The sequence below is a fragment of the Notolepis coatsorum genome, assembly GCF_963971535.1.
Source record: "Notolepis coatsorum genome assembly, chromosome: 6".
Classification (NCBI taxonomy): domain Eukaryota; kingdom Metazoa; phylum Chordata; class Actinopteri; order Aulopiformes; family Paralepididae; genus Notolepis; species Notolepis coatsorum.
Window position 1 is genome coordinate 115904346 of NC_140170.1, and position 72089 is coordinate 115976434.

At 46.6% G+C, this 72089-nt stretch overlaps 1 protein-coding gene across 2 annotated transcripts; it reads right to left on the minus strand.

Moving 5' to 3' along the window:
• Window positions 1-729: 729 nt before the first annotated feature.
• LOC311230144 (uncharacterized protein) lies at window positions 730-46968 on the minus strand. 2 transcript variants are annotated; one of them, XM_084316322.1, is made up of 6 exons: window positions 46840-46910; window positions 38332-38390; window positions 4848-5004; window positions 2549-2715; window positions 1695-1895; window positions 730-1325 (listed from the first exon to the last, which is right to left on the minus strand). In XM_084316322.1, the coding sequence occupies exons 3-6, from the start codon at window positions 4913-4915 to the stop codon at window positions 1096-1098; spliced, it is 666 nt and encodes a 221-aa protein (XP_084172448.1). In that variant the 5' UTR covers window positions 4916-5004; window positions 38332-38390; window positions 46840-46910; the 3' UTR covers window positions 730-1095. The 2 variants fall into 2 exon arrangements, with proteins under 2 accessions (XP_084172448.1, XP_084172447.1); XM_084316321.1 differs by lacking the exon at window positions 38332-38390 and having other exon boundaries at window positions 46840-46968.
• Window positions 46969-72089: the final 25121 nt, after the last annotated feature.

Genomic DNA, 72089 nt, shown 5'->3' on the forward strand with positions numbered 1-72089 from the left:
ATTCAACTGAGACGGCTACTGGGTCCACTCCCTGATTTTCCCTAACAGTCTATACCCACATATTATTAGGGTTAGGTTAGAATATTAGCCAGCAGAGCTACTGAGAAGCAACTTTTTTCAATTGTTCCGGTCATATCAATATACTGTATCTGTATTTCAAAAACACCATACATTTTCATGTGACTGACTGAAACAATTTAGTTAAAGGGGCTATGCACTGCTATTCCTAGCACTATTTGGGCAACTTTACACAATTCCTGTTAGTCTATTGAAGACATTTGTAAGGTTTTTTTTCAAAAAAATGCATTGTTTTATATTTCTAATCAAGTACTCAAAACCATCATTTTTCAGCCTCAAGAAATCAGGCTGTTATGGCCTGGCTCCGCCCATAAGCACTTTGAGTGACAGTGCCACACAGTCTGCACTGGTAGAGGGAGGGAGGGAGGGGGGGGAAGAGAGAGAGAGAGAGAGCACTTGGGGGGGGGGGGGGTAGGACCTGCAGAGCGCCACACACGCAAACGGGAGATTGAAAGAAAGATCTTTTTTTTCTCTCTCTCTCTCTCTCTCTCCCACCCCCTCCCTCTCTCGGAGAGAGAGAGAGAGAGAGAGAAAAAAAAGATCTTTCTTTCAATCTCCCGCTTGCGTGTGTGGCGCGCTGCAGGTCCCCCCCCCCCCCCCCCCCCCCCCCCCAGTGCTCTCTCTCTCTCTCTCTCTCTTCCTTTCTCTCCCTCTCGAGTATGAGGAAATGGTTTCGCTGTGTAGTCAGTCTAGGTAGAATGGGGGCGGGCATTAGCTCCAACCACAGAGCCAATCGCATCACTGTCGGCCGTATGACGTGTATTGGCCGTTCAAAAAAAATATGACCTGATTTACTTGGGAACGAAAGGGGATGGGCTGAATCTGAGCAATCCGCCAATATGGTATTTAGACCCTAAAACACATTTATACGAACTCCTATTACTATAATACAATGCTAGAGACTGAAAAATGACATTTATAATACATAGCCCCTTTAAAATAACATGTTTGCTATTCTGGACAATTTAGTGGGATATCCAGTCTTTGGGGCCCCCGTGCTATGGATCTTTCTGTATATCAATGCCTTGGACCCTCAGCATAAGAAGGGTTGTAGGCTTGCTGGGGAGGATAGGCCAGTTGTGGTGGTGAAGGTGCATTGGGCTGGGCAGGGGGTTGGAGAGGGTAGACCGGCTGTGGCAGTGACGGTGCATTGGGCTGGGCAGGGGGTTGGAGAGGGTAGCCTGGCTGCCCTGGAGTGAATGCAGCCTGGCTGTAAGGCATCGGAGCATGAGGATAGCCTGGACCAACTAAGAGAGACAACAGAAAAGAATGTGAAGAGTGTATTAACATGCTGCGTCATCCATTTCACTCAGTCAATCAGTTAGAAGAAACCATATGTCAGGTGTTCACATGCATTCCTGAAGAGTTTGACTTTCTAAACCAATTATCAATTGAATCAGTGTAGGTCTGTTTTACAACATACAAAAAAATATATATATATTTAGATCAATAATTTACCCGTTTAGTGTTAAGTCTTTGTTGCAAGTTTCAAGTCGTGCAACTTGTTCAATTTCTGACTAGGGAGGACAATTTTGCTCTCCCAATCTGAAATATTATAGCCATAGCTAGAAGTAAGTGAAATTTGAATTTCCATCTACAGTATAGGAGGAACTCACCGATTTCCCCATATGATGGGGGTGGTGTTGAAGGTATGGGTTGTCCTTCATAGTCCAGGGGCATGACTTGGGTTCCGTAGCCTGGCTGTGTCGGTACAGGCTGGTAGACTGGGTGCTGGTAGGCTGGGTACTGGGTCCCCTGGTGTGGGGATGCAGGGAAGGCAGATAGCTGCTGGGTGGTGACCACTCCTGCCACCACAGCTGGAGTGGAGAGCATAACAGTTTTTTTTGTCAGTTACATTTCATTTGCTACCAGTCAAACTAATTGCTCATTTGTACACATTTCACGAGAATGGCAAGCAGAGAGAAAAGGTCAATTGTTGTTCCTACACATATTCCTTATAATCTATAGTTAGCCAGGGTGAATGCATGCAAGAATTTGAGCTAGCAAGTGCAATGCCATCCTCTCTTATCCCAACTCATGAACAATTTACCCCTGGACCATTCAGATTAAACTACTGAAACTTCATAATCTGCATGATCCGACTACCACCTGGCCTTCTGACTGGCCGAGACACTAGGCTGGGACACTCTGTTTGCCACACAATAATTAAAAAGGTTTGTTAAGATGTGATTGATGCGACATTAGCAAACTTGAGCTACCTTTATTTTACTTTGTAACAACAATAGATAATTGTTTAAGACATAAGTGTATGGGACATAAACCGGTCTGTCACACTTTTCAACCAAGTGGATTTTATTGTACTGGATAAATGATCTGTTGTGGGGTTTTAAGAAACAAAGCTATATGCTATATGTTTGTTTAAAAAAGAATAAAAAAATAAAATACAAAAAAGAAACAAAGCTACAGTGAAGCAGACATAATGTCCATCAGCTCCATCAGGGATCCTTACGTTGTGACCTGCGTTCTCTGCACTTCCTGAGGGCGCAGGACCAGGCGATGACGAGTATCACGCCGATAACAATGGGCGTGATGGAGCTTATGATCGTGGACCAGGCAGTATTCGCCCGCGAGTCGCTCAAATCATTAACGTAGTTGTCATTGTCATCACTTGTTTTACTAGTAAAAAGGAGAAGGGAAAACAAAGCACTGTATAAGACCAATTACAATCAAAACAAAACACTGTATGTGACCAATTATAATCTAAACAAAGCACTGTATATGACCAATTACAATAAAAACAAAACACTGTATATGACCAATTACAATCAAAACACGGTATTTAACCAATTACAATCAAAACAAAACACTGTACATGACCAAATACAATCATAACACTGTATATGACCAATTACAATCAAAACAAAACACTGTATATGACTAAATACAATCAAAATATTACCAATTACAATCAAAACACTGTATATGACAAAATACAATCAAAACAAAACACTGTATATGACCAAATACAATCAAAACACTGTATATGACCAAATACAATCAAAACAAAACACTGTATATGACCAATTACATGACAAGACATGGAAGCATCATAACATTGACCCGCCCACAGAAGAATAAACATACTCTTAGAATGTAGAAATATCTCCACAAGGGTCACTTCACTTTTTTTCTACGTAAATTCAGTAGCCATCCATAAATTAGATTAGCATATATTTCTGTATCAAATTATATTTATTAATGAGTTTATCATTATAAAATAAAGTTGATTTAGAATGAGAGGAGTCATGGAGGTTGGAAGAACCTACACTGTTCCACGTCATAAAACGATTGGGCCAAATATCATTCTTCATGGGATAATATTAGGGATGCTCGATATTGGCTTTTTTACCGATACCGATATACCGATATTGTCCAACTCTTAATTTCCGATACCGATATCAACCGATACAGATATATGCAGCGTTTCCCCCCCAAAAAACGTACCGATATTGTTCAACTCTTAATTTCCGATACCGATATCAACCGATACAGATATATGCAGGGTTTCCCCCCCAAAAAACGTAATAATTTCAGGTAATTAATAGGGATGTCCCGATCACGTTTTTTGCTCCCGATCCGATCCCGATCATGTGATTTTGAGTATCTACCGATACCGATCTTTACCGATCCGATAAAAAATAAATAAAGAATTTATTCAACAAACATGACCATGTTCACGTCTTAAACTCATACTGAGGCCTTAGTTTTGGTTTTAAATTGCATATCATCATTCATTTATTTATTGTCACACAGAGCAGAAGAATTTTGCCAAAACAAACCAATAGTATCCAGCTGCAGAACGGCAGACCAGCCACACTCTCAGACCCAAACGCATTTCCTTTGATTTAATTATACATCAAATGATTTATGTCAAGGATTGCAATGCCTCGCTTGAATGAAGTTAACTTTTCACCTGGATAACGTCAACATTCAGGGTGAATGTAATGTGAGAAATTGGGATACATTTTTTATTTTTCTTTATTAAAAAAATATATAATTTGGGTCCGATAGGCTGGTCTGCCGTTCTGCAGCTGGATACTATTGGTTTGTTTTGGCAAAATTCTTCTGCTCTGTGTGACAATAAATAAATGAATGATGATATGCAATTTAAAACCAAAACTAAGGCCTCAGTATGAGTTTAAGACGTGAACATGGTCATGTTTGTTGAATAAAAAAAATAATAAAAAAATAGAATAAAAAAAAAGATTCCGAAGATCGGGATCGAAAGAAAAAAAATATCAGGAATTTATTTTTTTATTATTTTTTTTATTCAACAAACATGACCATGTTCACGTCTTAAACTCATACTGAGGCCTTAGTTTTGGTTTTAAATTGCATATAATCATTCATTTATTTATTGTCACACAGAGCAGAAGAATTTAGACAAAACAAACCAATAGTATCGGACATCGGGACATCCCTAGTAATTAACATTACATATATCTTGTTGTGGAATTAACACAACATTATGCATACTTTTGACAATAAATAAAATCAGAATTTGTTCTTACTTGCTTGCCTGGGTAAATAAAGGTTCTAGAAATGTAAAAAAAAAATAAATAAAGATTTTTTATTTTTTTTAAACCGATACCGATATTTTCCAATATCGCATTTGAATGCCGATATCAGCCGATAATATCGGTAGGCCGATAATATCGGACATCCCTAGATAATATGTATGTATATTATACATGTGACCTACACCAGAACAGTAAGACATAACACAGCATAATATTATACTAACGCACCTCCAAGAACAGCGCCCTTGTTCTTTTTCAGACATGCGGGCGGCATCGTTATAGCAGCAGTATCTCATCTCACAGCTTCCACAGCAGAACCGCCGGCCACATTCCGCGAGAGGATGGATATCACCGTCGTGATCTGTATATTCTGTACAGATGTATGCTGCAATGACAGACAAATTATGAGGACAGGGTGTCGGCAAAAAAGCGATATGACAAAATGCATGCTTCTTCACATAAGACACGTTCACGCAGACCCACATGGCTCACAGCCAGGAGATACAAACCGGATCTGGGCCAAATGTTTGCAAAGAATGCCCACGTATGAAGCGTGGGGTTCGACACTAAGGACGATGCAATGAGTGGCAGAGAGTTTGGATAATCACAGGAAGATTTTCCAACAGATTTGTGTGTATATGGTCCTTGTGCTCATTAGCACAAGGCAGAATATGCACCTGGCTCGCTGATAAAAGGATATCTTTTATTAATCCCTCACGGGGAAATTCCAGTGACACACACATACAGCTCATCGTCTCATTAACATCATATCACAATCATTAAATTTTTACAGTAACAACGGCACAACATAAATTCAAACAGGCATGTACATTTGTTGACGCATGTCGACTACAGAATGCCTGAGACACCATATGCAATAGTCGGCTGCAGCAACACCGGGGTGTCGTTGCGCCAGGCGGGAGGGAGGGGGGATAGATTGTCCAGAAACCACAGTTGCAGCAACGGGAGGGGCGGGGATTTATGACACTAACTACAATGCCGTCAGCTGGGGGATAGGACTTTGGTGATGAGACAGTCTTAGGCTCCCCCCTTCCAGCACGCGTACTAGTCGGCTGCCGTCACCATCACGTGGGAGTGGCGCCGGGCGTACATGCGGGAGGGAGGATTGGGTAGGGATTGGGGGTGGGGGAGGCCCTTTTGCCACTCTTATCTCCCAGGCCTTCGACTCCAGCAGCTCCCTGGTTCGACCTTGGTCCAGGAATTTGTTTTGGCTGACTTACTGGCACATTTATCCCAGCCACGTCACTTTAAATTTGATTTGAATAGAGTGAAATATAACTATTGATTTGAGTGGAGTGAGTTTTAACAACTCCGTCCAAATGACTGAATGCATTATTAGTCCAAGTGTCCAAGTGTCTTAACTCTTTCAGTGCCACTCACGAGATTTCTCGGGTTTTTTTATAGGTGGTTGCATGCCACTCACGAGATTTCTCTGATTTTTTTTTTTTTTTTTGCGATCTGAAAAATTATTGCATCACCCGAGCCTGCGCCGGTGATCACTGTGGAAAAAAGCGCCCCCTGTCGTCTCCCAGATGACATAAGTGATTTTGGAATGGACTCAATGAAAATGAATGGGGAAAAAAATCCGGTACTCCACATTTTCCAGTTCACTGATCCAGCCGGGGTTACCACAGTTAATTCTGGAGCCTCAGATCCCCGCGGATCATGGAGATCTATTGTGTCGCGTTGGATCCATACACGTATCGATTTTTTCGAATGGTGATCAGGAATTGGAATATACCAGTTGGATACCATCTGATGTCAGGTAAGGACTCTATGTTATCAGTGATAATCGGAGTAAGTTTGATGAAGTTATAAGCTGTTTTGTGAAATGTCTTCTTTCGGTTTCACTGTAAAAGTCTGTGAGGAAATCAACGGAGCGATTATCAGTGCACGGCCGTAATGTGCTTGCGTGCACGTATAATATTGATCATCTAGCGTTTATTTGAAAACGATTCATAAAAAGGCTGACGAATATCAACGTTGAGGAATATTCCACTAAAAGACGATTTTCATAGAATGCTCCAGAATGAGCTGTTTTTTATATCAAAACGGGGGCTTTTCTAACTGCTCTGAAACGGAAACGACGCGATAAAAAAACAATCTGTCTTCACAGCACTGACTGGAAAATAGTCTTTGATAATGCGATGGGCAGATTAGACACATAGCCATAATTTAAAACATAGATTAGGCGATATTAACGTTAACATTGGCGCCGATGGTGGCATTCAAGCGGTAAAACGGAAAACCAGGCGTGGCACTGAAAGAGTTAATCAGTTCATTTTGGTAGGTCCTGTGCGCGGTAAACAGATCCAAAATCTTCTTATTGCAGTCCAAAAGCTTCGATAATCCAAAAATGACCACGTCTTCAAGTTGGTAGCCCGATTTATGATGTCCCAAAAGGCAGAGAGGGTTAGCCTTATTCTGCTTTTTTTTTTTTTTTTTTTTTTTTTATCTTTTTCCCCCTCCATTTTCCTCCGATTTTCTCCCATCCCAATGTTAGTCGTATGCCAATTCCCAATCCCCTTCCCGGTCGCTGCGCACTTACCCCCCACAGTCAGATCATCTGGGAGAGTGGAGGATATCACGTGCTTCCTCCGACACACGTCCAGCCAATCAACCGCTTCTTTTCACCTGGCAGCGCGGATCCTCCCTGAGAGGGCGTAGCGTGTGGAAGGATCACACTATCCCACTCAGGTCCTATCTGCGCTTAGCAGGCGCCCCGACCGAACTGTAGGAGTCGCTGTTTACAACGACCCAGACCCACCCCGCCAGCTTCTCCCACCCTCTAATACAGCCAATTGTATTAGTGTGAACGGCCAGCCAAGCTGGTGACAACCCCGAAGAGGAACGGCCTTGAGGAGCCTGGGGAGAGGAGAGAAATGCGACTGTCTCTGGGAAGGGCTGGGAAGTAGGGATGTCCCGATCACGTTTTTTTGCTCCCGATCCGATCCCGATCATGTGATTTTGAGTATCTACCGATAAAAAAAGATTTATATATTTTTTTTATTATAATTTTTTTTTATTTTTTTTTTCACATTACATTCACCCTGAATGTTGACGTTATCCAGGTGAAAAGTTAACTTCATTCAAGCGAGGCATTGCAATCCTTGACATAAATCATTTGATGTATAATTAAATCAAAGGAAATGCGTTTGGGTCCGAGTGTGGCTGGTCTGCCGTTCTGCAGCTGGATACTATTGGTTTGTGTTGAATGCCCACGCTGGCTCTTAGGTCAGATCGATAACTTCATAACTCATTGGTCTGCTTATCTTGACATCAAACAGCGTCCTGTGAAGTGGTTGACACGCAGAACCAAACGAGTCTACAAAATGTTGTTGTTACCACTGACCGACAAGAGACAGCGAATGCATCGTTCCGACCCCCGTCAGTCATCGACCTTAGGTCGAGTGATTGAAGTTGCGGAATCTTTTATTTTATTTGCACTGGGACGGACTCTCTTTAATTAGATGAGGTCCATTTCCCTTATCCGTTACACGTATTATCACTGTATGGCTTTACTTGATAATCCCATTATACAGAATCCACCTTTAGTCCTTAATGCATAATCATATGTCTCCTTTTACTCCGTAGGGATAAAGCCACACTTCTAAAGTTTTTATGGTAAAACCTGGCTTACAGAACCCACCTTTAGTCCTTAATGCATAATCCTATTATAGCTAGGGATAAGGCCACTTATTCTATTTTGCCTTAATGCATAATCATATGTCTCCTTCTACCGTAGGGATAAAGCCACACTTCTAAAGTTTTTATGGTAAAACCAGGCTTACAGAACCCACCTTTAGTCCTTAATGCATAATCCTATTATACAGTACACGTATTATCACTGTATGGCTTTACTTGATAATCCCATTATACAGAATCCACCTTTAGTCCTTAATGCATAATCATATGTCTCCTTTTACTCCGTAGGGATAAAGCCACACTTCTAAAGTTGTTATGGTAAAACCAGGCTTACAGAACCCACCTTTAGTCCTTAATGCATAATCCTATTATACAGTACACGTATTATCACTGTATGGCTTTACTTGATAATCCCATTATACAGAATCCACCTTTAGTCCTTAATGCATAATCATATGTCTCCTTTTACTCCGTAGGGATAAAGCCACACTTCTAAAGTTTTTACATCATTAATCAAAAATGCATGGGGTGAAGTTACAAGGCAAAACACATTTCATGCTTACCCGGTCGTCCGGTCAGAAGAAAGGATACAAAGGTGGCTTATAAAGAGGTATTTTTAATTAGAAAAAGCTAGTTACAAGAAGAGACTGAAGTGGAAAATTTCCCATTCAGTTTAAAATAACAGAACATCTCATCATGCACGGCTTGTGCCCAGTGTCAAGCACCATTCTTCTCATCTCTCCAAAAAGTCTGCCTCTTGAATCGGCAACCGTCTCTTTTATTTGATATTGTACCGTATTTCTGATTGGTCTAAACACAGTGATGTCAAATGGTCGTCATTTCTGTTTAGCAAACCAACATACAATACATAATTCGTTATGGACTCCTCCTTCTTTGTACTATCGTTACTGCTAGTTACCTAGTGATTTTTAAGTAACAGAAAGTCCCTTTTTCCTTCAAAACAGACAACGGCTTTGTCTGTGGTGACCACGTAACATCGTACCATGCACGAGGCCTCTCCATAGTATCTCTTAAAGAATCCCTCCAGACAAACAGTTTTTACACATTATTCTTTTAGTATTATTCTCTACTGACATTCAATTATAAGCATGCCATTTTGAAAACTTTTACTGTACACATCAAACATTTAATTGTTATATAGTTTCTTTTTTAAGATCTCCCTCTATAGATTCAGGACTCCCTGTTTTTCAACCCGCAACCCTTCCCGTCTGAAAGGGTTAACATTACAGCTTTCTCTCCTCTGCTGTTGCATCCTCAGGGCCACATTCCTCAGGTTAACTCCCCTTTCACAGACACCGGCCCCTTCTATGGAGACATTTAAAGGCTCAGTTCCATTTTTTATAAGTAGAGCCATCATAGAGCTATCTTTCCAGAGTTTAGTTTAAAGATTTATACTGGTCATATAGGAACGACCCAGGATGTCATTGTCCAAAAGTGTCACTTGTTCTGTGGCACTTCACACCCACTCTGTCATTCTGGGAGATCATTGTCCATCATCAATTGAATAATGAAGCATATAATTACATGTGAAAAATAGATATATAGGGCTGTATTGGAACGAATCAGGATGTCTATTTCAAAAGGTGTCACTTGTTTTGTGACACTTTACACCCACTCTGCCATCCTGTGAGGTCTTTGTCCATTGTCTTAATAGCGTCTGTACTGGGGGACGAGATGGCGATTGTGGGGTCACGTGGCTGTGACTCTCCACACCCCCTCTGCCATCTCGGTACCTTGTTACCCTGGTAGCCGGCGGGAAGACTTGCATCTGTTGTTCCCGGCCGATGCACCCAGGCTGTTGTCGTCTTGGTCATCTTGGTCATCTTGGGGTCGCCCCCTCTGACCTCTTGGATCTCTCCCATAGTTTGAGGTAGGTTGATTTGTCACTCCTCGGGCGACCCCCACGGGTCCCCGAGAATTGTAGCAGCAGTCCTCTATTGAAGTGTGGTTGGCCTGGTCTCGTGACCCTGTCCGTAGGCCTCGCAGGACATCACAGATACAGTCCACAGAGGACTCATTTCTTTTCTCTCTTTCAGGTCCATTCAGGGCTCTCGTCGCCCTGTAACCTGGGTCCAGGCCGATGTCTCTCTGTCCGGTCTGGGAGGTCTAGGAGGTCTGGGAGGTCTGGGAGGTCTAGATGAGGACCTTGAGGATGCTCTGGAGCTTGACCTATCGTGTGACCCTGTCCGTAGGCCTCGCAGGACATCACAGATACAGTCCACAGAGGACTCATTTCTTTTCTCTCTTTCAGGTCCATTCAGGGCTCTCGTCGCCCTGTAACCTGGGTCCAGGCCGATGTCTCTCTGTCCGGTCTGGGAGGTCTAGGAGGTCTGGGAGGTCTGGGAGGTCTAGATGAGGACCTTGAGGATGCTCTGGAGCTTGACCTATCGTGTGACCCTGTCCGTAGGCCTCGCAGGACATCACAGATACAGTCCACAGAGGACTCATTTCTTTTCTTTCATTCAGGTCCATTCAGGGCTCTCGTCGCCCTGTAACCTGGGTCCAGGCCGATGTCTCTCTGTCCGGTCTGGGAGGTCTAGGAGGTCTGGGAGGTCTGGGAGGTCTAGATGAGGACCCTGAGGATGCTCTGGAGCTTGACCTATCCCGGTTTTCCTCCAGTTCCGATTTCTGACCTGAGTCAGTATATTCCTTCTTGCCATTCGCTGCGTCGTCCGCTGACTCCGGGGGACAGCCCCCCCCCCCCCCCCGTCTAAGAGTGTGGCACTGATTCAGGTTGTCCCTTTACCAGCGCACATTGTTCACAGGCCTTTCGGACTGTTGTTTCCGTCCACTTCCTTCTTGCACAGGGGGTCTACCCTGTGTTGTGCTTGTCTCGGTCCAGACTGGGTAGTTAGTTACTGTTTATGTCTGGTATTAGCTCCGGCTAGTTAGCCAGCTTGTAGATTCAGGCTATGTAGCCTCTTATAGACTCAGCTCCTGCTGATAACACCAGCCTGTATTATTACGCCGGTTCCACTTCCGTCACAGTAGCAGGACTTATGCAGGACTTATTCTGATTTTAAGTAAACATTAGGTTATTTCTAGTTCAGGTGACCTGGTACCTATTTTTCTACTTAGGTTTCGACTGTAAGTAAACATTACTGCTCGCAATGGCTATTTCAGCCTGCTATTCGTAATGGCTATTTCAGCCTGCTATTCGCAATGGCTATTTCAGCCTGCTATTCACAAAGTAGAGTTTTTTTTTTTTCTACTTAAGTTCTGACTTTAAGTAAGCATTTAGTTACTTCAAGTCATGAGTAAACCTTTTTACCGCAATCACAAAAATATACTTTAAGTGTGATTCTTTCTTTGAGTAGAACCTTCTACGTTTTTGACTGTAAGAAAACATTACGTAACTTTTTAGTCATGAGTAACCGCTACTTCAAGTCGTTACTTATCAACCCTCTCTTGTTCCTGATAGATTTTTTACCAATATACTTTTGGCTGTCTGCTGCGCTCTGCAGACCATCTACGTCACCAGTGTTCCAGATCTCGAACATTAGGAAGAGTCTTGGTTGGAGAGGTTCTGCCGATAAGACCAATCTTGAGTAAGGTTGACTCAAATCTGTAACTAATTCTACTCCAGAGACACCTGACAGCAGTTATTTCAGTTAATATTCTTTCGGCTGTTGATACCTATTTAATTAGTATACAGCCCAACTCACTTGAACTCATGTTCTAAGCCCCGGAACCTCCAATCCGTTTTGACAGACCTATAAACCAGTGACTTGGCCGCCTAAGCACCACAGCGTCCTGTATGCTGAGGCTTCCAAGTCTCCACAAATCTCCCGTCGGATACAGAGACCCTGATGCTCGCTCTGTCCCCCCGCGTCAAGGTGCTAAGCTCGATGAGAGTCTCAATTTGTTACCCATAGGCGCTGGTGAGTGTACATCTCATGCAGCTGATATGGTTGGTAGGGTGCTAACCTACCAAATGGTTGCTGTCAGGAAATCCCTTCTGAATGAAATAGATTACAAATTCACTTTACTTTACTCTGGGTTTAGAGCAAGGACGGACATCTTTACATATTATACTTAAAATATATACAAAATGCATGTAGTATTCTATGTCATGTTCCTTCCTAAATGACAATAACACTACATATTCTTCCTCTTGACAGATGAGCGGTATGTCAAGTGCAGTTTGCACTTGCTTGAGTGTCACGTGTCAGGGCCCCCGAAGGTAATTTCTCCCTTTGTTGCCCTCATCTCTGCTTGCTGCTCTGGGGTTAGTTTCTCCCCCATGTTTCTCCCGTCAAGTGCAGGTTGCACTAGCTTGAGTGTCATGTGTCAGGGCCCCAGAAGGTAATTTCTCCCTTTGTTGCCCCTATCTCTGCTTGCTGCTCGGGGGTTAGTGCGGTCCACTCGTCTGGAGGTAGGTATAGGTAATTCTTCTTCCGGGATTTGAATTCCTCCCTTGTTGCCTTCCTTTCTGCTTGCTGTTCTGGGGTTAATGCGGCCCACTCGTCTGGAGGTAGGTATATGTAATTCTTCTTCCTTGTTCTCTCCTTGGTTGTTTTCGGGGGAGGCTCCTGGGAGGCCCCCCTTTTGTCAGATAGCATTATGACTTGGTCATACAGCCTACACTCGATACGTAGCTGGTCTTGTGACCATGCTGCGCATCGGGCTGCCAGTAGGTTACCCCCTGGGACTCCTCCGAATAGCTTTTCAAGCAGAAAGCATGATCCCTGCATGGGTGTTCCATTCATGACTGATTCGGCTGCAACACTGAGAGACATGCTCCCGTCTCGCACCTGTGGGATCAGTCTTTCCACTATGTTATCCCCTGGATCTTGACCGGGGGTCCTTACTCCTCTTTCCATCCGTTGCGCCATTGAGGCCCTTTCGGGGATCTCCAGTCTTTTGAGATGTCTCAAGATGCGAACTAGCTTCTCTTGTGCTAGCTTTGGTTGTGCCAGCTCCTCCTGAGCTAGCATTGGTCGCTAGCTCCGGCTACTTCGCCTGCTGTTAGCTCCTGGCTTTGTTAGCCTGTGGTGAGCTAGTTGGCTCTCGTCTGGCTAGGGCCAGCTCATGGGTGTTAGTACTGGTTTGTTAGCCGATGGTGAGCTAGTTAGCTTCCGTCTGGCTACGGCCAGCTCATGGGTGTTAGCACTGGCTTGTTAGCCGATGTCGTGCTAGTTAGCTTCCGTCTGGCCAGCTCATGGGTCTTCCGTCTGGCCAGCTCATTTACATTTACATTTACATTTAGTCATTTAGCTGACGCTTTTATCCAAAGCGACTTACAAGTTCTGTACGACAAGCCATCAGGAAGAGCACAACTCTATCAGCTGAGTAACAATGTTCATCAAAGTGTTGAGTGCTACAGTGTAGGTTAGTTTATTAGGACAAGTGCATGACAGTATGGTTAGTTAGGGTTAGATTTTTTTTTTTCTTTTTTTTTTAATTCAGATAATGGTTGAAGAAGTGCGTCTTTAGTCGACGGCGAAAGATTGGACGTGTTTCGGCTGTCCTAACTGGGGTGGGTAGTTCATTCCACCATTGTGGGGCAAGGACTGAGAATAGGCGACTTCTCTTTGATGACCCTCCCGGAGCTTGGATAGGAGTAGGTCTGAGGCGGCCAGAAGATGCAGAGCGTAGGGGTCTTGAGGGTGTGTAGTTAGAGACCATTGACCGGAGGTAGGCGGGAGCAGTTCCCTTTGCCGCACGGTATGCTAGGTCGAGGGCCTTGAAGCGGATTCGTGCAGCAATGGGGAGCCAGTGCAGGTCCCTAAGAAGTGGGGTGACATGGGCCGACTTCGGTAGGTTTGAGATCAGGCGGGCCGCTGCGTTCTGAATGAGTTGAAGAGGCTTAGTGGCAGTGGCCGGGAGGCCAGCGAGCAGTGCGTTGCAGTAGTCGAGGCGGGAGATGACTGTTGATTGGACGAGGAGTTGGGTGGCTTCTTTTGTCAGGAAGGGGCGTATCCTTCTGACGTTGCTCAGGAGGAATCGGCAGGTTCTGGTTGTCGCTGCGATGTGAGCAGAGAAGTTCAACTGGTCGTCGAGGACAACACCAAGGTTCTTGGCGGTCGGGGACGCGGTCACAGCTGCATTCTCGACTGTGATGGAAAGGTCGGTCAGGGGGGAGGATTTGGCCGGCAGGTGGAGCAATTCTGTTTTGCTTAGGTTCAGTTTGAGGTGGTTGGTCGTCATCCAGGCGGAGATGTCGGACAGACAGGCCGAGATCCGCTCAGAGACGTGGATATCTGAGGGAGGGAAGGAGAGGAAGAGTTGAGTATCATCGGCATAACAGTGGTAGGAGAAGCCATGAGACGTGATAATGTTACCCAGTGATTTAGTGTAGAGGGAGAAGAGAAGGGGTCCTAAAACCGAGCCCTGGGGGACACCCGTCCGCAGGGGGCGGGTGGCCGACAGGGTCCCTCTCCATGACACTTGGTAGGAGCGGTCATTGAGGTATGATGACAACCATGTCAGCGCAGAGCCAGCCACTCCCATTCCTGCGAGGGCCGCGAGGAGGATCTGGTGGTTGACTGTGTCGAAGGCTGCAGATAGATCTAGGAGAATCAGGACAGAGGAGAGGCCTTTCGCTTTTGCTAAGTGAAGTGCCTCTGTGACCGCAATGAGGGCTGTCTCTGTGGAGTGACCAGTCCTGAAGCCTGACTGATTAGGGTCTAGGAGGTCATTCTGTAAGAGATAAGCAGTAAGTTGGTTGGATACAGCACGTTCAAGTGTTTTAGAAAGGAAGGAGAGAAGAGAGACAGGACGGTAGTTGCCTATGACGGTAGGGTTCAGGGATGGTTTTTTTATGAGGGGCGTGACTCTGGCTTGTTTTAGGGAGGTGGGGACCACCCCCGAGTTGAGTGAGGAGTTGATGGTTGCAGTTAGGAATGGGAGGATGTCTGGTGCTATGGTCTGGAGGAGTGGGGAAGGTAGCCGGTCCAGCTGGCATGTAGTCGGACGGTTCGACGTTACCAGTGTCAGGGTCTCGGCTTCTGTAATGGGAGAGAAAGATGACAGAGTGAAGGATGAGGTTCTCGATTCAGCATTTGGAATGGGTGGGGGTCGGGAGAAGGAGCTGCGGATGTTCTCCACTTTTTCCTCAAAGAAGATCGCAAAGTCTTCGGCAGAGAAAGATGAGGGAGGGGGGGGTGGGGGGGGAGTGAGGAGGGAGGACATGGTAGCATGCAGTTTGCGAAGATTCTTGGCAGAGGCCTCGATCCTATGGTGAAAGAAAGAAGCTTTGGCATTAGTAATGGTTTTGGAGAATGTTAACAAGAGGTTGTGATATGTGTCGATGTCAGCAGTGAGGCGTGACTTTCTATACTTCCTTTCAGCTGCTCTCAGGACCTGTCTTTGTTCTCTCACTGGATCTGTCAGCCATGGACTGGGTGGGGAACGGCGGGCAGGTTTCTCAACGAGGGGACAGAGCTTGTCGAAGGAGGTTGCAAGGGCTGAGAGGAGGGTGGAGGTTGCCATCTCTGTGGAGAGAGCAGAGAAGGTGTCACTCAAAGGTAGAGTGGATAGTATGTCAGAGGAGAGGGTGGAGGGGGATAGGGAGGGCAGGTTGCGTCTGAGTGAGACGGTTTGAGTTGGGGTGAAGACCTTTCGGTTAAGCATGAGAGTTAGTGAGAAGGATATGAAGGAATGGTCAGATACATGTAGGGGAGTTACCGTGGTGTTAATGATGCTGGAGTTACGGGAAAATATGAGATCATGGGTCTTCCGTCTGGCTAGGGCCAGCTCATGGGTCTTCCGTCTGGCTAGGGCCAGCTCATGGGTGTTAGCACTGGCTTGTTAGCCGATGTAGTGCTAGTTAGCTTCCGTCTGGCCAGGGCCAGCTCATGGGTCTTCCGTCTGGCTAGGGCCAGCTCATGGGTGTTAGCACTGGCTTGTTAGCCGATGTAGTGCTAGTTAGCTTCCGTCTGGCCAGCTCATGGGTCTTCCGTCTGGCTTGTTAGCCGATGGTGAGCTAGTTAGCTTGCAGTTCTGTGAATTCTTTTTGACTGCGCTTCACATCCAGTCTCTCCTCCTTACAAACAGTGTCTCTGGGCTAGGGAGCCCTCGCTTTTCTGTGAACGGTCGTTTTGACTTCGCTTCACATCGTCTCCCCTCCTTACAAACAGTGTCTCTGGGCTAGGGAGCCCTCGCTTTTCTGTGAACGGTCGTTTTGACTTCGCTTCACATCTAGTCTCCCCTCCTTACAAACAGTGTCTCTGGGCTAGGGAGCCCTCGCTTTTCTGTGAACGGTCGTTTTGACTTCGCTTCACATCGTCTCCCCTCCTTACAAACAGTGTCTCTGGGCTAGGGAGCCCTCGCTTTTCTGTGAACGGTCGTTTTGACTTCGCTTCACATCGTCTCCCCTCCTTACAAACAGTGTCTCTGGGCTAGGGAGCCCTCGCTTTTCTGTGAACGGTCGTTTTGACTTCGCTTCACATCGTCTCCCCTCCTTACAAACAGTGTCTCTGGGCTAGGGAGCCCTCGCTTTTCTGTGAACGGTCGTTTTGACTTCGCTTCACATCGTCTCCCCTCCTTACAAACAGTGTCTCTGGGCTAGGGAGCCCTCGCTTTTCTGTGAACGGTCGTTTTGACTTCGCTTCACATCGTCTCCCCTCCTTACAAACAGTGTCTCTGGGCTAGGGAGCCCTCGCTTTTCTGTGAACGGTCGTTTTGACTTCGCTTCACATCGTCTCCCCTCCTTACAAACAGTGTCTCTGGGCTAGGGAGCCCTCGCTTTTCTGTGAACGGTCGTTTTGACTTCGCTTCACATCTAGTCTCCCCTCCTTACAAACAGTGTCTCTGGGCTAGGGAGCCCTCGCTTTTCTGTGAACGGTCGTTTTGACTTCGCTTCACATCGTCTCCCCTCCTTACAAACAGTGTCTCTGGGCTAGGGAGCCCTCGCTTTTCTGTGAACGGTCGTTTTGACTTCGCTTCACATCGTCTCCCCTCCTTACAAACAGTGTCTCTGGGCTAGGGAGCCCTCGCTTTTCTGTGAACGGTCGTTTTGACTTCGCTTCACATCGTCTCCCCTCCTTACAAACAGTATCTTTGGGTAGTTGGCTCTCGTCTTGGGTAGGGCCAGTTCGCTTCCTGTGGGCAAAGCACGAAATTATGCTGCACTTGTAACTCCCCCCAGAGCTCTATAAACATTATGTTACCCTTTAGTTGTGAGTAAACGTTGCTTTAATCACCAAGATAGAGCTTTCTATTCATTTGTGATATCCCCGAGTACAGCCTTCCACTCGAGTCGCCAGTAGAGCTTTCTACTTTAATTTTTGCCAAATCTGTAATTTAATTTTACTCCAGAGGCTTTTGACAGTAGTCCTGTCTTCTTCGGCCGTTTAGCACCTATTTTGGTTAGTATAAATGCACATCGCCAGGGACGCCATGTTGAATGCCCACGCTGGCTCTTAGGTCAGATCGATAACTTCATAACTCATTGGTCTGCTTATCTTGACATCAAACAGCGTCCTGTGAAGTGGTTGACACGCAGAACCAAACGAGTCTACAAAATGTTGTTGTTACCACTGACCGACAAGAGACAGCGAATGCATCGTTCCGACCCCCGTCAGTCATCGACCTTAGGTCGAGTGATTGAAGTTGCGGAATCTTTTATTTTATTTGCACTGGGACGGACTCTCTTTAATTAGATGAGGTCCATTTCCCTTATCCGTTACACGTATTATCACTGTATGGCTTTACTTGATAATCCCATTATACAGAATCCACCTTTAGTCCTTAATGCATAATCATATGTCTCCTTTTACTCCGTAGGGATAAAGCCACACTTCTAAAGTTTTTATGGTAAAACCTGGCTTACAGAACCCACCTTTAGTCCTTAATGCATAATCCTATTATAGCTAGGGATAAGGCCACTTATTCTATTTTGCCTTAATGCATAATCATATGTCTCCTTCTACCGTAGGGATAAAGCCACACTTCTAAAGTTTTTATGGTAAAACCAGGCTTACAGAACCCACCTTTAGTCCTTAATGCATAATCCTATTATACAGTACACGTATTATCACTGTATGGCTTTACTTGATAATCCCATTATACAGAATCCACCTTTAGTCCTTAATGCATAATCATATGTCTCCTTTTACTCCGTAGGGATAAAGCCACACTTCTAAAGTTTTTACATCATTAATCAAAAATGCATGGGGTGAAGTTACAAGGCAAAACACATTTCATGCTTACCCGGTCGTCCGGTCAGAAGAAAGGATACAAAGGTGGCTTATAAAGAGGTATTTTTAATTAGAAAAAGCTAGTTACAAGAAGAGACTGAAGTGGAAAATTTCCCATTCAGTTTAAAATAAGCAGAAAACAGAACATCTCATCATGCACGGCTTGTGCCCAGTGTCAAGCACCATTCTTCTCATCTCTCCAAAAAGTCTGCCTCTTAAATCGGCAACCGTCTCTTTTATTTGATATTGTACCGTATTTCTGATTGGTCTAAACACAGTGATGTCAAATGGTCGTCATTTCTGTTTAGCAAACCAACATACAATACATAATTCGTTATGGACTCCTCCTTCTTTGTACTATCGTTACTGCTAGTTACCTAGTGATTTTTAAGTAACAGAAAGTCCCTTTTTCCTTCAAAACAGACAACGGCTTTGTCTGTGGTGACCATGTGACATCGTACCATGCACGAGGCCTCTCCATAGTATCTCTTAAAGAATCCCTCCAGACAAACAGTTTTTACACATTATTCTTTTAGTATTATTCTCTACTGACATTCAATTATAAGCATGCCATTTTGAAAACTTTTACTGTACACATCAAACATTTAATTGTTATATAGTTTCTTTTTTAAGATCTCCCTCTATAGATTCAGGACTCCCTGTTTTTCAACCCGCAACCCTTCCCGTCTGAAAGGGTTAACATTACAGCTTTCTCTCCTCTGCTGTTGCATCCTCAGGGCCACATTCCTCAGGTTAACTCCCCTTTCACAGACACCGGCCCCTTCTATGGAGACATTTAAAGGCTCAGTTCCATTTTTTATAAGTAGAGCCATCATAGAGCTATCTTTCCAGAGTTTAGTTTAAAGATTTATACTGGTCATATAGGAACGACCCAGGATGTCATTGTCCAAAAGTGTCACTTGTTCTGTGGCACTTCACAGTTTGTTTTGGCAAAATTCTTCTGCTCTGTGTGACAATAAATAAATGAATGATGATATGCAATTTAAAACCAAAACTAAGGCCTCAGTATGAGTTTAAGACGTGAACATGGTCATGTTTGTTGAATAAAAAAAAAAAAAAAAAAAAATCCAGATTTCTTTTTTTTTGTTGATCCCGATCTTCGGAAAATCACGTGATCGGATCGGGACATCCCTACTGGGAAGGGAATGATAACAAACTATCATTACACCTGGGTAAAACGGAGACCATTCTCTTCAGCTCAAATAACAAACTCAGCAAGACTGACGGCTTCTCAGTTACAGTGGGTAAAAATATTGTCACAAGGAAAGATGAAATTACATACCTAGGTTCCATCCTAGAGGCAAATCTTTCCTGTGACAAAATGGCATCCAATGTAATAAAAAAAGGTCAACAAACAAACTAGATTCTTGTACCGGATCTCCTCTCTGGTAAACAAGAATACCCTGGAGACTCTGGCAGGAGCACTCATTCAAGGGTACTACGACTATGCTTGCACCTCATGATACCAAAGCACCTCAAAGGCGCTAAAAACAAGATTACAAACATCACAAAACAAACTGGTCAGACAACTACTTGACCTTACTCCTAGAACCCACCTCACCCCTGCCCACTTTGACTACGGTGCCTGGTCTACAAGATACACTATACGACTAAGGGCCCTTTCTCACTCACCATTCGGGGTCAAATCAGCGCCGCTTTGCACCCAAAAGGGGTGTGTCCGTCTGAGTGAGAACGCTCCCCCCGTCCCCGCCCCCCGCTGATTCGTCCCCGGGGGCGCTGAACCTGGACCGGTGAAATAGGTGGTTTCGGGTGCGGGCCAGTGGGAGCGGGGGGCGTGACACACACACAATGTCGTTACTGTAATGCTTTCATGCTTGCTTGAATTTTGGGCTGATAAAACTACACAGCAACAACTGGACAATACCCACAAAAACGATATTTATGGGCAATTTGCGAGTTCAGACCTCAACCAAACAAGCATGTGGAGCCTCACAGCTCAGTGGATGAAAACATGAAGCCACGTTACAAAGCACAGCACTTCCCTGGCTCGCATTAGGCCTGGCAATTTTGTTTGCCATTGCTATGTCTATACATTGGTTTCTTGTTTGAATGCATTTATTTCTATTAGACCAGTGGTGCCCAACCAGTCGGCCGTGGTCGACCAGTAGATCAATGACATGCAATATAATTGCCACGAGCGATGGGATAATGTTAGCTGCTGAACAGGCTAAGCTAACTAGCGTTAGCCGTTAGCTTAGCGTTATCGTTAACCCTGCAAAACGCTCAAAAGCGGACTCCACAACACCAGTTCCATTTGTGAGAAAAGGGGGGTGGGTTATATTGACAAGGCTTGACAACAGAGGTTCAAATATAACTTCATATTTATTGGTTATTTGTTTATTATATCAGCATCCAGTCTCCACCACCGTGTTAACACACTTCCTGTGTTTACATTTTCGAGCATGACATCATCGCCTACGGCAAGCTTACAAGACCAAAACGTAAACCGTAAACAGAACCCGGAGCGAACCAAGACTGAAGTGTGTACACAAACTAGAGGGGGGAGAGGGGGGGGGTTCGCACCCAAAAGATGGACCAAGACGGAACGGAGCTGAATGGTGAGTGAGAAAGCACCCTAAGGTACCCATAGGCCTGCCGCGATAAGTAATAAATCGATTAATCGGCGCAATAATTAAAATAAATGCAATGATTTTGACGGGCGCGATTAATTGCTATTTGCGCGTTTGTTTTAATGAGGCGGAACCAGTACCCCTCGTCAGTCACTCCGTGTGGGGAGGCGGGCCGCTGGCGTTACTAGAGCACAGCACGGGAGCTCCTGTGAGCACATAGCTTAACTACATTTCTCAATAGTGTTGCTCCTTTTAACCAAGTAGCGTTCTTTGTAGTGTAGCTATTTTTAGACCCAAGTAGTTATTCGCTACTGCCCGGAGAAACTGGACTGCTAAATAAAGATTAAAGATCTAGCGTTGATGCTATTCAATATTAGCTAAATAGCTAACAAACTAAATACAATGTATAGCATAGCTACAACACACAATAACGTTAATACAATTACATGCATCATTGTTTACAATGAACGGGTGGGGCTAGTCAAAGGACTGGACACGGGGACAAGTTAAACATGAATTAATTTATTATAACAGGTAGTTTTGAGTCGTGCCTAAGTACGCACCACAGGGCTATTCTATACGGCTTTGACGCTTCCTCCTCATCGTTGATTGCCTGTAGTAGCTGCATCTAACGTTAGTAGCTAACGTTAAAACTAACCTAAAGTTAGTTGTTCACCAACAATCTCAACATTTGTTTTATCATTAGCTCAAAAACACAGAACCGGACGAGACAAATTGTCCGCTCAATACATTCTGCTAGGATAATAACAACAATACTTCCGCTCCAGACCGGTCGGTGGGTTTCAAAATAAAAGTCTAAAACACCGGAAAAGACGTTTATTTTGTACAGCGTTTTCCTCCACGAGTACATCATGTGATCAATCGATCTGGATTATTTTTGCCCATCCCTAGTTTATCCTGTGCTGAAGTCTCCATTCCAATAGCGATAGTATATATTTTGGTGTTTATTTGATTATCGTTTCACTGCCTTTTTATTTATTACGTTTCCACAGTTTTTTCCTCATACTTTATTAACATTTTGTACATGGTACCGCAAGGTACATTAATAATACATGTACATGTTAAAAGGATGACACAAAAAGCCAGACAGAGGGCTTGTTTCCAGTTTGTTTGTTTTATAATAAACAATCAAACTGAGCATTTTTTTATTTAGGATATTTAAAATGTCTTCCAATGTTAAATAAAGGTTTATTGCACTTTGAAACGGTTTCCTTGCATTATTATGCTATTATTATATTAGTAAAAATAAATAAAAAGGTTAATTGAAAACGTTTGGGAAATACATTTCTCAATAAAAGAAAATTCTCTCAAAACCGCAATAATATCGCTTATCGCAATAATTTCTGGGACAATTAATCGCCCAGCTAAATTTGTTATCGTGACAGGCCTAATTGTACATGTCAAAATACTTCCCAAAGGTCAGTGAATACCACGACCACAACACCAGAGGGAGCTCAACAAATCATGTTAAAAGGAAAACTCCAACATTTTGGGAAATTAGCTTATTTAACATCTTCCCTGGCGTAGGACAAGAAGATACATACCTTTTTTGTCTCTGTGCATGCATTAGGCTTAGGGAACAGCCGCTCCGTTAGCGTAGCTTAGCTTCATCACTGGAAGTGGGGGGGGGGCAATAGCCTGACGTTCCCTACAGGGTCTTACACCCCTTCCTGACAGGCAGCGACGCGAGCGAGCGTGATTGCGAAAATGATTAAAATGTATTTGTTTCAATCAGACTATCCTGACCTGCCGCGAGCGACAGCGAACTGAGCAGCGATGTCGTCCACCCCTCAGATATTCGCTCGCTGTGTCTCTAGTTGAGCGATTACGCGGCCGAGTCCCGCCCCTAAACACTTTTTATTGGTCAAGAATCGCAGGCTGCTTTGCCCCCCCCACGTGTGCTTCCAGGTAACACACACACACACACACACACACACACAGACACACGCGCCGCCTCATATCAGGACAGTGTCGCGCGCGATTTCGTCTCCAGTTCGCTCGCTCGCTCCCTGTCAGGAACCGGTGTTACAGTCACCAAATACACTCCAAATACAACTCCAAAACGTTCCTGTAAACATGTTGTGACCCGTGTATTTACCACGTGGAGAAATAAAAAATAATTGAATTCGACAATTACGTTTTCTAAGCAGATATACTCGGAACAATTTTTTGCCTAAGCACTCATCTCTGGGCGCAGTGATTTCAGTGCTACTTTCTAACGTGACGCTGTGTTTGTTTACATTCTCATTTCATTCAAATGATCCGAACCGATTGAAGTTTATGGATACCATGACTTGAAATCCTCTTATCTTGACGATTAAAAGCCTCCCCAATTTAGAAAACAGTAATCCAATGGCTGGTATTGATAATATAATATTATCTAACCTAAAGTTAGTTTAGGTTCGTGTTAACGTTAGATAATGTACAAAATAAACGTTTTCCGCTGCTATAGACGTCGCTCTTTTATTTTGAAAACCCAGAAAGGAAGTCGTATTTGCTTTAGCGACCGTCCGGGTCTGTGTTAGCTCCGGTTAGCTTCGTGCAGTAGTTAGTAGGGGTGTAACGGTACGCGGATACGTACTGTACCACGTCAATGTGGTCCTCCGGTACAGTACGGGCTGTGCACCGTACGATTGCAACGTTACGGAACCTTTTTTTGCGGAACTTAAATCCCCCCGGCCCCCGGTATAATTTGTACAGTATTTATCTTTCCCATCAATGACAGACTAAGTTTTGACAAGTTCAATAGACAATCTTTGTGGTAATAAATTCACCTGCATTATATCCTTCAATCCTGGAGTAAAAGTGACACCCAAATAGACCAAACCAGATGGGAGCCATTTAAATCTCCAATTCTTGTGGATATCCGGGGGGCACAATCTAGACAAAAACGTATGTGTTATCTTCATTCCATCCTCTTTCGTTCCAGACCAAGGACAAGATACACAAGGCATTTGGCTCATCAATATTTTAGCAAGTTCGCAAGGTGCACACCAGGGATGGGAAACGCGAGACTGCAGCAAATTTGTATATATTTATAATATTAAATGTGTTAAATAGGTCAGCTTTTGTTCAACAGTGCTTTGAGAAGGGGGAGATATTTGAAATATCAAGTCAAGATCATATGCTGCCCAGTTTGCTCCACAGTCTGAGGATTAGAAACGCTGTTTGCTCGTCATTGAAAATACGTTGTTTTTTTTGCACTGTACGGAACACCGTTGGTCGCTTCTTCCACTCTATGGAAATGCTTTGCCTTTTCCATCCCCTATTATAGTTAAGCGGGTTCGAAATTAAGGGGGGCTTGGGGCAAAATGCCCTTGAAAATTGACCAAATGCCCTCGAAAATCAGTTAAGGGGGGCAAGAAAAGCCCCAGACACTTTGCACAGATGTTTAGCCCTTAGTATGCACTAGAGATGGGCATTTTAAAGAAAAATCCAGATCGATTGATCGCATGCTATACTCGAGTGATCGTGTATTAATCGAAAAGGAAAAAAACTTAAAAAAAATATATATATATATATTTATTTTATATTTTTTATTTTTTAACTTTTTTTTGTTCATTCACGTATGTTTAAGGAAACCAACAAACAGTTATAATCTTACACATACATGTGAAAAAATATGTAAAAAATAAAAATAAAAATTTATAATTTCGATTTTTTTTTTGATTTCTCTCATAGCTACGATTAATCGATTACGCACACCCATCCCTAGTATGCACACGCACAGTATAATATGCATGTAATACATCGTTTGTTAATAAACTGTGTTACTTGAAAAATTTTCACTGAATTTCTTTGTGTGCTCCTAAATTTTTATTTAGATTTTATTTATTAACATTTTATTTAGGAGCACATGTGCTCCTTGGGAAAAAGGTTAGCGTAGAGCCCTATATATGGAGACATTAACATTACGTTATCAAACATAGGGACGAAGACTGTAAAAGTGTCGACAATGTTTTATAATCTTTATGTTAATTTTCATCATAAAAATGTGGTGCCCCCGAAATACAAAGAAAAGCCCCCGAAAATCAATTAAGAGGGGCAAAAAAAGCCATGGATTTATTTTTATTTTTTCTAACCCTGAGCGGAACTATTTTTTTTAAATTTTTTATACATGTTATTCCTCTGGTTTAAAACAGCACAAAATATTAGTGAGTGCCAAAACTCAAAACTTGTATATAAAGTATAAAGTCTGAAGCTGCTCCATAGACAATGAATTGGGAAAGCTGATATAGATTAAACAAGAGCGCCATGGGGAATGTTCTGAGTTCATAGGTACATTTCTTCTGTTTCAGAACTGAGAACACTACTCCCATGCATTGTCAATGGAGCAGCTCTATACTTGATGACATCACAAGTTTGATTCTTACTTCTCTGGTTTATGGCTTTGGGAGAGAGTAGCTCATATCCACAAATATTCATTGAACTGTCTTAAGCCATGGAAATAACATTACATGTTTAAATTTGAGTGGTAATAGTTAATTAATAGTTTAATAGTTGAGTTGTAAGCCTTTGCATTTTCATTATTGATTAGTCTTATAATATAGGGCAGGTGTTGTGAAGGGCCAGATTAAACCGAATATATATATTTATTTATATATATATATTTAATTGTATTTGTATATTCTCTAATATTCCCTGATATCCCTTGTATATTCCTTGTACAATATGCATTGAATATCCATTCTAGCCTACTGAACATCCCATAATAGTCTCCATTCTACTATTGGTCGAGACCTTGGTGCCAGGCTGCCATACCCCCCAGACCCAGTTCAAACGTACCGCTCAACATGTACGAACAAGTCCTAGTTCCGCGTAGGAATCTGGCTACCGCACCACTAATGGTACTATTTGTTCATAGTGCGTATATATACTGCGCTACTAAAGTAGGACTTCCTTTTTAGTCCAGTTTCTTACCCTCCAATAGAGTGACAGACGTAAAGCCTCCCCGCGACGCCACGTGTGGGAGTAAGGCCAAGTTCGGCCTACCATCGGTATTGAGACATCGTGTATATTAATATTTGAATAGTCATATTTGGCACTATATCGTCGAGTTGGACGTAGTCTATTAAGCTAATAATAGTCTATTCATATGTAGTGCTTCGTGCGGTGAGAATACTATCGTAGTCAGTACCCCCATCGTTTCGGGTAGAACTGGCTGCTTATCCAGGGTGGCCGACCCCATGTGAGGCTGCACCCGAGGAGCCCCAGAGCCGACGAGCGAGTGGACCTGCATACCGGATTATTCTACCGACGACAGCCCGCCTTCCCAGGCACGGATTATGCTTTGTATACAGTGATTATTCTATGGATAAAGACCAACACTGCCGTGTGTTGGAAACCCCCCCCCCGGAGAGGACGACAGGTGAGGAGACGCTCTACACGACGAGGTCGCTTCACGTCTCTCCATCGTGGACCGGAGGAAGCCGGCCCACAGAGAGTCCAACTGCTTTCATCTGTGGATCGAGGATCGCTGAGGCACCGAGCCGCACAACCGTGGGTTCTCCCAGGATACCCTCGGCCAGACGGATACAGCCAGACTCTACCCCCCCCCCTTCTCCAGTTGTCTTACAAGCGACCGGAATCCCCCCCTAGTGTATCCAGTTCTATAATCATTAAAGTATCATTGCTATTATTCCTTAAATATTCCAGGTTGTATATTTACCGCCTGCGCCACCAGAGATTGGACGTTCTCTATTGATATACCAACGAATACTAATTTGCCATAAAAGTGCATCCTATTTCAAATCATAAATGTAATTAAGTGATTGCTCTACATACCTTTTGCTATGTATTAATTATTATTAAACGCAGACTTTCGACTTGGTACATTTGTGTTGGATCGTTTCATCTACGTGGGAGTGTTTACCATAATTATTTATGCCTAGTACTGGGTGGCCAGAGTCTAAAGTACAAGAGGTAGTGGTAGTAAGTATCATATCTAACAATACAGTCAGGGAATTGTACCCCTCAGTTACAATTGGTCCTTCGAGCCGGATGGTAATTAGTGTAATATTAATATAGTGTTATTAATATTGAAATGGCCTATGATGAACACTCCACGAAACGATCCTCCTAACCAACGCCCGCAGCGCGAACGACGGCTCCCTCAGTACTTAGAGGCTTACGCTGTCAGTCAACAACCTAGTCTTCTACTAACAGTAAACGCGGTAAAACTAGAAAGTAAAGTATGTCTAACCCCAACGCCCAGACTACCCCGACCATAGAGGCCCCTACGGGTTCTAATGTAACTGACCAAGCTCACGGTGGGGACCAGTGGGAACCAGACATGACTTCACACCCCGCCAGTACTGAAGAAGTAGTCCCCGATGAGTCCCGGGAGGAATACAACGCTACCGAGAGAGAACTCGGCACGGAAGAAGACGGGGAGAGCACCGTGGAGATAGAGCTCCAAGGCTCCGCAAGGAGTACCCCGAGGGAAGGCTCCCCTATACAACCGCCTTCTCCCAGCGAGGCAGAGAGGACCCTACAGCAGGCCTTCCTCATCAGCCTGAACGCCGCTGCTGAACGCGACCGACTGCAGATCCAGCAGCGGAGCGAAGAAGAGCATATACGTCTAGAAATAAGACGCATTCAGATGGAAGAGAATGTGGCCCGAGACCGAGCAGACAGCCAGCGAGCAGCTGCTGGTGCTTTACGGGACGCAGAGCGCGACAGACAGCAAGCGCAACTAATAGAACAGCTGATCAGACGGACAACACCCTCTCCCTCCGCCAGAGGCTCCAGGAACTCGTCTAGACACACCTCCAGGGCGGCATCCCCTAGCCGAGTAAACAACCCTGAACTTGACCAACAGACGAGGTCTATACCCCCCACAGACCACCGGTCCAAGCGAGACCTAGCAACCGGGAAGGAGCAGCATATCCTGTGGAGAGGCTAAACCAGAGACTACAAGCACTGGATGACCTAACTGAAGACGAAGAGGAAGAGGAGGAGAGCCGCACCCGACGACAGCACAGTACTCTACCGGACCAGGAGGTCCGGTACAGCCCAGGCTATACTCCCGCGGAGCTGCGCTACAGACCCCCGACTCTATACACGGGTGAGCACGACGCACGACCCGCACCGAGGAACAGCACCTGGACAAGCGGGCCATGGTACACTGCCGGTACCAGCCCATACCAAGGAGCGGGAGGAGACTCGCCTAGGAGGCCTCTCCCCCAACGCTCGCCGATGTATCCACAGTCAGCGTCATACATTGGCACGCCTATGGTACCCGACTTCACCCAAGAGAACCGGGCCCAGTATACAGAACTCTGCATGTGTCTGGAGACCATGTTGGTGGATGTATTGGATGAACGCCATAAATACGCCATCCTACTGAAGCACTTAAAGGTACCCCGCGCACATAATATAGCGCTCGCCTACGCGACCTCCACCACCCCATACACAGCAGCGCTGGTAGCATTGGACAGGCCTGTACGCTGCGACGAGATCGTCGCAAATTGCCCCCTAATTTGGCCGGTGCGAATGAAAAATTATATCTACTCGCAAGCTTGCGAATAGTGATTTCACCCCTTCATTCGCATTTCACTACACTAACATTAGCCTACAACCAGGGCTGTACAGGCGACATAATGTTGCGGTTGTAATTTCATTAGACAGACCAGCGCGGACATTTAATAACATGCAATTTAATTGACACGAGCAATGGGCTAACGTTAGCTGGTGGTCCTGAGTGAAGCAGGGACGGCGGAGCTATAGGCTAACGTTAGCTGGTGGTCCCGAGTGAAGCAGGGACGGTGGAAAAGTGAGGAAAGGGGGTGGGTTATATTGACAAGTGACAACGCTTGACAACAGAAGTTTAAACATAACTTCATATTTATTAGTTATTCGTTTCTGTATATCATCCACTTTCCATCTCCGTGTTAGACTCTTCCTGTTTACATTCGAGTGTGACGTCATCACCTACGGCAGCTTAGACGATCAAAACGCGAACCTAGAACAAAACCCGGGGGGGGGGGGGCTGGCTCTCTTGTGCGTTCTCGCCCCCTCTCTCTCTCTCGCTCTCTCTCTACATTCAATGATTTAAAGTAGCCAAACGTTACAGACAGTATAAATACTAACTGGATAGTTGATGATAAACATTTAATTTCATTATCTGAAATATTCTAAAATCATTAAGTCTGCTATAAGCCATTATCCCTTTGTGTGTAATTATTATTTTCTCACAGTAGTATATATATATATATATATATATATATATATATATATATATATATATATATATATATATGTGTGTGTGTGTTTGGCTAAAGTGGATAGAAAACACAGTACTGTGCAAAAAAAGGGCACCCAAGAGTTTTTATATAAATAGTCTTAGATGTAAATACATTTTTTTATTAGTGTGTCAGTAGACTACTCTTAGTACATTTTCATTAAATTATTTTTTAAAGCATCTTCATGGTTTAATAATGCAAACATATGTTGCAGGGACTTATTATAATCATATTGGCGTGACTGTATGCATCAAAGGGTTAAATCAAGCATTTTAAGTGCTTTAGGAAATGTCAAAATATTGCGATATATATTGTGTATCGTGATATGGCCAAAAAATATCGCAATATCATTTAGAGGCCATATCGCCAAGCCCTACTATAATGGTAAAATAGTTATTTAAAAATTTGCCCCTAAAAAATATTCTTTGCCCCTAAATTTCTCATTTAGGGGCAAGTGTGCCCCTAGTGAAAAAGCTTAGCGTACAGCCCTGTTGGACCAGAGGTATGGGCGCATATGGGACTACGTGATCCAGGAGATCCGACACATCGACCGCTTACCCCCAGCAATAGACAATCGAGCACTGGACGACCTGTCCATCAGAGTGCAGTCCCTGGTAGGGATGTTGGGAGCGCAGAGAGAGAAGGGGAGGCATGAACTTTACGCCAACTCAAATGTGGAAAGGATCTTGGAGAAGCTGCCGCCCACTCGACAGGAGCGTTTTAGGCGGCAGAGAGACCACCGAGACCCGAATGGCCCCGAACCGAACCTCCTCGATCTAGCAGACTTCCTGGCGAGAGAAGTCAGCAGCCTACGGCTAGATACATTCGGACGGAGCACCCCTGGCTCCAGAGAAGGAACCAGACGACTAAATGATGGAAGAAGATCGGTGACTGTGATGCACCAATCGGAGTCAGTACCGAGCAGCAGGAGCCACAGTACCCCCTCCAGAACGGAGAAGTGGAAGATAGTGTGCCCCTACTGTGAGAAAGAACACTGGCTAGCGCAATGTGACTCCTTCCCCAAGCTGAACGCGGAGGAAGCAAGTCAATGGATAAAGTCCAACAAGCGCTGTTTTCGCTGTGCGCGCTCACACATGGCAGCCGAATGCCGCTTAAAGAAAAGGTGCACCAAGTGCGATGGAGCCCATCTGGACATACTTCACGACAGTAACAGACGGCGCCCTTCACCCGCACCATCCAGCAGCAAAGCGAGCGTCATGTACATCGATCCCGCCAGCAGCAGTGGAGCCCGAGTACTCCTAAAAGTAGTGCGTGTGACACTAAGCTACCAGAATAAAGTCCTGGACACTTACGCCGTCCTCGATGACGGGTCAGAGAAGACCCTTCTGCTCGCCTCCGCTGCGGCCCAGCTAGGGCTGCGGGGAAGCGAAACCCAAATGACAATTCGGACAATAAGACGAGATTTGAAGACGATAAAGGGCGAGAATGTCTCATTCTCTATCGCAGCAAGCGGCCAGCCTGAGCGACGGTACCAGATTACAGACGCTTTCACCAGCCAAGAAATAGGACTGTCGCGGTACACATACCCCGTCGCCAAGCTGATGGAGAAATATGCACATCTGCGCAAGTTACCGATCCCGCTCATAGACAATGCTATGCCGACCCTGTTGATAGGCTCCGACCATGCAGAGCTCATTGTCCCGATAGACCGGGTTCATACCGGACCCCGAGGCTGTCCTGCAGCAGTCGAGACCCGTTTGGGATGGACTCTCCAAGGCCCGCTCGCCAAATCTCTCAACCGAAGTACAGCCACTAGATGTCTCCACTCCCGAGTCACAGAGGGAGAAACCGCACTCCTGCAACACGTAGAGCGGCTATGGACCTTGGAACAAATGCCCTTTAAGAACGGAAAGAAAGACATTCGCTCTAAAGATGACATTTACGCCATTCACCTCCTCGAGACAGGGACCAAGAGAGTCCCGGTCAACGGCGTGTTGAGATACGCCACGCCACTCCTGCGGCGAGAAGGAATGCCTACTTTCCACGCCAAGACAGACGCCACAGAACGGTACCTGCTGAACACGGAGCGGCGCTTAGCCAAGAACCCCGCCCAAGAGAGTGTATACCGCGCCGAGATTGAGAAGCTCATCACAGCGGGACACGTCACAAAGATGGACATTAAAGAGGCTGACCAGACCACTGAATCGTGGTACGTGCCTCACCACAAGGTCCATCACAACGGTAAAGACCGCATAGTATTTAACTGCAGCTACCAGATCGGATCCCAAAATCTGAATAAAGAGTTACTGCCCGGTCCCACACTCGGCCCCTCCCTACTCGGCGTTCTACTTCGCTTCCGCCAGGAAAAGGTGGCCATCAGCGGGGACATTAAAGGAATGTTCCTGCAGGTGAGATTAGTAGAGGAGGACAAGCCCCTGTTACGGTTCCTATGGAGAGAGAAGCCAGGAGATGAGCACCCAGCCATCTACCAATGGGAAGTCCTCCCCTTCGGAACGACGTGCAGCCCCTGCTGTGCTACATTTGCACTACAGAAACATGTAGCAGAGGACCCAGCAGCGGACGAAGAGGTCCGACACAGCGTAAAGAACAGCTTCTACGTAGACAACTGTCTACAAAGCCTTTCAACACAGGAAGAAGCCGAGGCTCTCCTGATTAAACTCTGCGCCTCATTGATCAAAGGCGGCTTTGATCTCAGGCAGTGGGCCAGCAGCGATCCGCAAGTACTGCGCAGCCTCTCCTCCGAGGACAAGGCAGCCAGCAGCGAGACCTGGATGGCTACAATCCCGGGAGAAGCCCAGGAGATGACCCTGGGATTGGTGTGGCGATTCAAAACAGATTCGCTTCACTACAGACACAAGCCCCTGACTACGGAGCAGGGAAGGCCGGCGGCGGCGCCGACCACCAGACGGAGTGTGTACACAACACTCGCCCGACAATATGACCCGCTAGGATGTATTCTACCGTACACCACCAGGGCAAAAATGATTGTACGAGCATTGTGGGACAAGGACCAGGGCTGGGACGACCCCATTCCCGCACACCTTTGATCCACCTGGAGAGAGTGGGAGATGGAGCTCCACTCACTCCCAGGCGTTAATATGCGCCGAAGCTACTTCCCACCCACGGTGAGGCCAGAGACATGTAAAATGGACTTACACGTCTTCAGTGACGCCTCAGAGGTCGCATACGGATCAGTAGCCTACTTGCGGGCCCAAGAAGAGGGGGGAGAGATCTACACAGCATTTGTCCTCGCCCGCTCGAGAATAGCCCCACGCAAGCAACAATCTATCCCACGTCTAGAGCTCTGCGCAGCCCTAGCCGGAGCGCACCTAGCCACGCTCATCCAACGTGAGCTCACCATACCGGTGTCTAGAACAATCCTGTGGTCAGATTCCACGACAGTACTCGCCTGGATCAAATCGGACTCATGCAAGTACAAAGTCTTCGTGGGAGTCAGAGTCACCGAGATTCAAGACTTAACCGAAGAGTTAACCGGAGAAACAGAGTGGCGCTACGTTGATACAAAACAGAACCCAGCTGACGTCATCACCCGGGGAATGCCCCTAGATGACCTCACCCGTCGCAATGTCTACAGTGACGGCCCAGCATTCCTAAAGCTCCCGGAAGGAGAGTGGCCCACGCCTATCCCGAGGGAAGCAAGTCAAGAGGAGGCTGAGAATAAGAAACCTATGTTCTGTGGATTGAGCACTGTTATCTCCGCAGACCCCAACATAGATGATTGCACTACCATAGAGAGTGCACAACAAAGGACATTCCTGCGGCACCACCCGGAGTGTAAGTCCCCTGCTGAAATGTCAGCAGCTAACTACGAGGAAGCAGAATTGCTTCTACTGCAGCGAGCCCAGAGAGACTCGTTCCCCGATGAATTGGCCTGTCTACAGGGAGGAAAGCCCGTCCCATCCGACAGCAGATTAATTCATCTGGCCCCCGAGAGCGACGCTCATACCCTCATCAGAGTGGGTGGTCGCCTACGCAGAGCCCCCAATCTACCGGATGACATTAAATACCCGATCGTATTGAACAGCCGACACAAGGTCACAGAGCTGATTATAAAGAAATACGATGAGGATGTACATCACGCAGGAGCAGAAAGAGTCTTCGCGGAGATCAGACGTCGTTACTGGATCCTACAAGGAAGAGAGGCGGTACGACGCTTCCAGCGAACATGTCTAGACTGCCGCAAGTGGCGCGCGCAGCCCAGCATACCAAGGATGGCTGACCTTCCTCCATGTCGCCTCCGAATCGGTGACAAGCCATTCCACTCAACGGGTATGGACTGCTTTGGCCCGCTGCACATAAAGAAAGGAAGAGGAACCGAGAAGCGGTGGGGTATTGTATTCAAATGCATGACCACCAGAGCGATACACATCGAGCTTCTCCCGACCATGAGCACAGACTCATTCCTTATGGCCTTCCGTAGATTCACATCACGGAAAGGAAGACCGTCTACACTATTGTCCGATCATGGGACAAACTTCAAAGGCGGCGAAAGAGAGCTGAGAGAGAGCTTCCAAGCTATGGGCCCAGAACTTAAGACCCACCTCGCTCCAGCACAGATTGACTTCCAATTCAACCCCCCAAACGCACCCCACTTCGGTGGTACTTGGGAACGGGAAGTGCGTTCCATAAAGACAGCCCTGTACGCAGTACTTGGGGCCCAGACTGTGGTGGAAGAAGTCCTAATGACAGTCCTCACGGAGATTGAGGGAGTATTGAACTCTAAGCCCCTCGGCTACGTCTCCAGCGATGTGGCGGATATCGACCCAGTTACCCCCAACACACTCCTGATGGGGCGGCTAGATCCCACGTTACCCCAGACAATGTACCGGCCTGAAGAAGCGAACGGCCGACGAATGTGGAGGTACAGCCAAGTATTAGCCGACAAGTTTTGGAGCAGTTTCCTACTGCACTACCTACCGTCTCTACAGACCCGCCAGAAGTGGGTAAAGGAGAGAGACAATTTGACAGAAGGAACAGTCGTCATGATTATTGATCAATCACTGCCCAGAGCTATGTGGCCGGCCGGCCGCGTAAGCAAAGTGATCACCGGTGCCGACGGCAAGGTCCGAGCAGCTGAAGTGCTTGTCCAGGGTCGCACTTACACCCGTCCCGTGGCGAGGCTCATAGAACTGCCCCGACTCCCAGACACAATCGATGATGACCATGACCCTATAACCCTATGACTTTGTGAAGTTGACTGACCCCTACAGCAAACCCTTATGTGTAAATAGTAGGGATGGGTACCGAATTCGGTACTTTTGAGGTACCGAACCGAAACACGTCGGTACTACCGAGTATCGAATCAAGTGAGAAACCGAAAAAAAAATAAAAAAAAAATAAAAAAAAATATTTTTTATTAATTTTTTTTTTACTTTTTTTTTTTTTTTTTACTTTTTTCTTTTCATGTCAACGTTCACACGCACAATATATGCTTACCTAGGATTTGACTTGATTCAACAACAAAGCAGTCGGAGCAATGACGAGCCGAAAACTGTCGAAATTGTAGTTATTTGAAGTTTGGATTTTTTTTTTACGACTGAGGTAGGTAAATTAAATTTCGACAGTTTTCGGCTTGTCATTGCTCCGACTGCTTTGTTGTTGAATCAAGTCAAATCCTAGGTAAGCATATATTGTGCGTGTGAACGTTGACATGAAAAGAAAAAAGTAAAAAAAAAAAAAAAAAGTAAAAAAAAAAAAATCAATAAAAAATATTTTTTTTTATTTTTTTTTTATTTTTTTTTAAAGTACCGAAAAAAGGCACCGTTGGGTACCGGTATCGATTCACAGGTACCGGTACCGGTACCGGTATCGGTTCAAATGTGAAAGGTACCCATCCCTAGTAAATAGACAACGCGATTAATCTGTCTCTGCTTAACTGATTAGGTCTGGGACCAATCAGGGGGTGGCTGTTGTGAAGGGCCAGATTAAACCGAATATATATATTTATTTATATATATATATTTAATTGTATTTGTATATTCTCTAATATTCCCTGATATCCCTTGTATATTCCTTGTACAATATGCATTGAATATCCATTCTAGCCTACTGAACATCCCATAATAGTCTCCATTCTACTATTGGTCGAGACCTTGGTGCCAGGCTGCCATACCCCCCAGACCCAGTTCAAACGTACCGCTCAACATGTACGAACAAGTCCTAGTTCCGCGTAGGAATCTGGCTACCGGTACTATTTGTTCATAGTGCGTATATATACTGCGCTACTAAAGTAGGACTTCCTTTTAGTCCAGTTTCTTACCCTCCAATAGAGTGACAGACGTAAAGCCTCCCCGCGACGCCACGTGTGGGAGTAAGGCCAAGTTCGGCCTACCATCGGTATTGAGACATCGTGTATATTAATATTTGAATAGTCATATTTGGCACTATATCGTCGAGTTGGACGTAGTCTATTAAGCTAATAATAGTCTATTCATATGTAGTGCTTCGTGCGGTGAGAATACTATCGTAGTCAGTACCCCCATCGTTTCGGGTAGAACTGGCTGCTTATCCAGGGTGGCCGACCCCATGTGAGGCTGCACCCGAGGAGCCCCAGAGCCGACGAGCGAGTGGACCTGCATACCGGATTATTCTACCGACGACAGCCCGCCTTCCCAGGCACGGATTATGCTTTGTATACAGTGATTATTCTATGGATAAAGACCAACACTGCCGTGTGTTGGAAACCCCCCCCCCGGAGAGGACGACAGGTGAGGAGACGCTCTACACGACGAGGTCGCTTCACGTCTCTCCATCGTGGACCGGAGGAAGCCGGCCCACAGAGAGTCCAACTGCTTTCATCTGTGGATCGAGGATCGCTGAGGCACCGAGCCGCACAACCGTGGGTTCTCCCAGGATACCCTCGGCCAGACGGATACAGCCAGACTCTACCCCCCCCCCCTTCTCCAGTTGTCTTACAAGCGACCGGAATCCCCCCCTAGTGTATCCAGTTCTATAATCATTAAAGTATCATTGCTATTATTCCTTAAATATTCCAGGTTGTATATTTACCGCCTGCGCCACCAGAGATTGGACGTTCTCTATTGATATACCAACGAATACTCATTTGCCATAAAAGTGCATCCTATTTCAAATCATAAATGTAATTAAGTGATTGCTCTACATACCTTTTGCTATGTATTAATTATTATTAAACGCAGACTTTCGACTTGGTACATTTGTGTTGGATCGTTTCATCTACGTGGGAGTGTTTACCATAATTATTTATGCCTAGTACTGGGTGGCCAGAGTCTAAAGTACAAGAGGTAGTGGTAGTAAGTATCATATCTAACAATACAGTCAGGGAATTGTACCCCTCAGTTACAGCAGGCCTATGGCAAACATCATGCACCATGCGAGAGAAGTACTCATGGAATACATGTTTTGTGTATGCATGCTATGAATGCGTAATGACTCTTGGTGCTTGTGTTTAAAATGGTATATAGGCTATAATGTGGCTTAGGTGATATTATTGGCTGGATTTCACCATTAGCAGCTTTTTAATTAATCAAATGTAACACCCTATACTGCTCTCTTCAGGTGGACTTTTGAAATATTGTATTCCCAATTTTCCACTCCTGCAAATTGTGGGCCACCTTGCAGACACATTCTCCACCTAATTTTATTTAGTCATATATTCCATTGTACAAGTACAGTATGCAGTCAAATGCTTGTTGCCAAATCCATAGAAGATTCGTTTTTATCTTATTGTCAATGTACACAACATAATTGAAATGCGTCTTTTCGCATATCCCTCCTAGTTACACATAGTCCCCCACACACATGCATTTCATCAGAGAGGTCAGAGCGCAGGGTCGCTTGTAGTGCAGCACCCCTGGAGCAATTATTTTGGGGCATTGCTGGGGCTTGCTCATGGTGGGATGGTGGGTGCCGTAGATGTAATACCATTCAGTCACCAGATCACAGCTAGAATGGGGATCGAACCAGTGACCTTTTGGTTACTGGCCAGTGGCCAGCCTCTTTACCTCTAGGCCACCCTGTCTACCCATAAGTGTGTTACTATACAATAAGTAACTATAGTGAAAGTTAAGTAAGCTAGTATAAACTAGGAAACATATACAAGAGTGGATGGGCTGTCACATATTATAATAATAAATGTATTAATTTGTAGTGCACTTTACATTTGGAACCAAATCTCAAAGTGCTACAGGGTAAAAACATAGGCTTTAAAAACAGGTAAATAGGTTAAAACTAAGAAAAAGCTTTGGTGAAGAGGCGTTGGTGAAAAGATATAATCATAGATGGGTTGTACTGTTCAGCTGGATGGAACCAGACAATATGTGCCAAGGATTGGGTATGTGTATTTGTATTATTCACAGTATATCATTTTATTAAAAAATATATAAAGAAGAATATATAACATTTTAGTGTAATATAGAATCAATTCATGATATGTATAAATATTGCCTAGGGCACCAAATAAGTCAGGGCCGGCTCCGTCTTTATGGACAGGCTATGCTGTGCTGCTCTGGCTCTGGGCTGTGCTGCTGCTCTCTACAAATTAATATATTAACAGATGCTACATGCTCCATCATACACATGGCTGCTTTCCAACCCTTAGCCATAGTATAAAAATGGAATTTGGCATATGATACGGAAGGCCATCATCAGCTTAAACTCATTGATGACTGCTACCCTTGACCTATAACATAACCATAACAGAGACCATGTATCGACAGCCTGACCTGCACCAGGCCAAATAAGGCCACCACCTTGTGTGACCATTACGTTAGCACAATACTGCAAACTATCCAGTTCCATAGCCTGCTCAATATTCTCACACAGCGTTCAAAATAACACACAAATTATTATGATTTAATTTACTGTCAAAGACATTTCCCAATATGAATTAACCAGATCAACTTCAACAACACATCATCAACATGTCCACTGTATGATTAAAAAATCTCAAATGAATGACGTTACTTGTACAAGCTTTAAAATGTCTTCCAGTTTAGTAATTTGCCAGGCAGTCCTGACTCCTTACCCTTGACAATAATCCATCATCTTCCTCTTCTGTCCTCTCTTTCCTCCATCTTTCGCCATCTTTGAGAGTAAAGTTATCACACACATTAACCTTGATAACGTACTTTCTAGGGGTGGAACGGTTCACAAAAATCACGGTTAGGTTCATATCACGTTTTGGGGTCATGATTTTCGATAGCCCCTTCCCACTCTGCGATGCACAGAGTGAATCCACAGTCACTTGCTAGTCCGTAGCAAACCAACCTAGGTTTACCATGAAGGACTGGTTCTGCCCGAACCGTTCGTTAATACAAGTATCACAGAGAAATGTCAAAGGTACTCACAGTTGCACGAGGGTTTCGGACAGAGATACGTGATGGTTTGAAAGTTCGGCGTTGCTAATAAACATTTTAAATAATTTGTGTAAACATGTGAACATCACAGAGGCAGCGTTGCATCAGAGTGGCTTCTTCTCTTATTCTGCATTTGTGACATGCCTGGTGCGCTCAGCATGCAACGCTGCCTCTGTGATGTTTACACGTTTATAAAAAATATTTAAAATGTTTATGAGCAACGCCGAGCTTTCAAACCATCACGTATCTCTGTCTGAAACCCTCGTGCAACTGTGAGTACCTTTGACATTTCTCTGTGATACTTGTATAACGAACGGTTCGGGCAGAACCAGTCCTTCATGGTAAACCTAGGTTGGTTTGCTACGGACTAGCAAGTGACTGTGGATTCACTCTGTGCATCAGTCACGAAAGGGGCTAGGTTTTCGATTCAGTACAGCTCAGCGGGGGACGATTTGCCATTGCTAATTCAAATAGTATTTGGTAAAAACAAAAAAGAACAACATTTAGCCTTCAATGCATTAGCTGAAAGCATAAGGAACACATGTATTTATTATACAAACATACTATTTTTCATTATATGTGGCCAGGGAACAAAATAACTGGGCGCCCATCGCCAAATGCGTGTAGATTTACCGTCTGGCGTCTAAAAATAATAGTCTGCCCGCCAGCTGGCGTGTAATTCATATCGATACTCTTATTTTGAAAATCCTGTGCGGGTCTCATTGCCGCCCCAAGCGCAGATCCAGTCATAATATCTGGGCTCCGGCAGCTAGCAACGTTCAGGTTAATATGATACTCTTATTTTGAAAACCCTCTAGCAACTCCGCGAGTCATATGATATCCGCCCAGTCCGTGTTGTTTCTTGAAAACAGAGCAGCGTTGTAAACAGAGCAGCGCTAACACAGCAGTGCGCCTACAGGCGCGAAATAAGTCTGATGTTTTTTTTCTTCTCACAACGAGTCCAATGCAGCTACATGCTTTGCACCGTCGCCATTCCTTTATGCCCACATCGCCCGAAATTAACGTTTATGTACCAATCACTACAACGTTAACGTCAGCTAACAAGCTAATCCTGATGATCAGACGAGGCAGAGCCACAGTAAATAGCACTGAGGAAAGGGAAATGGGGGGGGGGCACTCTCCCCTTCCCTGTGTGTGTGTGTGCGTTTGGAAAGACGACGGAGTCACTAGTCAGGACTCAGGACAGGAGTATATTATAGTAAACTGAGGATTACTGAGGATGGACAGATAATGTTGATATTCAAATATAAAAATTTTTGAGAGGAGTGGAAGTTTGAAGACAGACTACAATATGATGCAGGGGTGGTGAGTTGAAACAGTGTGCGTGTGTCCCGACCCCACTTCTATGTTTCAATAAATGATTTGCATTTAAAACTATTAACGCTGACTCATTCCTTCAGTCCACTCAAAATTATGCTAATATTCCTTATGTTGTTTATGATATTAATTGAAAATAGCATATGAGAGTATTATATATAATAATAACACATGGCGATATACTAAAAAGCTATTTATAATTTTTGGCTAGTAAAAAATCTGCCCGGCTGGTACTTTAAAAAATCTACCAGCCAGATGGCTGGTAAGTCAAAAAGTTAAGTTTGTTCCCTGTATGTGGCTCTCTTAACCCTTTTCCCGCCAATAACGTTGTACGACGGGTTTCAAGTTCATGCAAATTCTGCCAATAACGGCGTACGACGTGATTCTGATCATAATTTCATATTTTCGCCATGGTATTCATATTCCACTCACGGAGCCTTGTCAGATGCTGATAGACTCAGCACAACTCTGCAACGCTTCAATACTGACACCTGGTGGCTGATCGGCGAGTTGCCAAACCGGAAATGCCTGTTGCAGCTCGGTCTAATTCCGTCCGGCCACTCGTTTTAGCGTCCCGGGACTCAATACACACACCGTGGATATGGATCTTTGCCATAACTCAATAATCTACATGAATTGGGCGTGTATTAGTAATATACAAACCGGAAATGGATCGCCTAGATCCCCACCACATAACGTAAGGTTATGTATATAACCAAGTTCTATGAATTATGGTGACGCTCAGCATCATTCTGCACGCACTTCACTTCGTGCACGAGCACTGAATAAAAAATTCCACAATGTACCTTTACATCCCAACATTCGTCTGGCCACACCCCTATCCGCTTACCTTCATAAAGCAGGTGTGTGGTCACCTACTCGCCTCCTTCCCAAACTTCACCACAAGGCGAGATCAAGGGCTGCAGCGGCGTCCTGATGCTGAGCGTCACCATAATTCATAGAACTTGGTTATATACATAACCTTACGTTCTATTTCATTATGGCTGCCGCTCAGCATCATTCTGCACAAGAGGAGCTGAGCGGGAGCCAAAGCTCGACAAATGTACCCCGCTGAGGCTCCCCACAACCATCAGACCGGGGAGGACAGAGCCCCCTGACCCTCCCTAATGGAGGATACCCTCCCTATTCTCCACTTGCACAAATTGAAAGTAGGCACTTCCGGCTGACTTCCGGTTGCCAATAGTACTTCCTGTCCCATCCAAATACATTGGTTTTAGCTACTTTTCTCCCCTTATTTAAACAACTTTGTCGGCACAGAGAGGCAATGAAACGTTTGTATTATTATAGTATAGAATGTATTTAATAAGCAAACGTTTGTCAGCAGGGTTTTTGGGCTGTATTTCATGTAAAAACGTTTACTGTTAGTTTCCTTGCTCAGCCAGCATTAGCCTTCATTAGCTAACAGAAGCTAGTGGTTAAACAGGCCGGATTAGCTTTGAGCTAACTATCTTTCCCGACCCATGTATTCCCATTCTAAACATAACGTCAGTTTACAAAACATGACCCGTCTATATAACGTTGAGGAACAAATTATAAGTGTGTGGGTGTGTGTTTGTGAACATTGGACTGTAAACAGAAAATGCATCACAGTTAGACAGTAGCTACTGTTAGCTGCCCTCCGGATTAGCTTTGACCTAACTATCTTTCCCGACCCATGTATTCCCATTCTAAACATAACGTCAGTTTACAAAACATGACCTGTCTATATAACGTTGAGGAACAAATTATAAGTGTGTGGGTGTGTGTTTTGGTGAACATTGGACTGCAAACAGAAAATGCATCACAGTTAGACAGTAGCTACTGTTAGCTGCCCTCCGGATTAGCTTTGAGCTAACTATCTTTCCCGACCCATGTATTCCCATTCTAAACATAACGTCAGTTTACAAAACATGACCTGTCTATATAACGTTGAGGAACAAATTATAAGTGTGTGGGTGTGTGTTTTGGTGAACATTGGACTGCAAACAGAAAATGCATCACAGTTAGACAGTAGCTACTGTTAGCTGCCCTCCGGATTAGCTTTGAGCTAACTATCTTTCCCGACCCATGTATTCCCATTCTAAACATAACGTCAGTTTACAAAACATGACCTGTCTATATAACGTTGAGGAACGTTATCTCCCGGGAGAGACAAAACTCCATCCCAGTTGCCCTATAAAAACGCTGTTTTAATAACGAGCAACCAAGGCGCACTTAGCCCCCTGCGTGATTTTTTTTATCCACTTTTTCTCCCATTTTCTACATTTTTCTCCCATCCCAATTTCGTATCATCCAATTCAACCCTCCCCTGTCACGAACGCTGTTTCTTACCTCCCACAAGCCGGCTGCAATGTGGACTAAGTCATACATAGCACAAGTCCCCTCCGGTACTTGAGGTAACAGCAGTCGCATCTTTTCACCTGCGCAGCTCGATCTCTCAGTGGCGAGGAGTAACGCGTGGGAGGCTCACGCTGCCCTCGACACTTCCTGATTCTACTGCGCAGGCGCACCAACCGACATTTACATTTTTACATCCCGCCACCCTCGCCACAGGGAGGAGACGGAAATCCCCAGAAAGACTTCCCACGTGAGCTGTATAGATTGAAAAGAATATATTGCAACATTGAGCCAAAACAGTTGGGTTAGGGCTCTCCGAGGAGGAGGCACTGAACCAATACACACTCCATAATCGAATTGAATCGAATACACACACAATAGAGCAGAACTCCTTTTTTGAAGTTCTACTCACCTTGACAATCTGAGGAGGAGGCTCTGAACTCTGAGGAGGCTCCCTCACTGGGAAGGAGAGTCCGAACTCACAGAAGGCACTTCTCTGAGGAGGAGCTTCATGAGGAGGAGCTCTGACAACTCCCTGAAACAGATCCATAACATGGACCTGAACAACCCACGGAAGTCTTACCACTAGAGACGCGCTCAGTGACGTACTTTCTTACCCTGTAACGTGCCGAACAGCAACGTGACAGGAACCTTGAAGGACAGGTGGTTTTAACCCCTGACCAACAGAAAAGGGGAGGAAAGGATTACCAGTTCACCCCGACCCCTCACCCATGATATGATGTAATGACAAATAGAGCATGACACAGTCATAGCATGCCACATGAAGCATCCAACAGCCTCACATAGCTCATGCGCTAACCTGCTACCTGAGTTTTACTAAGGAAAAAACACAGAACAGAGAGGGCCCCTTTAAGAGCCCCGGTCCAGACTTACACATGTGCTTCTGTGGGCCAAACCTAACCCAGTTGTAGATCACAACGACACACACAACCCTTCATCACAACAAAAAATGGCAAAAATACACTCTTACTATAGAGGAACGCCGTTTTTCATAACGAGAGAAGACAGAAGTCCTCGATTATGTATTGGCCACAGGCCTTGCTAAGCACACATGAGAAGTGACCAAACAACCTTTTCTTTAGGAAAAAATAGTTTCTCAAGCAGAAAGCACAACCCCAGCAATTAAGCTGAGGGTTACATCGTATCCCCACAAACACAGTGACACAATATATTGTAACCAAACATGTCTGAGAGGGGGGGGGGAAGCCCCAGGGAAACCGGGGGGACACCCCTCCCATCTTACCCTTGATACGACCAAGGCGAACAGGCACCTCTGTTAATGTATGAACATGCTGTTCATTGTCATCACAGGCAGAGAAAAAAGATTCATTCCTCAATAACATGTCACTAAGCATAGCTTTACAGGTTTAATTAACCCTCTTAGTTGTGAGTTCACCCACGGTACAAGTACAACGTTACATGAACACACATGTTCTCATCACAACCAAACCAGTTCATTTTTACACACGTAAAAAACAACGCCGATTTACTACAGAGAGAAGCTATACCAGTGACAAGACAATTCACACACAACACGCGTTGTATCCTCAATGTATTGCAGCAATACATGTTTTGGAAACATCGTTATTACAAAACATTTAGAAGGGAAGAAAAGAAGAAGTGTTTAAAGTCCGGAGGACTCCTACCTTCACCCAGAACGCAGGCCGAGAGAACAGTAACACAGGCTAACGGGACACCGAGTTGAACCCAGCATCTCCTGCGCCGGTGACGAGGGTATGTCCGCAACGCCACCCAGCCGCCGTTCTCCATGTTGACGAAGTCCTCGCTGGCACTGGTACCCGGGTGTAGGGTCGACTAACATCCTCTGTCAAAGATGACGTCGTAGTCAGAGTGTTTTAAGGCATGTTATAGTCACAGTATCGTTTCAACAGTGTAGCATTAAGCTAACAGCCGTCCGACTGATAGCAACAAGCTAACGTTTACTAGCCTGGTAAACACAACGAGCTAGCGCCGCAGCTAACAGCTGACTGGCTAACACAGTAGGCCACAAACTAGCACGCCAGCTAAGCAGCTATCACCTGAACTGTACACAACGACATAACAAGCCACACTTCAGACAGGCCGCTGTCCAAGTCCCTCCCCATCCTAAGAGGAAAGAGAAAAAGAATGTCAAACACAGTTTCCAACGGTGATTTACCAGACATACAGCGGAGCCAGCACAATTCCCATCCGGGCTGCAGCCGACTTTGAGCATGGAACTCCCGATAAAGAAAATCCTATGCCCACATTTCCTCGTTAGGGTGTACTTCCACATTTATGTGAAAGATGGGGCCTGCACGGGACAGAGAAGCATCCGCTCGTCCAGAGAATCCTGGGTTCACCAGGTCCTGGTCGCGGCCCACTAGGTTGACCGTTATGGGCGTCAGACCAAGATCCTCCGTCCGTTGCTTAAGAAACCGAGCAGAGGACCCCAGTCTGGAGTCGGCGTTCGTAAAATTGTCAGCTAACCCCCATAGCATAAACCGACAACCAGAGCTCGCAAGCAAAACAATACTCACCCCACCCGGAAGCAAACCCGATTTCTCACAACAGTCGGTGCTTCCTACAGTCCAGCTGTATGACCGGAGGGCAACCCCATCCAGCCGCAGCAAGGAGGACTGCAGTCGGGGAGTACATCAGCGGCGCGAGCCCCTAATACGAAAAAGCCGGTGGAGGACAGAATGATCATCATCTTCCAGACACTCCAGTGACGAAGACAATATCGCCGTATTTTCTCAAAAATAGTGAGAGAGAAAATAAAGATATGATGTCGACGTATCTTCCCGTTCTTTTGTTTTCCAACTTTCTTCTACTAACAACCTCGTCAAGTGTGGGATCTACCGAAGGCACTTCCTTGTGGTGAAAGTGAAGAAGGAGGCGAGTAGGTGACCACACACCTGCTTATGAAGGTAAGCGGATAGGGGTGTGGCCAGACGAATGTTGGGATGTAAAGGTACATTGTGGAATTTTTTATTCAGTGCTCGTGCACGAAGTGAAGTGCGTGCAGAATGATGCTGAGCGGCAGCCATAATGAAATAGAACTGGGATCTGTTTGCTCCACTCTCATCACCCAATGGTACGAGGAGACTGACGTGAGTTTCAGAGTTTTTGTTTATCATTTTTTATACAAACTGCTCTGATCAATATATCACACTACATGAAGCATCTAACGACTATCACGGAATTATAAACGACCCCCCCCCCCCCCTCCGTTCACCCGTGCATGATCAGTCATAACCCTTAGGACCATGTACAGTTGAAATTTTTAATATAGCGTCGATCGGTATCAAACTGCATTTGATGATCTAATATGCATTTGTGCCTATATCTCACGTTCTGGGAAATACTGCAGAAAACGATATAAAAACATATTTATACTCTAGACGTATTTTCGTATAAATGTGAATGAAAAAGTAAAACGTTCCTACATCCTGAACGATAGGTAATCGATGTTGAATGGGCCATAGTAATGTCAATTTAGCAATACAATTTAAAAAGTTATAGCCCTGCAAAGAAGGTGAACATATCCATAGACTTACAGTACTGGCAGAGAATGGTATAAGATGATCAAAGTGGTGGCAGGGAATGGGATAAGGGGGCGTGTGCGACGTGCGTGTCAGAGTAACGTTTCCCCCCCACTCGGGAGCAATCTAGTTGTGTCTGGTCACTTTGTTCTGGAGGTCTATCCCGTGAATGTGTTGGGAATGATTGAACAATTCTGACTCGTGCCCCTTCCAAATTTGGAAGTCACCTGTTGCTGAAGTGACTACGAGAGGAAATGTTAACGTCGTGGGCCACGGCGTTATGCACTGAAATAGCAACGTACCCGCGACTGCATTGGGCTACATAGTTAGCTATAAATAACAACGTTAAGGATTTGATTATGGATTTTGCACGGTTGCCTCCATCGCTGTTCAATCCATCCCTGTCGTAGAATAACTAACTCTGAAGTGCCCCCAACTCGCCCAAAGAGCAGACAGCGATGCGGGAGAACATTATGTGATATATAGCTCTTCTTGTCCACTTACCAGTACGCATTTACAGACATTTACATTTCCGAGACAAACGGACTGACACAGCTGTACTCAATATCTCGCCGGGACAAACTAAATGGCCCCGCCCGGGTTTGGACTTAAATGCAGCGGGCGTGTTCCTTATTATCGGTGTTGTCCACAACATATGACAGTAAATAGTCGAAGGCTAGTTATATCAGACCGTTCCTGCTCACTTTAACCCCTGTTCACAACACAAACCTCAAAACAAAAGTAGTGTAAGGCCACTATGTGCACTATGGCTACTAATTGAATAATTTAACCCATACTTCTGCGTGCAGGCGATACGCGTATCTCTTCAGGATATGTCATTTCAACTGGGTTGGTCCTTTTAGTTTACCTGCGTTCGAACAGGAAACCCTGGTCCTATAATCCAATCTGTAAAAGGCGTACCATTTTCTCTTTAGATGAATCCCAAAATGAACTCACCAGACACTGTAGGGATTAGGAATGGGATCGCATATAAAAGGCATACACCACTGTAGAGGATATCCAACACCATAGCGGCCATGACTTCCTGTAGGATCTTCTTCTTCTTGAGTCCAGCTGCAATAGACCACTACACTTCCGCGTTACATTGAAATCGGGGAGGAGATTGCGGGGGGAGCATATGAATGAATGTGGACGAGAGCCGTGATGTAAGTGGTTGCCGATAAATACGGCTGTGGGGGTGCTAGAGACATGATCGAATAGACGTTTATGCGCCTCGCTCTCCTGAACACGGCGTGACCCATAACTAATCGATCAGAACTAAATCGGCAGAGAAAAAGCCCATTTTAAAGCACCTATTCCGCATGGACATGCAGAGTGCCCATGGAGTCTGGACGACGCGAGATGACGCTCGAATGAATGTGGACTGTTCTATCAGAGGGGGGAGCTTCGGTGGCCAGTGTCCTTTCAGCCGAACAGGATAATGAAAAAAATGATCCCACTAAATGGCCAGACGCGTCTTATGGCGACATCTACAATTACCTCATTGAGTCTCCAGGTAGACTAATGTTTATATTTAAGTGCAGCGGTCTGTAGCCACTTACATGACCATCGAAGCTCCCCCCTCTGATGGAACAGTCCACATTCATTCAAGCGTCATCTCGCGTCGTCCAGACTCCATGGGCACTCTGCGCATGTCCATGCGGAATAGGTGCTTTAAAATGGGCTTTTTCTCTGCCGATTTAGTTCTGATCGGTTAGTTATGGGTCACGCCGTGTTCAGGAGAGCGAGGCGCATAAACGTCTATTCGATCATGTCTCTAGCACCCCCACAGCCGTATCGGCAACCACTTACATCACGGCTCTCGTCCACATTCATTCATTTGACCCCGCAATCTCCTCCCGACGGCGAAAGATTGGACGGGTTTCGGCTGTCCTAACTGTGGTGGGAAGTTCGTTCCACCATTGTGGGGCAAGGACCGAGAATAGGCGGCTTCTCTTTGATGAGTCTAGTGTAGTGTATCTTGCCTGGTCTACAAGATACACTACACGACCAAGGTACCCATGTACATGTCAAAATACTTCCCAAAGGTCAGTGAATACCACGACCACACAGGGAGCTTCACAAATCATGTTAAACCCAGAGTCGGCTCAAACAAGGGACTAAACACGTTTCGCAATTATGCCACATCAATGTGGAACGCCCTACCCAAAGCTGTAAAGGAATGTGAATTGCTACCCACTTTCAAAACCACTCTCAAAGTACACCTACGGGAGACTGCAATTCGAAACTGGCCCCTGTAAATGTCACAACCCCCTCCAATGTACAGTAAATGACAAAGTATGGTTTTGTCAATATTCCAATGTACAGTTTTGCTTGTACAGTTGTACAGTGTCCCCTACCCAACCCCCCCCCCCCCCACCTACCCAACCTCCTCCAATGTACAGTTTCTACGTCAAATGTATATACTCTCTTTTCTGCAAATCTGGTATGTCATAAATGTATAGATGTAGCAGTACTGTCTATCTGTATGTCATGTGTGTCATATGATGAATTGAAAATGGGGGACCCTGATGGAAACAAGACGAAAGTCTTTCTCAGGTCTGCATCCTCTTAACAATTGTATGTATTGAGCTGTACTATACTACTGTACCCATTCTGCAATCTGTTAATAAACTTTTCAATCAATCAATCAATCAATCCCTGATTTCAGAATCCCGGAAGTGTTGCGGTGGTCTATGCCGGAGCGAATCCAGCTGCAGCACCGGAGCGATCCCCTCACTAGACGCTGGGGCGCCTCTATACTTTAGGCAACTGGCTTGTCCTTCCGCGTTCCCGTTTTGCGCTCTGATTGGCCACGCACGTTTCTGGTCATGTTACATGTGCGCCAATCGTGGGACGGCAAGTTTTTGCACGGTTAAGCTTATGTCGCGTTCACGTTACGTGGGAAGAAGTGGAAGAACCAGGTTCCGACTGGGAAAAACCATTCACGTCAGCCTCCTAGTGGTAATTCCTACTAGGACATATGGGATTGTTTTATAGACCCCGATATCTCCCACTTTGCGTCACGAATTGCGGAAGTATGGATGTGGGCGTTTCATCGAGTCAACGCGTGAAGGCTTCCTAGTTGTAGCAACGAGATGTCCTCTGGTTCTTCCGCTTCTTCCCACGTAACGTGAACGTGGCATTAGGCACTCTTCGAAGTTGGTTAAGGTTAGAGTTTGTCTTAGAGCATGGCGATAGAACGCCAGGTAGTTTGCAGGCTGTTCGACGCGGAAATGGGCAAAAACACAGCTCGTCACGCTATTGGGCGCACATGTCACATGACCAGAAACGTGCGTGGCCAATCAGAGCGCAAAACGAAAGGTTATGTATATAACCTAGTTATATGAGTACTGGCTGAGCGTCTCGCTCTTCGCCATATTGAGATATACCTCATCTCCAGTACCTACTGTACTTCATTAACGAAAACAATGCACCCATGCACTTGACCAGGCCCCGCCCCAGTATCCTCCTATAAGACACCAGGCATGGTCACACTCGCCCTTCCTCGGGAAAAAGTTTTCCATCAAGAAACACCCAACCAAGGGACCTCAGGGCGCGCTAATAGCGAGACGCTCAGCCAGTACTCATATAACTAGGTTATATACATAACCTTTCGTTATATATTCGTACTGGCAATCGCGTCTCGCTCTTCGCCATATTGAGATATGGGGCAGAGCAGACGCGTGGCCCGACAAATGTACCCCCTGAGGACCCGCAAGCCCTACCACAATGGCGTAACTCTCTCTCAATGTGTGCCGGGGACAGATTTGGGGGCGTGGCGAGTGACGTCGATGGGGGGGGGTTAGGGCCCGTAGCCGCATTTCTGCAGACCCCTCTCTGATTGGTTGAACTCTATTTCTGCAGACCCCTCTCTGATTGGTTGAGCGAAGCCCCTCTCTGATTGGTTGAGCGTGCGCATGCGCATGAGCCGCGACAAGCTCCTCCAGAAACTCCTCCAGAAACTCCGTTAACCTCCAGAGAGAGAGGCTGAAAACCCACAGTTCTTGCCCGACGGATGGGAGCGAATCCCGGATCCGAGGTTTCTGATGACTACCCCCAAAACACGGAGGTTGCGAACGCAATTTATACGCATGGAAGTATTGATTACGCCATAACGAATCATTAAAAAAATATACCGTTAACTGGAATATGTTGTGTGTGTGCCTTTCTGAATATGATTTGGGAGGGTTATAATAGAAGAAAGACAGTGTAAACAATATAACGTTATGTGAATAAACTGCGAAATAATAACTAATTCCTTGGTCAATAGAAGTCTCTGTGATACTTTCTGAATATGATTTGGGAGGGTTATAATAGAAGAAAGACAGTGTAAACAATATAACGTTATGTGAATAAACCGCGAAATAATAACTAATTCCTTGGTCAATAGAAGTCTCTGTGATACTTTCTGAATATGATTTGGGAGGGTTATAATAGAAGAAAGACAGTGTAAACAATATAACGTTATGTGAATAAACCGCGAAATAATAACTAATTCCTTGGTCAATAGAAGTCTCTGTGATACTTTCTGAATATGATTTGGGAGGGTTATAATAGAAGAAAGACAGTGTAAACAATATGTTTGACGTATTTTAACACACACCTAGGCTGACGACCCGAGCTATTATTATGCAAAGACAAGTACTTTAGCGAGTGGGTACTTGGCCCTTGCAGGGCAAGAATGCGACCCCCATCTACTGCTCTTTGCATAATAATAGAACAGGTAGTCAGACTCAGCTCTTTGGACGGTAAAACGTGGGGGGGACACGTTCCGCTGTCCCCGGCGTCAAATACGCCCCTGCCCTACCACCAGGGGGGAGGGGAGCCCCGTCACCCCCCCTTCCTAGTGAAGAGGGGGCGGCAGTCAACTCTACCAAAGTGTGAAAAAGAGGGAACTAGAGACCCCTAAAAACGCACAGCACAGGCGGGACCACGTGTGACACATCACCTCGTGGCACACACCCACACACCCCTGCTAACCCACCGAAAGGCGGGACGCAGGGGAGGTCCCAGACCCCAGAACCGCCTGGGAGACAGAACCCCCAGTCATGTCCATGAGGTAAAACCTAACGAAGGGACCCGGGGAGGACCAGGAAGCCGCAGGAACACAGATGTCCTCCACCGAGGCCCCCCCTTACAAGGCGGCAGAGGCCGCCACCCCACGAGTGGAGTGCGCCCTGACACCCCCAGGGGGGGCCAGCCCAGCCAACGTGTAGCAAAGGGCAATGCCCTCGCACAACCAATGTGACAGGCGCTGTTTTGACAGTGCCTTACCAGCGCGAGAGCCACCGTAACAAACAAAGAGCTGATCGGTAGCCCTGAGGTCCTGAGTCCGGCTGAGGTAAACCCCCAAAGCCCGGACTGGACACGACAGGTGAAGGCTCGCCTCTAACTCACCAGCGTGAGGAGGCGGATGAAACACCTGAACCACAATATCCCTGGAGCGAAAAGAGCTCCAGATATTTTTTGACACAAAGACTGGATTAGGCCTCAGAGTCGCACCGCTATTGACACGAATAGACAAGCACTCAGGCCGCACCGAGAGAGCACAAAGCTCACCCACGCACTTAGCGGAGATGATGGCCAGCAGGAATGCAGTCTTGAAAGACAGCTGTTCCAAAGACGCCTGCTCAAGAGGCTCAAACGGGGCCTCGGACAACCGGCCGAGGACCAGTTGGAGGTCCCAACTCGGAGACAGAGAACGTTTCACCGGCTTAAGGCGCCGAGCGCCAAGCAGGAAACGCTTCACAAGAGGGTGGCTGAACAACGTAAGGCCCTTAAACCCCACATGACAAGAGGATATAGCCGCGGCATATACCCTCACCGTCGAAGCCGACAGTTTATCCAAAATAGACTGAAGGAAGGAAAGGACAGCGTCCAGGGGGCAGGACACAGGGTCCAAGCCCCCCACTCTACACCACTCTTGGAAAATACGCCACCTACCTGCGTAGACCGCAATAGTGGAGGGAGCATGCGCGTTCCGGATGGTGTCGACCACAGAAGGGTCCATCCCCTCCAGACTCACCCTCTCAACAGCCAAACCATCAGCGGCTGGCCCAGCACAGGGAACTGCCACAGAGACCCGTGCGCCTGAGAGAGGGCCCGCGATGACCAAGGAACAGGCCACGGCGGGGCTACCAAGAGCTGGATCAGGACCGGGAACCACACAGCTGCGCCCCGGTCCGGCGCGATCAGGATCAAGGTCCTGCGCTCCCGACGTACCCGCTCCAACAACTGACCTATCAGATGTATGGGGGGAAAAGCGTACAGAATCCCGGGCGGCCATGGATACATCGAGAAGGCATCTACCCCCAAGGGAGGATTGTCCCCCCGACTGACCGAGAACCACAAGGGGCACTGGTGAGACTGTCTGCTCGCAAACAGATCCACCGAGGCTTCCCCGAAGCGATCCCAGACCTGCCTGACTATGTCTGGACGTAGTCCGCACTCGTCGTGATGAAGACCGCCCCGTGACATCACATCTGCGCCCACATTCTCCCTGCCAGGGATGTGGAGCGCCCTCAGGCTGCGCAGATTGCGAGACGCCCACAGCCAGAGCTCGACCGCCGCCCGGTGCAGACGGATGGAGCGTACTCCACCCTGTCTGTTGATATACGCCGCTGCCGTCGTGCTGTCTGTCCTGACCAATACGTGCTCGCCCACCACCAAGTGGCCGAGCCGCTTGAGGACCAGGAGGACCGCCTTCAATTCCAACACATTGATGTGCATAGCAGACCGGGCAGCATGGACCGTCCAGCTGCCCCCCACTGCGTAGGTCCGACACATCCCCCCCCATCCCGTGAGGGAGGCGTCGGTGAAGACCGTGACAACGTGACATGTGACCGCCTGCCGCCCATGGGGACCCTGCTGGTGAGGGTACCAGGCCTCCTTGAGTAGGCGAGATCCCCCCGTATCGACAAGGGAACCTTCAAACGTTTCCACTTGCCTCTCACCGGCTCTATTTTCATACTGGAAAACCACCTCTGTATCCTCCTCATGAAGAGGAGGCCAAGAGGGACCACAGAGTGAGCAGATTCAATCATACCAAGCAGGCGCATCACATACAGCGCCGTAACCGTCCCGCCAGGACAGAGATCCCTGAGCGCGTCGAGGATAGTCACTCGCCGCTTCTCCGAGAGGGTTGCACTCATGGGCCTTGAGCTTAGAACCAAGCCCAAGTACTCCACCTGTTGACTGGGAAGAGGCATACTCTTCTTCCAGTTCACAGCAAAACCCAGCTTGGTGAGGAATTCCACCACCAGCCTGGTATGAGACCTGGCGACCTCCTCCGACCGGCTGAGGAGCAGAATGTTGTCGAGATAGAAAATAATTCGTATCCCCTGACGACGTAGAGGCTCCAGTGCGGTCTCTACGCACTTGGTGAATGTGCGGGGGGCCAGAGAGTAGCCGAACGGCAGCCTCTGGTATTCGTACGCCACACCCTGAAACAGGAAGCGTAGGAATTTCCTGTGAGGAGAGAAAATCGGGATGTGAAAATACGCATCCTTCAGGTCTATGGAGGTGAACCAGTCTCCCACCCTGACAGCGTCTAGCAGGTGTTTGGCGGTCAACATTCTGAACTGTCTCGCCACAAGATGATTGAACGCGGACAGATCCAGTATAGGTCTGACACCTCCCGATTTTTTGGGCACCAGAAAATACCGGGAGTAGACGCCACGCATCACGTCCTCCCGTGGGACCACGACTATGGCTTGCTTCGCCAACAGAGATTGGATCTCGTCGACCAGAGCTGTCACTGCTGCTGACCCTGACAACAGGGTCTGCACCAAACCTGAAAACGGAGGGTGGGGTTGTGCGAATTGCAACACAAGCCCCAGCCTCAACGTTCTCTCCATCCACGTCGACATACGGCACTGCTGTAGCCATATGTGATGATACTCCCAAAGCGCACCCGCCAGGAACTGTAGATAGGCGGCCCGGTCCCACCCGCTGTGCGTAGCCAACCCTGGACCCGCCAACCGTGCGGGCAGGGCGTTCTGTGGAGTCGGGACATCGGTCCCTGACACAACCCACGAGGCAATCGCACCCAAGGGGGGACCCCGACAGAAAGGGCCGGTTTGATACAGGAGAAGCTGACATCATACCAGGTGACAAGCGCTCCCCCACTGAACACCCCTCCAGCATGGACCGCTGAGGAGCTATTCTGCAGCTGGACATGCAAGTTGTGAGGCCCCCATGGGTTCCTACACACCGTAGCCCTGCAGTGATATTACTATCACCCAAATCACGCGCGCCTGCCAGACCACTGCCAGGCTCTCCGGAGTGGGAGGCACCAACGTGATACCCGGCCTGGCGAAGGCGAGGTCGGGGAAACCCACGCTGAGCCTGAAGAGGCCTCGAGTCCCCCTGCTGACAACCTTTGAAGGGGACAGACGTAACACCAGGCTCACCAATCGCAGACGCAGAACGCGTGGCGAGGGAGCCACGTGACAGCACAACATTCTCACGGACAGACCCAGTCTCAGCCATCAACTGGGTGTCAGCCCCTGTCCCCATGAGAAGCGAAACGTGGGGCCGCTTGCGCTTCATTGAAGACCCGCGGCCCGCAGCCAAAGGAAACAAATCAGAGCCCCTATTCCGCTGGTGTTGGGGGAGGGAGTGACCGGAGAGCGGGCTGCACACAGCTGGACGGCGACGGTCTTTCAGGGCGTGCTCATCCAATGTAGCCGATCCCTCGGCCGCCAAGGCTGTCGGCCTTGTGGACACCTGTTGACGTTGAGCCCAGGGTACCTCAGGCGGGGGAAACATGGCCGCTGGTCGAGGGCCTCGCCATAGTCGCTGACGAGGTCGTGCTCTCACCTCTGGCTGCATGGTGTGAGGCGGTGTGGGGCCCAGGTCAAATACCGCCCTCGTTTCCGCAGAACGACAAAAAAGTCCTTCCGCGGAAACCTTTCCTCCTCCCCAAGGGAAGACTGCTCCAACCAGAGATGCCTATTAATAAGAGTTGATAGCATCCTGATCCTCCCTGCGGTTATAGCTTGTGACTGATTCAATATTTCTATAACCCCAAAAACATGCACGATGTTTTCAGCGTCGGCTGGCCCTGCAGCCCCACTACCCGACACCAATGTGGACAGAAAAAAAAACTGGCCGCAGCTAAATTCCATCCTGTGGCGGTATAAACATCATCAGTCCATACTGCCACCTGCCGGGCCGACTTGCTCTCAAGCATCGGCTTCCGGGTGGGACACCGTTCAACCCTGCCAGGGCAAAGAATCGATGCTACCTGGCTCTCAAGCCAGGGTACACCTGCCTTGCGCCCTGTTGTCAGCCCATCTACCCGTAAAAAGGCTAAATAAGTCTCAGCAAAACCCCCCACATTAGCTACCGACTGACCTTCATCAATGAACCGGTTAAGAGGAGGGAAAAGCGGTGACAGCCCACAGCGGGGAACAACGGAACAGTGACCCAGCATTACAGCATTAGCATTAGCAGCGCGCTCCAGGATAGCCGGGAAAACGTCCAACTCAGAGTCACGTTTACCCAGATATCCTGCCCCTTCCGCCAATACACAACTCGGTTGTCTCACAGGACAACAAGCAGTATTACTAACGCCAAAATTAATGCCTGATGGCGCAGGGCCTACCTGAGCACGAGTTAGCCCGACAGCTAAACATCGCGCGACGTCCCTCGATCCACTGTCAGAAGACGAGGAAACCCCAGGACAGGCCCGACGCGCTGTTGGAACATGCCGAGAAGATTCCAGGGGCTGGAAAATCTCCGGCGAAAACCCAACATTGTTCAATTTCTCTCTGCATTTCATAACAGCTAGTTCATGGAATGCACTGCACGTCCATGATGGAAAACGAAAAAGAGGAAGGGCGAGTGTGACCATGCCTGGTGTCTTATAGGAGGACACTGGGGCGGGGCCTGGTCAAGTGCATGGGTGCATTGTTTTCGTTAATGAAGTACAGTAGGTACTGGAGATGAGGTATATCTCAATATGGCGAAGAGCGAGACGCGATTGCCAGTACGAATATATAACGGGAACGCGGAAGGACAAGCCAGTTGCCTAAAGCATAGACGCCGCCGTGGCAGCCACATTGGCGGAGAGTACAGAAGTTAGTGCTGATTGGCGGAGAGTACGGAAGTTTCTCTACCACAGAGAGCGCTCGCTGATTGGCGGAGAGGGGACGTCACTCCACATTGGGCCTAGCCCCTCCCCCTTGACCAAGCTCGTTGAGACGTGCGGTTGGAGAGAGGCTCGCGGCCAGGAATTGATTTGATTGATTGATTGAAAACTTTATTAACAGATTGCAGAATGGGTACAGTACAGTACAGCTCAATACATGTACAATTGTTAAGGGGATGCAGACCAGAGAAAGACTTTCATCTTGTTTACATCAGGGTCCCCCATTTTCAATTCATCATTGATTGATTGATTGATTGAAAACTTTATTAACAGATTGCAGAATGGGTACAATACAGTAAAATACTTCCCCAACCCTAACCCTAACCTCTATGGTTGAGGGCCTATGTTGCTTTGTTACAGGAAGGATTACCAGCCCTGACTGTCACTCTAACCTTAACCTCTCTTAGATGAGGCCCTAAAGGTACTGTTACGAGTTGGGTAGGTGTGTAGGACCCAGGTGCAGTGTAGAACGGATAAGACGAGGCAGGTGTTGATTTTCAAACAAAAGGATATCTTTTATTTAGAGTCGGCAAAAGGAAACATGCAGACGAAGGCGTATAAACAAAAGGGGAGATACACTGTCTCCAAAAAACAATTTAATTCATTAATTAATTAATAATAATAATTACAACTTCAAAAACACGGTCAATTGGAAAAGTAAAGAGGAGAAAACTATGTCTCCAAAACACTTAACAAAACACTCCACTGACACATGCCTTCTCTACTTGAACGACCACATCAAACAAGAGGTGGACGCGGGCAAATACTGCGGCATGGTCATGCTGGACCTACAAAAGGCCTTCGACACTGTCAATCACACCATTCTGATTGACAAGCTAAAAGCAATTGGTTTTGATAGTTTATCAGTGAGCTGGATACAATCCTACCTGGAGGGGAGGGAACAGATGGTGGAAGTAAACGGTACCCTATCCCCCCTCCTCACAGTGAGCTGTGGTGTTCCACAAGGAAGCATACTAGGACCGCTACTATTCCTAATTTATGCAAATGACATGTCGTCAGCTTGTGACTGCAACTTGTTCCTGTTTGCGGACGACTCAGCCCTGCTGGTCTCTGACAAGAACAAGTTACAGGTTGAAAAAGCCCTCAGCTCGGAACTAGGCTAAATCTGCATATGGCTCGCCGACAACAAACTATCATTACACATGGGCAAAACAGAGTCCATTCTCTTCGGTTCAAATAACAAACTCAGCAAGACCGACGGCTTCTCGGTTACAGTGGGTGACAAAATTATTATCACAAGGAAAGATGAAATTACCTACCTGGGTTCCATCCTAGAGGCTAATCTTTCCTGTGACAAAATGGCATCCAATGTAATAAAAAAAGTCAACCAACGAACGCGATTCTTGTACCGGATCTCCTCTCTGGTAAACAAGAATACCCTGAAGACTCTAGCAGGAGCACTCATTCAAGGGTACTACGACTATGCTTGCACCTCATGGTACCAAAGCACCTCAAAGGCACTAAAAAACTAATTACAAACATCTCAAAACAAGCTAGTCAGACTACTACTTGACCTGACTCCTAGAACCCACCTCACCCCTGCCCACTTTGACAACCTAGGATGGCTTAGAGTAGATGACAGAGTACAGCAACTTGCAATGGGCCTGGTCTACAAGATACACTACGCGACCAAGGTACCCATGTACATGTCAAAATACTTCCCAAAGGTCAGTGAATACCACGATCACAACACCAGAGGGAGCTCCACAAATCATGTAAAACCCAGATTCGGCTCAAACAAGGGACTAAACACGTTTCGCAATTATGCCACATCAATGTGGAACGCCCTACCTAAAGCTGTAAAGGAATGTGAATCACTACCCACTTTCAAAAACACTCAAAAAACACCTACGTGAGACTGCAATTCGCAACTGGCCCCTACAAATGTCCTAACCTAGTTGTACAGTAAATGACCAAGTAAGGCTTTGTCAGTATTCCAATGTACAGTGTAAAATGTGTGTGTGTCCCCTACCCAACCCCCCCCCCCCACCTCCAATGTACAGCCCTCACCCAACCCACCCAACCCCACCCCACCCATCCAACCTCCTCCAATGTACAGTTTCTACGCCAAATGTATATACACTCCTTTTCTGGACACTTTTGTATCACAAACAGTACTGTATTTGCAAATCTGATATGTCATAAATGTATAGATGTAGGAGTACTGTCTATCTGTATGTCATGTATGTCATATATGTTATGATGAATTGAAAATGGGGGACCCTGATGCAGGGGTGTAAAGTACTTGAGTAATTGTACTTCGTTACAATACTTAAGTACTGTTTTGGGGGATTTGTACTTTACTCGAGTATTATTAGGTTTGTATACTTTGTACTTTTACTCCATTACATTTCAGAGAAAAAAAACATACTTTTTACTCCTTACATTTAAAATGCAGACCTACAAAGTACAAAGTACAAATCTTGCAGGTCCAACCATTTTAATGAGTATTTTTGAATTGTTTATCTGGTCAAACTAACGTTATTAATCCTGCGACCGCAGGTAAACAGCCAATCAAATCCCCATCAATGGAAAATGAACCCGCCCATACCCATGCTGATTGGTCCTTGTGCAAGACTAGAAAGCGGGGATCTTTGATTAAACACCTGCTATCAGAATAATAGAGTCAGTGACAAGACAGGCTGTGTGTCTTGGATGGGGATGTGGTGGGGATTGATGTGTGGGGTGGGGTGTTTGGAAAACTGACTGTTAAATTCCTCAGTCTAAAGAGATGACCTTGCCCCTGGGGCTACCGTGGACAGGGTGAGCAGCTTTAAGTACCTGGGGGTCCACATCTCAGAGGATCTGACATGGTCAACACACATAGACACAGTAGTAAAGAAGGCGAAACAGCGCCTCTACCACCTGAGACAGTTAAGGAAGTTCAGAGTATCGGGGAAGATACTCCAGTCCTTCTACTCAGGAGCTGTAGAGAGCATCTTGACTGGAAACATCACTGCCTGGTATGGAAACAGCACGGCACAAGACAAGAAGGCCCTACAGAGAGTGGTGCGCTCAGCCGAGCGTACCACGGGTATTGCACTACCTCCCCTGCAGGTTCTATACAACAAGAGGTGCAAATCCAGAGCCTGCAGGATAATGAAAGACCCTCACCACCCCAATAACAGCCTGTTCCAGCTGCTGAGGTCAGGCAGACGCCTGCGAACCCCAGCTACTAGGACAGAGAGGCTTAGGCTCAGCTTCTTCCCCCAGGCCATCAGAGTCCTGAACAATGAACATTGAGTACCACTGTAACACTTTAGCATGAGCGGGCACACACTCAGGCCGCACGCACACCACTTATTGCCAAAAGGAAAGGCCACTTTAAATTAGTATTAGCAACAGTAACAGTGTATTGCACTACTATTACTACTACTGTTAACTGTTAACTGTTACCCGTTATTGCACAAATTTACTGTTACCTGCTACCTGTTATTGCACAATTTTATTGCACACATTTTTGTATTGGATTCTATTATATGTTGTACCAATTGCACATCGTTGCGGGCAAGACCACCCGCATTTCATTGTATATCCGTATGCCGTGACAAATAAAACTCTTGACTTGACTTGACTTGGCCTTCTAGTGATCCATTGTTAAAGCGCCTCCGAGTGAATCTTTTCCAGTAATGAAGAACACTCTTATCTCAGTTTTTGGATGAATCCCACTCATGAGAAACAACTAATATGTGATTCTTCTTGCAGGGAGTGCAGAAACATCTGCACTCCTATCATAGATAGCTGATAAATTACATTATTAAATTAAATGTCCTCTGTTCTTTCATTTCAGCATTGTCTATCGCAGAACACATTCCATTGTGGGCAGAGTGTATGCTTGGTTTCATTCCAGCCTTGCCTAAACACCAGCTGATGATTTCACTAATTGGCTCACCTCTTCAACTAACTCACCTGGTGCAATGTATAGTTAAAATGAAAACTTGGCCGATGATGGAATCCTTTAAAAAAAATAAAAAATTACTTTTACTTTTTAGTACTTAAGTACATTTAAAAGTAGGACTTTCTTACTTTTACTCAAGTGCGTTTTTAGCCAGATACTCTGACTTTTACTTGAGTCAGATTTTGAGACAGTACCCATACTTTCACTTAAGTATAATTTCTGGGTACTTTTTACACCCCTGCCCTGATGTAAACAAGACGAAAGTCTTTCTCTGGTCTGCATCCCCTTAACAATTGTATGTATTGAGCTGTACTGTACTGTACCCATTCTGCAATCTGTTAATAAACTTTTCAATCAATCAATTCAAAACACGTCGGACGACGGCGCTGCATAAGCACACAATAAAGACATACACATTGGGGCGCCCCAGTGGCGAACCACATAACGCGCTGAGTCGCGGCACGACCGACCCAGGTTCGATTCCCGGACCCGTTGTTATTTGCCGAATGTCTTCCCCCCACTCTGTCTCCCGTTCCTCCTCTCTCTCTCTCTACTGGACTGCCCAGTAGTAAAAAGCGATAAACGCTCAAAAATAAACATTTAAAAAAAATAAAAAAAATAAAGACATACACTTGGTAAGGCAACGGCACGGCAATCAATATACATGGCAAACTAACTTATTCTCCATGGCAGGAGAGATAAGCTTTACTCACAACAGTGTACTCACGGGAAGGTTCAGTGATCGACTGAATATCTGAACATAATGCCAATGAAGTAACATTTAATTCATATGACCAATTGATTTGATACTGTAGTGTATTTTTGATTGGTTATTAATGGTTATTCAACATTATATATTCAGAATGGCTTGAGAGCAGACCAGATTGTGGATTGAGCCATCTGTCCCCCACGGCTGGAATCAAAGCTTACTTATAATACAGGTTTCTCAGAGAGAGAGAGAGAGAGAGAGAGAGAGAGAGAGAGAGAGAGAGAGAGAGAGAGAGAGAGAGAGAGAGAGAGAGAGAGAGAGAGAGAGAGAGAGAGAGAGAGAGAGAGAGCCCCCCCCCCCATGTAGGTTGAAACCTGTTGAGTAGGGTGTGACTACATGACCTTTTGTTACCAACTGATTGATCACACACACATCGCCCCCGATCAAGTTGAACACACACACACACACACACACACACACACACACACACACACACACACACACACACACACACACACACACACACACACACACACACACACACACGCACACACACACACACACACTCACACACACACACACACTCACACACACACACACACACACACACACACACACACACACACACACACACACACACACACCTACACACACACCTGCTACACACACACGCACACACACACACACACACACACACACACACACACACACACACACACACACACACACACACACACACACACACACACACACACACACACACACACACACACACACACACACACACTCACTAGTTCATGTGACAGACATTATGACTCCCACACTTTCACCCATCATAAACCCACTTTAAACAGAGACCCATCCAGTTGGCCAATAGTGATAGCCAATCACAGAACAAGATTCAGTTTGGGGGCTTAAAAGCCACTCGTATTGAATAGTAACACACACTACAGACCCGAGCTGTCCGTGTCACTGAGAGATTATTTTGCATCCTGTAAAAACTGCTGTATCCTGCCGCTGTTGCTCTGCTGAATAAATCGACTGAGAAACCTGAAGCCATTTTTCTCGTTCAACCCGTATCCAAGCGTCTACTTTCTTGCCGTGAAATTGGTCAAAATTTTACCATCGTTGTTTACAAAGTCACAGCTGATTTGTAACTTCACCAACTTAACTATACACACCAGGTACCAATTAGTGCAATCAGGCCAGATAGATGGGTAACTACCATCGGACAACGCTATGGCTTCTGCTCCCAGAGGTGAGCAAAACCCCAAACGTTACAGTATATCCTCCCCCGACAAACGGCACCTGACGTTCACCTATCAGAGTGTAGTTGACGGAAGTCTCTAATAAGACTATGGTCTAAAATGTCCCTTTGAGGCACCCAGGATCATTCTTCCAGTCCATACCCATCCCAGTCCACTAAAAATGTAAACCCCCTACCCCTCCGCTGGCAACCCACGATCCTCTGCACAGTGTAGACAGTTTGTCCATCAATGACGCGGGGGGGAGGACATGGGCAAGGTAAGAAAGGGTTTCAGGAGAGATACGTGGAACGTTGGGTGAACCCGCATGGAAGTTGGGAGTAGCAGCCTGTAGGCCACCGGGTTCACCTGCCGCACCACCTTAAATGGACCCACAAACCGGGGAGCCAATTTCCTGGACTCGACCCGGAGGGGAAGATCCCGAGTCAAGAGCTAGACCTTCTGTCCCGGACGGCGCTTGCGGTTGGCCTGATGCTGGGACCTGACAGACGCCCTCTGCAGTGCCGCCCGAACCCGCCTCCAGGTCCGGCGACAGCGACCAACGTGAGCCTGGACGGAGGGCACCTCAGCCTCCTTCTCCTGCTCTGGAAACAGGGGGGGTTGATAGCCATATTGGGACTGAAATGGGGACAGACCAGTGGATGAACACAAGAGCGTGTTGTGAGCATACTCTGCCCACGCCAGCCACCGACTCCACGTCGCCGGATTGCCGGAGACGTAGCACCTCAGCACACCCTTTAGATCCTGGTTGACATGCTCTGTCTGCCCGTTGGATTGCGGATGGAACTCGGATGACAGGCTAATGGAGACGCAGAGGCTGGTCGCAAACGCCTTCCAAAACCTGGAGGCGAACTGAGGACCCCGATCGGAGACAATGTCCTGCGGGAGCCCATGCACCCGGAAAACGTGCTGCACCACAAGGTCAGCTGTTTCCCGGGCTGAGGGGAGTTTGGGGGGGGCGATAGGCGGTCCACCACCACAAAAGCGGTCCACCACCACCAAGATGGTAGTGAGGCCATCGGAGGGCGGGAGACCTGAGATCAAATCTAACGATATGTGAGACCATGGCCGTTTGGGGATGGGAAGCGGCCAGAGAAGCCCCACTGCGAGGCGGCGAGAGATCTTGCTGCGCGCAGACACAGGGCAGGCTGCCACAAAGGTATGTGTATCTCCCTCCGCTGTGGGCCACCAGAACCTCCTGTGGATGAAATCCAGGGTTCTGGCGGCCCCAGGGTGACCGGTGAGGGATAACGTATGCACCCATTGCAACAGCCGTGAGCGTGCAGCCTTGGGTACATACAGCCTCCCCGGGGGCCCTCCCTCAGGATCAGGCTCCCATCCCAGTGCTGATCTCACCACTATCCCTCACGACACAGGAGTGACAATAAGGCCCTCTGGAACGATCAGGTGGGGTCTCTCCTCCCGGTCCGTTGGGTCAAACTGTCGGGACAGAGCGTCCGGTTTGACGTTCTTGGACCCAGGCCTCCTCCAAAGCTAATTGAATGGCCAACAACTCACAATTCCCCACGTCGTAGTTGCGTTCTGCCGGGGACAGGCGACGTGAAAAAAAGGGCAAGGATGCACTTTCCCGTCCTTTAAGCATCTCTGAGAGCACCCCCCCCCCCCCCCCCCCCCCCCCACCGCGTCATCGGAGGCATCCACTTCTACCAGAAATGGAACCTCCGAATCTGGGTGGACTAAGACAGGGGCGGAGGGCGAATCTTTTTTTTTTTTTTTTTTTTCTCACTTTTTCTCCCATTATCTATATTTTCCCCCATCCCAATTTCGTATCATCCAATTCAACCCTCCCCTGTCACGAACGCTGTTTCTTACCTCCCACAAGCCGGCTGCAATGTGGACTAAGTCATACATAGCACAAGTCCCCTCCGGTACTTGAGGTAACAGCAGTCGCATCTTTTCACCTGCGCAGCTCGATCTCTCAGTGGCGAGGAGTAACGCGTGGGAGGCTCACGCTGCCCCCGACACTTCCTGATTCTACTGCGCAGGCGCACCAACCGACCTGTAGGAGTCGCTGTCCACAACGCTCGATCCCCACCCATCAGTTTCCCACCCCCTAATACGGCCAATGTGTATTAGTACGGACGACCAGCTAAACTGAAAGCAAATGTGGAGCGCTGTGCTCGAACAGGCGAGCCCAGCGTCTCCAGATTTCGTGGCGAGCGCCTTGCCCACTACGCCATGTAGCCGCCCACGAATCGGTGTTTAAGGTCGCGGAAGGCGTTCTCTGCCCGTGGTGACCAGTCAAAACCTGGCAGAGAAGCCTTAGTGAGGGCTGTTAGAGGACCAGCTAGGGTGCTAAAATTGCGTATAAACCATCTGTAAAAGTTAGCGAACCCTAGGAAGCGTTGTAACTGTTTAAGTGAGGATGGACGAGGCCAGTCTAAAACTGCACTCACCTTGGCCGGATCCATGCGCAAAAATTGCCCCTCGTCAACACAAATCCCCAAAAATACACTGTGTCTGTGTGAAACACATTTCTCTGCTTTGACAAAAAGCTGGTGTTGGAGGAGGCGCTGGAGAACCTGACGAACATGCTGTTGGTGTTGTGACATATCCTTGGAAAAAATAAGGATGTTGTCCAGATAAACAAAGACAGACACCCTTATTAAGTCCTGCAGCACGTCATTCACATTCATAAAGGCAGTCTTCCACTCATCCCCCTCCCTAATCCTGATTAAATTATAAGCGTTCCGTAAATCCAGTTTGGAGAACACTTGAGCCCCCTGCAGAGACTCAAAGGCGGTGTCCATGAGGGGAAGGGGGTAGCGGTTTTTGACGGAAAACGTAATTTAAACCACGATAGTCTATGCAGGGACGCTGTCCTCTGTCCTTCTTAGCTACAAAGAAGAAGCCTGCGCCAGCGGGTGAGGTGGAGGGATGTATATGACCCGCGGCTAGTGCTTCCTCAATGTAGCTGTTCATAGACAATGTCTCTGGGCGAGAGAGGGAGAACAGACGCCCCCGAGGTGGAGAGGTACCTGGCAGTAGGTCAATGGTGCAGTCATACGACCTATGGGGAGGCAGTGCTTTAGCTTGGGCTTTACTAAAGACCTCCCCTAGGTCCCAATACATGCTGGGCACCCCTGTCAGGTCGGGACTGGGAAGAGAAGATGAGCCTGCAGACCAAACTGCTAACTTGGGATGTGAGGGAAATGGGCATAATCGGCCGGTGAGCCGAACATTAGGGGAGGCTATATTGCACGGAGCGGGCAAAATGTTTCCTTTTTTGTCAATACACACACCCACTAGGCTATGCGAGGCAAGCTCCACTCATTTAATATATAGTGCAAATTAAGTGTTCAAATTAAGGCATCCAATAATAGATTAACCATTGTCTTACCTTAATTCTGCAAAATGCGATGTTTCGTCTTGGCATCAATGATCTTTTCTGCTTTAACTTTGTCTGTGAGATCACTTTCAACGTGAAGCAGACTCAGAGTTGACTGTCTCTCCTGGTGCATTGTTGTTCTTAGCCAGTTTCGGATGTGATGTGCCTCATTGCTGAGAAAGACCGTTCACAACTTGAATCATGGATCATTTGGATCTCATCATGCTTTGAAAACAATGTACATACAGTAGCTCTAAAAAGTTTCCACGATTTGATGAACTCTGACTCTCATCATGTCCTCTTAGAGAAAGCCCTTGTATGCCAAGATAAAGCAACATACAGCCTCAGGTGATCCGTAGTTATGCCCAGGGGCAGCCAATGCAGCTTCTAAATTACTTTGTTTATATGCCTTGTGATTGGCTACATTATTTAACCTGAGCCTACTGCCTGTACTTGGGATGTTAAATGCCGCCACCTAGCCAATTGACACCTCCTTGGCCGTTGACACCTCGGCTGGCCAGCGGGCTGCAGCACAAGACACACACAATATAGTAGCCTATATAATGCTGCGCTGCAGCCTGCACACATATTATATAAAAATTCCCAGCATAACATTTGATTTGGCCATTTAGGCCTATAGCCTAGCCTAGCCTAGCCTTTATTACCCGCCGCCTATGGAAATGGGAGTAAGGTGGCTAAACCTTCGATGGAGACTGGTGGAGAGCCCTTCTCCAACGAAAGCCTACCTGTCAACCAGCTGGGGTTATTAGTTACCAACCAAGGGTGACCTAACACAATGGGGCACGCTGGTGATGTAACGATAAAAAACTATATTGGTTCCCACTGTCCCCCTGCTACTTGAAGACGCACTAGCGTTGTGCGGTGCGTAATGGTACCTGTACCCAAGGGTCGACCATCCAGAGCCTGGACAGGGACTGGTTCCTTTATTTCCTCTAACGGAACTTCCCACCCCCAGGCCAAGCCCTTGTCCATTAAATTACCCGCTGCCCCCGAGTCCACCAAGGCCTGTGCCTGTTTGAAATAATGCCCCCACCTTATACCGACATCAAAAACATTTCGGGTTTCATTAACCCCAGAGGATATGTCCATACCCGCTAGCACCCCTCCCGATACTAACGGGCTACCCCGTTTCCCGAGGTCCCAGGACATGTGGCATAACGGTGGCCGCTACGTCCGCAATGGAAGCAGCGTCTCTCCTCCAGACGTCGCCACCTCTCAACGCTGGAGAGCTGTGCATTGCAAAAATTTGCCCCATTTTAACTCTGGCTGATGCGTGAAACCCTAATTCATGCTTTTGTCTCATCATGTCTACTACTGTAACGCATTTTTTTCAGGCCTACCTAATTCAAACATCAAAAATCTCCAACTCGTGCTAAATGTGGCTGCGCGGATACTAACTAAAAACTAGAAAATTGTATCACATCACACCAATTTTGGCCGCCTTACACTGGCTTCCTATTCAAGCCAGATCTGACTTTAAAGTGCTACTCCTCACATACAACATTTTAAATGGGCTCACACCGCTCTATCTATCCGATCTCATCTCTCGATACTCGCCTGCTCGTGCTCTGCGCTCACAAAATGCGGGGCTTCTATCGATTCCTATGGTTAAAAATAAATCCGCCGGCCACAGAACCTTTGTCTACCACGCTCCCTACCTGTGGAACAAATTACCTGCAGTCGTCAGGGGCGCCTGCTCTGTCGAAGCTTTTAAATCCCTGCTTAAGACCCATCTTTTCTCTCTCTCCTTCAACCTACCCTGATCTCACCTGGTCGGGGACTGACCCTTAGATTAATTTGTCTAGTTTAGTTAGGATGTCTATTTGCTCCCATGTCTGCTTTTCTGCAGACATGGGAGAACCTTTTTAACCTCTGTCTCTGTCTCAACCGGTCCCATGGAACAGCTTTATACCGCCTTCTGTCTGGCCTGCAGTGCTGAACCTTCTGAGTGGCTTCTCCTGCCCCCCGGGGCGCCTAAATATTAAAGGCAACCAACTTGTGTCTAACCACGCCCAACTTGCGTCTAGCCATGCCCCCGCGGCGACGCGGCAGCAGCAGAGCGGAGCGGCAGCTCCGTAGCGGCAGAGCGGAGCTCGGCCGCGGAGCTCCGTCACGGCAGCATTATATGCCAGTAACCGCCCCTTATTCAGTATCCAGAAATAGCTCAATTGGCAACGCTGCATGGCTGTGGATCCTACGGCTCGTTGCTGGCTAGTTCGATTCCCTTCAATTCTTATTTTTTTTTTTTTTAACGTGCATTCGCATTCTTTCGCCGTTAAGTTTAGGCATAACTTTAAGCATTGTTTCGGAGTTGGTTAAGGTTAGGCATTGTTTCGGAGTTGCTTAAGGTTAGAAGGGTTAAGTTTAGGCGCTGTTAAGGAGCTGGTTAAGGTTAGAGTTTGACTTAGAGAATGGCAATATTTTTTAACGTGCATTCATTTCGCCGGTTAAGTTTAGGCATTGTTTCGGAGTTGGTTAAGGTTAGGCATTGTTTCGGAGTTGCTTAAGGTTAGAAGGGTTAAGTTTAGGCGCTGTTAAGGAGCTGGTTAAGGTTAGAGTTTGACTTAGAGAATGGCAATAGACAGCCTATTTCCGCGCTGCAGCGCGAGGCAATAGACAGCCTATTTCCGCGCTGCCGCTCTCTCGCGCTGCCGTGGTCACATGGGCGTATTGGCCAATCAGAGAAACGCTAAACACAAGTTGGTTGCCTTTAATATTCACGCCCCCGGGGCATACGGCCATGAGCTATTGTCTTGTATCTCATCCTGTATCCATACGCCTGCAGTAGTTCTATCTATTACTCAATTTCACAATTTTCTTATATACTATGATTCTACTGTCACCATGCATGCATATGCTCACTACATGTATTTATTGCTCTATCTCCGCCCACTACAAACACGGGAACTCTCTAACCCCTGTCCCCCCTCCATCTCTCTGAGTGGTTGTCTCGTAGTGCTGTCCAAGGTGGTGGATGTCTTGGGGTCTTGGCCAAGATTGCAGTGACTGTTCTACGTGCACCACTGAGGCCATGGATCAGCTTCTTACCATCTTCTGTCCGTGGTCTGTCAACGTGGTTTAGACGTGGAGTTCATTGCTGGGTTAAGTACTTCTATTCTATTCACATAATATGCTTACTACATATATCTATTCTATTCACATATATGCTTACCACTTGTATCTATTGCTATGTCCGCCCATCACAATCACGGGAACTGTCTAACGCCTGTCCCATCTCCCTGTCTCCCTGTGAGTGGCTGTCTCTGAGTGTTGGACGTCCCGTGATGATGACCGGGAGGATGCGACCCTCTCTGCGCTGCCCCTTTGCCTCAAATAGATCCGCTATCAGCTCTATCTTTAATCTTTCAAAATGTTCAGTTGCTTATCTGTGTCTCACCACACATTTGAGTGCATGCTTACCAACTGCCACAACACGAGAGGGAGTTCCACAAATCATGTGCAACCCAGATTCGGCTCAAACAAGGGACTAAACACGTTTCGCAATTATGCCACATCAATGTGGAACGCCCTACCCACAGCCGTAATTTTTTTTTTTATCCCTACCCACCTTCAAAACCGCTCTCAAAGAGCACCTTCGGGAGGCTGCAATTTGAAACTGGCCCCGTAAATGTCCGAACACCCTCCCACCCCCTCCTAATTTACATTTCCATCCCCCTTGTATATATTTACTGTTAGGATCTCTGTTAACAGTACTGTATATCTGTATGTCATAAATGTCATGGTTAGATTAGTTTAGATGACTAGCTGTGTGTCAGACAGACTGGTCAGCAACACCGGGGCCCTGCAGGGGACAGTCCTCTCTCTCTTCCTCTTCACCGTCTACACCAACGACTTCCACTATCGGTAAGAGTCCTGCCACCTTCAGAAGTTTTCTGATGACTCTGCGATAGTGGGATGTATAAAGGACGGTGACGAGAGGGAATACCGGGAACTGGTAGTGGACTTTGTCACATGGTGCGATAAAAACCACCTGCAGCTAAATGTGGCAAAGTGACCCCCGTTTCCATCAGGGGAGTCGATGTGGACATGGTTGAGGAGTACAAATACCTCGGTGTGCACATCGACAACAAACTGAACGGGTCAAAACATGCAGAGGCACTGTACAAGAAGGGCCAGAGCCGACTCTACTTCCTCAGAACGCTGAGATCCTTCAATGTCTGTACAAGGATGTTGAGGATGTTCTATGAGTCTGTGGTGGCGGGCGCCTTCTTGTACACTGTGACCTGCTGGGGCAGCGGACTGAGAGCAGGGGACACAAACAGGCTGGATAAGCTGGTCAGGAAGGCCAGTAGTGTGATTGGGGTGCACTGTAAGAAAAAAAGCTGCAAGAAAACGGTAATGTCTGGCATCAATGGTTGCCAAATACTTACTGTCAAATTACAGTAAGATCAAATACATTTACAGATTACAACCTTTATTTAATAGTTAATATTTTGATAAAAGGTAATTTACTGTATTTTTATGGCATTTACAATTAAAGTAGAAAAACTAAAGTAATCTGTAAAATAATACAGTGTAGTGCCGGAGGAAAAAGGAATAATCGTAGGCAACGTAATTCTTGTTTAATATACAAAGCAACGTCAGTCAATACAGAACAAGAGCACATGTAATTGCCAGAACAGTAATGATCACCACAGCGAGTGTAACCGCAATAAACGTCCCCTCTGGCCGCGGTGCCAGATCAGTAGTTCCCTCCCACTACACAACACAGTAAGAGGAGAACACAAACCCATAATGTAGTCACTACACCAGCCCCCCCAGTGTTCACCTCAATATACGAAATCCTCACAGCAAGGAGGGCGTATGGCCCGGCCCCTACGATTGTAGGTAAAGTCAGGAGGTGCGGGAGGGGGCGTGACATCGTCCGTCACATCCTCCTGCTGAGCAGTGAGAGATTTGGGGTGCTTTTTCAATGTATGTGATGTATAGATTGGGGGGAGTGACCACAGCTAAAACGGTGCCGGGTCAGAGAGGTCGAAGTGCATGCGGACGGTGGTTCAGTAGAGCAGGGTGATTGTTGTGAGCCACACTGCCAGCGAGAGAATGTTTGTTGACATTCCTCATTAGAACATCTGAGATTAGAGTGTACTGTCTCCCAGAGCAGGAGGGAGAGAGGTTCATCTTAATGCAACAGTGAATGAAACTGCATTTTAATGTGTGAAAGGTTAGCAGTTGTCATGACAACACGTCGCATGACAACCAGAAGGCGGGGCCGTCGTTGCGACGACGAACATCTATGAGTCGAACAGTGTTTCCGGGTGTAAGGCAGACCAGAATCTGACCAAGAGCGAGTAGGACTGAGATCACACGAAGACACTCTCTCCTCTCATTGAGAGGGGGGGGGGGGGGGGGAGAATGCCACATCACCAGTAGCTTCGGCTACCACGAGGATGGTCAGGCTAACGACCAGGCCTGACCACTATTGGACATAACAGCAAAAGGACGATAATCTGAACACACCGAAAGATCATTAGAATAGACTCTTCAAGGACGATACAATTTGATAACATCTGATAACATCTGATTATGAGGTTCTGTTTATAGCAATAAAACAACGCTTCTCCTCATAAGGTATTTCACGGTGTCGAAGTGTCGAATTCTTACGGAGGTGGAGAATTATTATGGTTTATGGATTGCACTAACGGGGGAGATAAGGATCTTATCTGCCAGTATCGGAGACGTCAGGACCATTAAAATGACACAACGCAGAGGAATTGGATGGAGGGCCAAACAGACGAAGACGTGATACTGGCCAGTTTGATCAGGATCTTACAGTTGGTGCCGTGACCCGGATTTGCAAGAGATTAAAACAACGGGAACAGTTGGTTGTTGATGACAGCCGGATTTGCAAGAGATTAAAAACAACGGGAACGGTTGGTTGCCGAGAGATAAGAACAACGGAAAAAGACTTTTTCAATAATGGGGCGACAGTGGACAACAGTCATCAATGTGTGGGAGAATCATGATCGAAGCAAGGCCGGCCAGCCCTGGGAGAGAGCGTCGAGTCGAGCGGTCATGAGGCGGACCAGCGCTGTAGGAGAAACAGCGCTCCGGAGAAAGATGTGAGTTCACTGTGCACACATGGTTGTTTTGATCTTTTAAGCCAAATAAAAACGAACGAAGATAGTGCATCCGTAAATAAGTAGCGACAGAGAAGCCAGCTGTGATAATATGAGCAGAGAGCCATGGTGTTTTGAAAAACCAAGATGGGTTTTATCTACAGGGAATGAAAAACAAACGGGCCGGTGAAGGAAGGCAGTGTTCTAAGGGGTTAATTCCACTTTATCTGGTCTGTAATATAAGGGTTGTTTTCCTCGCAAGAGGCGGGAACGCGGGACTGTGAGTCGGGAGAATCTACCTACGTTTTTCAGACCTACCGTCATTTGGCATTCAGTCTATTTTTGACCTGTTCAGTACTTGCATGTTAGTAGATCATCTATTGTCATGTGACCTGCAGACATCATTATGACCTGTTTGGCCGACGAGACTCTAAGGAAGTTGTTTTGTTGTTAGGCCTTGGAAGGAAGGGCAGCGGCCGTTTGTTGAGAGAGTAGCCATTTGCACCGAGTCAAAATGGCTGCAGAGCCACGAGGGGTTTAGAATCAGGAAGTGACACGTCAACTAAACCACCATAGAGGAGGAGTAGACTTCCGGTTTAGCTGCAATATGTAGCGCACGCATTTGGTAATAGCTCCGCTCCCGTTAACGTTAATTTCGTTTAAAAACCTTATTTGGACAATACCAAAAGAGATTAGACCACATCGTAT

Excerpts from the sequence above, each read along its gene's own strand:
- LOC311230144 (XM_084316321.1), bottom strand. The coding sequence starts at position 46,921 with ATGGCCGCTATGGTGTTGGATATCCTCTACAGTGGTGTATGCCTTTTA. Across the intron at positions 1,896-2,548 it reads CAGAGAACGCAGGTCACAAC|CTGTGGTGGCAGGAGTGGTC; the intron begins GTAAGGATCCCT and ends TCTCCACTCCAG. Across the intron at positions 1,326-1,694 it reads CCCATCATATGGGGAAATCG|TTGGTCCAGGCTATCCTCAT; the intron begins GTGAGTTCCTCC and ends TGTCTCTCTTAG.